Raw genomic sequence first — 70,909 nt, 5'->3', positions numbered from 1 at the left:
AGAGAGTCTTTTTCCTTTTAGGGATACTAGTTTTCCATGGGGACAGTGACCTTCTTTTAATCCCAGCTGAACAGCCAGAAAGGCAGTGTATACTAAGAAAGATGGTTATGTATGTTAGATCATCTTGAAACATGTAAAGGAAATATACAAAACAGATGGTTATGTTTTGATTTCATCAAGTAAAGAAATGGAGCATTTGCTGAAAAGGTTTAACTGCTTAGCACTTTTCCTACCACTTTTTCTTCGACATCATGCTGGAAAAAGAGATACTTTCCAATATTGTTAGAAAGTAAGGTACTTTCCAATAAAAAATTTTAAACATGAGGATAGAGAGAGAAATGTTAATGGTGGGGTGGGTTTTCCATGGAAGTTTAAACCCAGAATAAACTGACATTGGCATTTTCGTCTTGTCTTTTTCAGCCCAAACTATAATTGTTATTTAATCATATTAATGTAATGAAAAATATACGTGAGTGATGGTGGTTTCTCTTTCTTTTGAGTTTCTTTAAATCATAAAAATAGAGTAATTTTCAGTTCATATCCTAATATTTTGATTTTTATATGTTATATTATATGTTAGCTCATATATGGATTGCTTCGAAAGTGACACTCATACAAATTTAAGAGATAATGAGACTGCTACTCCTTTGGAAAACCGATCACAAATGGCTTCAAATATTAACTTGTCTAGTGGCACAAGTCTCCCAGTCCCTCCTCGTAAAAGGAGGGCAAATAAAGACCCCTTAGCAGTGTGGGACCATTTCACTAAAATAGATGGATGCCCTTTAAATGACCCAAAAGCGAAGTGTAATTATTGTCAAAAGATTTATTCTTGTCATCCCAAAAGACATGGTACATCAAGTATGCTACAACATCTTGGTACTTTTAAGCAACATCCTCATAGAATCAGACTTACGGATCAACAGACTATGAGTCGTGAGGGGGCTCTTGAGGGAATTGGAGATAGTGATGTCAATAACTCGGCAAATGCACATAAGTTTGATTCAAAAAATGTACGAATGACAATTGCTAAAATGATAATTTGTGATGAGCTTCCATTTAGAATAGTAGAAGCCCAGGGATTTAGGAAAGTATGTAGATCACTTGAACCAAGGTTCCAAGTGCCATCTCGAACTACTGCAGCGAGAGACTGTATTAAACTATTTAAAATGGAGAAAGAGAAGTTAAGGAAAATATTTAAGACGGTTGGGCGGGTTAGTTTAACCACTGACACATGGACATCGATTCAAAACTTAAATTATATGTGTCTTACTGCACACTTTATCGATTGTAAATGGAAACTACACAAAAGAATTCTAAACTTTTGCATGATCCCTAATCACAAAGGAGAAACTATTGGAAAGTATGTAGATTCATGTCTACAAGATTGGGGGTATTGAAAGGATCTTTACTGTCACAGTTGACAAAACTTCCTCAAACGATGTTGCCATTGAGTATTTGAGGAAGTTCGTAGGAGGTCATTTGTTGGAAGGGAAGTATATTCACATCAGGTGTTGTGCCCATATTATGAACCTCATTGTGAATGATGGGCTAAAAGATTGTGATGATTCAATCATAAGGGTGTGCAATGCGGTGTACCATTTGAAGTTTGTTGGAGATTCTCATATCCACTACTTGTGATGATTCAATCATAAGGGTGCGCAATGCGGTGTATTGTGATGATTTACACAGTATGTTAGTAGTAGAGGGAGCTCTTGCTAAATCCTCATGGACAAGAATTGGAAAAATGTTATCCTTTACTATATTGTTTTGCTCTCCTGAACCTGAATCATAGGAACCTGTCATGTTTAATTCAGGTCATTTGCCAGCATCTGCCCTATGCATTCCAACTACGGAATATATCTTGTTCATTGTATCTTCTCAAATGTGTTAATTCGGGAGAGACAGATGATGTAAAATACTCGAGGAACATTCTCAAACTCAATTCATTCAATCTTCAAAGATTAGATTATGTAACGTGATATTACTCTATATAAACCTTAAACTACCCCTGGCTTGTGACTATTTTGACTCCAAAAATTAGTGTTGCCGTCTTAGGAAACTTCAGATGAAAAAACAGAATATCTAGGTATTGTTTTCCTCACAAGTATGCTCAAGCAGTGTTGATTTAACATTAGCAAAGCATTCTAAATGGTCTACTAGACGGTTCATGGTTGAAGAAGACAACTCACAGTACAATTACCATTTACTTCCAATTTCAAATTCAAGAATTCCAACCCATTTTCGTTGCTAAGAAAATGAAGGAAAATGGATGACCTTGAAACTATGATATCTAGGCTTCTCATCGTGTGAGGCCCAAGAAAACAAAAACCTACCATCCAATCCAAGTGAGCCTAAAAGAAACCATTTGGTGGGTTCATATTATTCAATTATTGAACCCAAATCAAAGTGTTATGAAAGATTGAAGATTCAAATTTTAATTGCACGTCCTTTTGCTCCCCCCTCCTTTTCCCAGCAACCAACCAGAAAGTCAAAGAAAACAGAAATAAAAAATTTAAGAAGGCACATAATTCGATTCTGGTAACAAAGATGACCATAAGAAAGAACAAAGAACAAGAAAATCGCGGGTGTGTTTTACCTTGTTGAATATAGTCTGCAGATCCCAAGACCAAAGGCGAGACACCGAGTAGCAGTGGCTTCTAAACCCCTGAATCAAGGTTTATCCAAGGGGGGTCCGTGAACTTTGTTTAAACTCACTTGCCAGTGATCTCCCCTTCTTACCCGCTTATAACTTTAGACCGGGAACCGGTCCTCTCGGTTACCGTTGTTATTTCATCGTTTTATTGAATTGGGAATTATGGAAGACACAGACGGTTTTGATCGTTATCGGTTCGAGTTGTGGTATGCACTACGCATGCACGTTGTACTTCAAACTTCAAATGATAAACTGTGAGAAAGTGAACATAATATGATTGAATCATATTGATGTGTTTGTTGGAGATTCTCATATCCACTACTGCCATGTCCTCGATCAAAAAAGTATGAACATAGTCAGATGTTTAGAGTTGAAACGACAGGGTTGTTGGCAGTTCACCAGTGTTGCATGGCACTCTACCAGCTTGTGGGGCGTGGAGGAACGGTGAAGACTATTTCTGAAAAATTGGAAATCAGGGAGTCAAGCAGTATGACGTGTGCATAGTTTACATGCGTAGATGTGCAGCGGCACGTAAATACCACACACTGATTTGGCCAATAAATGTGACTCACGTGTTGCTTCGTCTTGAACTCCATTAAGGGAGGTTTTAGATCGTGGTCAATGGCCTTTAACTCTACCCGTGGGGTAGGTACATCACTCTGATAGTCGGAAAGCGGTAGATTTGACTTTTTTGACCTAGAAAGAAAAAAAGGGAAAATGAAATAAATAAGAAACTAGATTTTTGATACAATAGCAAAGGAAAAGAAGGACTATAGGAGACCGAGGACTCCTACGAGTGTTTTCTTGTTTTTGGTTGAGAGAATGGAGAGAGTTTTCTTAGAGAGGGGGTGGTAAACTTCATATCTGAGAATTTTGAGAAAGGAGCTGAATCAACATTATGAGTTCTAAGAATTTTAGACAGAAAATTCCTCACTTTTCCCCTACATTGCCTCACTTTCTCACAGTTTATCATTTGAAGTTTGGAGTACAATGTGCATGCGTAGTGCGTACCACAACTCGAACCGATAACGATCAAAACCGCCCGTGTCTTCCATAATTCCCAATTCAATAAAACGATGAAATAACAACGGTAACCGAGAGGACCGGTTCCCGGTCTAAAGTTATAAGCGGGTAAGAAGTGGAGATCACTGGCAGGTGAGTTTAAACAAAGTTCACGGACCCCCATTGGATAAACCTTGATTCAGGGGTTTAGAAGCCACTGCTACTCGGTGTCTCGCCTTTGGTCTTGGGATCTGCAGACTATATTCAACAAGGTAAAACACACCCACGATTTTTTTGTTCTTTCTTATGGTCATCTTCGTTACCAGAATCGAATTATGTTCCTTCTTAAATTTTTTATTTCTGTTCTCTTTGACTTTCTGGTTGGTTGCTGGGAAAAGGAGGGGGGAGCGAAAGGACGTGCAATTAAAATTTGAATCTTCAATCTTTCATAACACTTTGATTTGGGTTCAATAATTGAATAATATGAACCCACCAAATGGTTTCTTTTAGGCTCACTTGGATTGGATGGTAGGTTTTTGTTTTCTTGGGCCTCACACGATGAGAAGCCTAGATATCATAGTTTCAAGAAGGTCATCCATTTTCCTTCATTTTCTTAGCAACGAAAATGGGTTGGAATTCTTGAATTTGAAATTGGAAGTAAATGGTAATTGTACTGTGAGTTGTCTTCTTCAACCATGAACCGTCTAGTAGACCATTTAGAATGCTTTGCTAATGTTAAATCAACACTGCTTGAGCATACTTGTGAGGAAAACAGTACCTAGATATTCTGTTTTTTCATCTGAAGTTTCCTAAGACGGCAACACTAATTTTTGGAGTCAAAATGGTCACAAGCCAGGGGTAGTTTAAGGTTTATATAGAGTAATATCACGTTACATAATCTAATCTTTGAAGATTGAATGAATTGAGTTTGAGAATGTTCCTCGAGTATTTTACATCATCTGTCTCTCCCGAATTAACACATTTGAGAAGATACAATAAACAGCATAGATTCCGTAGTTGGAATGCGTAGGGCAGATGCTGGCAAATGACCTGAATTAAACATGATAGGTTCCTATTCAGGAGAGCAAAACAATATAGTAAAGGATAACATTTTTCCAATTCTTGTCCATGAGGATTTAGCAAGAGCTCCCTCTACTACTAACATACTGTGTAAATCAGAATCCTCTTGATGAGTACAAACTCATAGGAAAGTGATCGTGATACTTGATCAAGTCTTAATGTCAAGGATCTTTATCTTATATGACCACAGGACAATCTTCATCTATATTAAACCAAAATATGGGTTTTAAAAAAAGAAACATTAAACAAAATATGGAAACATGCAGATGGACTAGAAACGAGAAGTGAATTATCAATGGTATTACCAACAGAATCTTGTTACTTATAAGCCTGTGTAGAAACTCACCGCTTTTTGTGGGACCACGTCAGTCATAGAAGAGTTCAAAATGCAATTACTTTTTTATGCTAGTTGATATGTATTGCTTACACATCGGTGGTGTGTTTGATGTTTCAAAAGTAGGCTTGCAAATAGAATTTTTGTTATATTATATAGCCAACGGGTGAAGTTAGTCCTAGCAGAAGATATACCTGGAATGATTCCATGTTGTACTTGCACCTTCATGTTCAAGTGATGGCATATGCTCCATTCTTACTGTCTCGGCAGTTGGCACCTATGGGAATAAACATGCTACCAGTGTTGGTCTTTGGGAAGTTTAATGAGGCACAATGGTATTAACTACTATGAAATTCCTCTTATATTTGAATTTTCAACATAATGAACAGGTTGAGCAATATACCAATACAAAATGTCTGTAGGCATGGCAAGTGTGATCATGCCCTCAACCTTCAGAGCCTTCTCTGTCAACAGCAGCAGCAGAGATCGTGTAAATTTAAGCACTGATATTGGGCGGTGTCATGGTATAAGGGCAATGCGCATAGAGAAACCCCTTGAGGAACTGTACAATGTGAGGGTGGAACGGAAAGTGAAACCGGAGCGATTGGCAGAGCTTGGGGTTTCGAGATGGTCAGTGTGGAAGACTGGCAAATGCAAGTTGCCCTGGGACTGGCAGGTCGACCAATTGGTTTACATTGAGGAAGGGGAAGTGAGAGTGGTGCCTGAAGGCAGCAAGAAGTTCATGCAATTTGTTGCTGGAGACCTTGTTCGCTACCCAAAGTGGTTTGAGGCTGACCTCTGGTTCAATGGTCCATACCAAGAGCGTTACATTTTCAGAGCATATGGTGATGACTGAGAATCCGTTATGTTAAGATACATGGAGTAATTAGAGTCCTTTCTTTAATAGTATTGTTGTTTATTTCAAGTGCAGCAGTGCTTGCTTGAACTCAAAATATATTAGAATCACGTCGTTGGTTTTAAATCAATTTACCATGCGAGTTCAAAGTAATAATAATAATTAATTATGACTGCCAATTGCCCGCGTGAATAGAAATCATTCAGATACTAATGACAGAAAATGTGAAACGAACTACAATTTTTATTCCAGCTTATATACTCTATATTTCTGAACTTACCTTTTGTTTTCCATGCAATAGGGAAAAAAAAAAAGGGTACTTGCGCTTAGAGCATAAATTTCAAGGAATAAAGGAAACACAGGAGGTGCTGTAAGCGAAAGGAAGGAATTAAATTAATAATGATTTATCTTAGCATCAAGGTGAAAACTCTAGCTTTCCATGTTGTACAACTTATCATTCAGTCAGGCACAAACACTGATAAAGTGAAAACTTTAACAAGAGTAACAAGGAGACAACATGATTTTTAAAATGAAAATATTTTATCTACAAAGGAATAGTATAAAAATAAATTCACAAACTGATATAATAGTATATAATACATTAGATTATAATGTTTTTTTTTTTATCATAAAGTACATTTTTTTTTTGTAAAATACATATGTCATATCGCATTAAATCACGTTAAATTGTAAACTTCATTTTCTAAAATCTCATTGTACACCAAACATTTTACTTTCCGAAACATAAGGTATACATCTTAGTCCCTTGGATACTAACAAAACCTTTTGGTTCACGAGGATACATCACAAGGGTATATTTGGTAGATGGGATGGGATGAGATATTTTTAAAACTTCTTGCAATTTCCTTCTTAGAGATAAAACACTTTTTAATTTTAAATTTTTAACTTTTTCATTAAATCATTACCTAAATATTAAAATTTTTACAAATTTTAAAACAAAATACAAAAATTAATATAATTTTTTCAAATTTCAAAATAAAAAGACAATGTTAGTCTCCCAAAAGTGTCACGCACTTGTTCACGTAGTTTTGGGGCAAAATGGCATCTCTTAAAAGAATAAAAAATAAAATAAAAATTAAACCATTTATCTCTCCAAAAAAGATTATTAAACCATTTTTTTCTCATTTTTTAACTTTTTTTTTATTTTTTAAAATCTAATAAAATATCTTAATGAATTTTTATTCACGTATCATTTTATAACTATTCACAAAATTTTAAAATAGTTCAAATCTTCGAGTGTTGATACAAAATTGATCAGGCCCAGCCCGCTAAGAAAGGATCACCAAAAGCATAAGGATAAAAGGTAAAGATAAAAACTAAAGAGGTGAAGAGTAAGAGAAGTAAAGTCAGAGTCAAAGAGAAATGCCTCGATAAAAGGGGGATTCCCTACCAGACAAAGGACGACTTCTTCTACCCTCATTTTGGGGGTTTTAGAGATATCATTTTCTTTATCTAGACAATAAGGTCATCAACCTCCATTTTGCTATCCTTATTGTACTGATAAATATATGAGGTTACGAGATACTGTATAAATCATCAAGTATAGTTGATTTGCTCTCAAATATCCCGTAGATATAGATTTTATGTCAAATTATGTAAATTTGTATGTCTCTATTATTTATATGTTATTTATTGTTTACTCTCATGGATGAATGCAAGGACATCGCACCGACACTCAAGCTACTATCGTGGGCCAATCAATTTCCAAGGATTACTGATTCTTCCTTTCCGACCAGTCCCAAAAAATGCTTCAACACCAAGTGTCCAAACAAGCCCTTAGTCCCGGAGATACTAAAAAAGCAGACATTACTTGGTCATGCTCACAATAGTAAAATAAACCAGTCATGGCAACTTGTTCAGCGCGCAATTTGTTCCGCCAACCATAAGACACGGTAGATTAAAATTTTTGGAAGAAAGATTGTATATGCGTCTGACACAAACACAACTCGGTACGAAATAAACAAGGCTATGGCACAAAAGGAAACATCCTTTACATCATTACACAATAAAGTAATAATCAGACAGGTATCCGAACTTCTTTAACGAAACCCTTATGATACAGACTCTCGATGGGGGAATAGAACAAAGGAATGAGCCAAGATCTCAAGAACAAGGACCAACCGCAATATCCCCAAAACCCCAACTTCATTTTTCCTTGATATACTAGGAGAAACCCAACAAAAGTATCCTTGGATTGTACCAATGGGATTCCGCCTGCTCTTGTTCCCGTAGCCGAGAAAGGCGAACTCTTGCAACATGATGTCCAGTGGCTCAATTACCTGCAGTAGCCCAAGGCTTTGTGGTGGTAGCAATGGCAATGGAAGAGACAAATCTTGAGACAAGGACAGCCTCATTGCTTACAGCCTTAGAGGCTGCCACATCTTCCAAGCGCTTCCAGGTTGATTCTCGCTTCTCCTGTGTCTCCCTCTCCTTGACTTCATCTTCTTCATATTTCACTGAGCACTCATCAAAGAGTGTTGGATCTGCATCTGAAAATATTTTGCTCACATTCAATGTCAAACTCTGAACAGCTTGGTTCCAGTGACCACGTGTATTTCTCTCCAAAGCTGGGTAAATTATAGGCAGAATCACATTACGGTTCTGTGTGATTAAATTTCTTATGTGATCGTTGTTCCACAAGAACAATGCACGTTCAGATACCTGCCAGTTAAACATCCATCCAGTAATCTCTTATTGATTTTGAATTTCACACGCTCAAACAAAATGCATGGCCATAAGCCTAGTAATTGGAAAGTATGCAGGGAAGCTCCAGAAGTAATGAGACAATTAAGAATGGAGAGTACAAGTTTCTGTTCGTGACCGATCTATGTTGGGCAGAAGGCAGCCAACATGTATGCTGCATGTGATTTCTGCAAATCATACAGCTTTTCTTGCTACAAATATTTAGTCCAAATTTACTTATTAAAGAAGTTCTCCAAATTCACAAAGCGGAAAATGAATGAAATACATTTCTGGCATAGACGATCTCAGCCACTCCTTTCAATATATGAGACAATGCTCTGCTCAGCTTTAGTATAAGATAACAAGACATGTTCATTTTATGACTCCTTGAATATTATTACTTATAGGCTATAGCTATAGGCTATAGCTTGCCTCAAAGATGAAGACTTGTAAATAACGTCACATTAGTTTACTTCTTAAAAAAACCATAGTTTTTTTCTTTTTAAGTTACACCTCACCCAATGGGTCTTTAATTTATGACCTTACCCATTTTATTAAGGGAGAAGCATCATTTGAGCTAGAGCTCACTGGCACGATGCAGACAAAATGTTGCAGCAAAAAGAAAGAGTTTAGGTGGAAAGTACCATTCGTGGCATAAAGCATCATTTGCATCTTCTATATGCATACAAGTCCTGATTAATGATGGCCAGCCTTTCCATTCTCTTCTAAAAAACGAACAATTCCCAATCTAGTTGGATAAACTGATGTCTTCAACTAAATTCTGATGGGATTTTTACTCAGTTCTACAGCACACAATGTTGGAAGATCATCAAAACCCAGCTATAAGCCTATAATTGCTTTGAACAACTTTTGGGTCAGCGTGGAAGATGTTCTAGGTTCGAGAGTTTCAATCGTATAATATTTTAGGGTATATCATAGTGTAAGGAAACACCTGTTTTTTTTTTGTTGGGGGGGGGGGGAGGAATGGTTCAACCAAAGCATCAAGTATGATCTATATTGGAGGGAGATACCAAGAAAAAAAAAATGTTCGGGATATAGCAGCAACATCATTTCCCCCAACAAATCCACTGCCACAGCTTTGAAAAGTAAAAATATCACTATCGCACTATGGGAAATAAGATGTAGTGCTAAATTATTTCCCAAAAAACATGTTTATGGAGAAAGGATATTTTCAAGAACTAGGGTGACTACCCTAGTATTTCAAATTTTCAATAAGGACACCCAACCTTGGGAATAAGTGGCTAAACATATCGACAACCTGAGTCTTAAACAATTTTTTTTTTTTTTCTTTTTAGGTAAGAAGAAATTTGATTGATATAAAGATAGGCATAGCCCAGGTACACTGGAAGTATACATGTGAACACACCAAATTAAGAACTAGAAACTGTTACAAGAAAATCATGGAAGCTGAGACCATTTAAATCTAAAGCAATGGCCCACATAAACAAAGTCTTCCAGAATTGAGTTTAAACAATTATTCTCACAACATTGAAGGGTTGGAAGTAAAGGTGGACTCCATTATGGAATCTCAAAAGCAATGCAGATATGGTTGTGTACTGGGCACAGAATTCTGACATTAACAGAGATGAGGTTATACTAGACTAAAAGAACATTAAATATTACTGTATATGATTGAAGTCCCATTTAATTATTGCATACATAAATATATGAAGACTTATTAACTATTTAGAAACATACATTCCATGCCAAAAAAATCTCTTCACTATCCATCTTCCAAACTTAATGGCTTAGATTATATATCAATATCAAAGCCTCTAGCGTTAACGCAAACCCCAACTCGGAATCCCAATCGTATTCTTACAACAATAAAATTTCCAATGAAGAGTGAATAATGCTTAACTAAAGTTGTGTAGATTGTGGATGACGATAAAGGACAGAAATGATGATAACAACTATTTGGAAGGAAATAAAAGAACAGTCTAAAACCAGTACCTGAAAATGTGAACTGTTGAGGCAGCGACCAATTTGACGAAATAGAGGGACCATGCAGCGCTGGAACTCTGGTCCCTGTGTGGCTTCAAGAACTTCCTCCAATTCACCAAGGAACATAACCTCTTTGGAACTATTAGTTATGGGCCAGTACTTTAAAAGACCTCGAATCACAGTGTCAGCCAGCTTGGCATCCTTCTCCACAAACTGAGTAATGCAATATGAAAGTTGCTGATGGTACATAGATACACATTTTGGCTTATGAAGAGGAATCAAAGCTCGGACAAGGAACAGCTTGTGCTCTTCCTTCAAAGGCAAAGCAAACCCATTAATTATACTGCCCAATATTTCAAGAAATTCTGCAATCCCATTGTGCTTCTCTGTCTCAAAGATGAACCGATAGAAGATGTTATTGATAGCTTTCCGAATGAATGGCCGATGCACCATGAACTTCCCATAAATGCGGTGTAGAATTGTTTTTAGGTAATCCCTTTCTCTTTGATCCTCAGAATCAAACAATTCAAGCAATCTCAATACAAATGACTGGTCAATATATCTTTTAGCAAGTTTGGCATCTGTCTCCGGTGAAACCACAAATCTCAATAAAAATTCGTATACAATCTGTAGATGAGGCCATGCGGGTTCCATGGTCGGTTCCTCCTCTTCTGCATCATACATTTCTGAAGCCTTATTATCATGATTAGGAGATGGAAGTGTTCGAAACAAATTGGCTGTAACCATCTTTGTAATCGCCTGCATTGCCACCTCATTGAACTTCGAAGTTACTGATGTCACATAACCAACAAGCTCAAGCAAAGTTTGCCGCTTAATATCCTTCTCTTTAAGATTTTTTGCTACATCAATGAAATCGAACGTAACACAACACATATTGAGTTTCCTAATAAAGAGACTCTGCTTTTCTGAACCCGAAACATCTTGAAAATTTGGCAAGGCCTCATACACCCCCGAAGCAAGCACAGGGCCTACTTGAGCCGCAACTGGAGTTGATTTTTTCCCTTGATTCGATTTATTCATACTCAACGAGTGAGGAGCAAGAGTCCCATTACTCGAAGGTTTTGAAGAAGCTGAAGTGGGTTTCGAGCTATTAACAGAATTCGGTACACTGAACAAGTTCAAGGACGAATGAGTATTGAGCACTCCATCATTGACATTGTTCGAATCATTATGGGATGATTTTGAGGGTTTTCGAGGTAGTTTACCCAGTATTTGTTTGATCATATCTACAAACACTAAAAAGCTAACCCTAACCCAAGTTTTTTTTTTTCAAGTAACCAAATGTTCCACCTTGAATTAGCTCAAAGTATTAGGCATTCTGATAGTTCTCGAATATAAAATATATGACAACGAAAAATGACACCATCCCAAAAAAAAAAAAAAAATTAATATCTAAATGAACACTTCGGAGTTCAAATTTACAAAGCAGATTCGAAGCCAGAACATTTGGGATTTAAGAACAAAGAGTGGTCTGCAAAGGTATTGAGGAATAAAGAAGAGGGAATCACTCACATTGATGAGACAGCTGGAGAGATCCGAGAGAGCCGGAGACAGAGAAAGAAAATGCGAGACAACTCAAGACAATATAAGCAGAAAAGTGATAATTTAATAACCCATAAACCCTAATTCAAAATCTTTTGGTCTTTGGGGTCCAATTGGTTTCACAGAGAGTGAAAGAGAGAGAGAGAGAGCACAACACAAAAATCAAAACTAAAAATAGAAAATGCTTGTTACAATTACAGCCAATCCCCCCTCTCTCTCTCCCTCGAAAATCTCCGTTCGCCTCTGGCTCGGCCTGTTTCGCACTGTGACGATGAAAATGAAAAAGGAAGCGAAAAAAGAAACAGAGGAAATTTTGGAAATGGAGGTTCAAATGTTTGAATGAAAATGTCGAGCTTTTAAAACCACCTTGTATATCCCTCCGGCTTTGAAATATTCACATGTGATGAGAGGGACAACTAGGATGGGACCCATAAAAAACATCGGACGTGGGTGTGGGTCCTGCCCTCTAATGCCCCGTGGCCCGGGGAATGTGGATTCGGTCATCTTTGGTTGTTTTGGCAATGGCAACATTGGCACGTGTGAGGGGAGTGATCAGCCTAACTTTTTATAGATTTGTTTTGACGCCTTCACACACATTTCAATATAAATTTTTAATTTTTAATCCTATAAATTAAATCTATTAAAATAATGTGTACGGTATATTCTATAAACTGACTTAAAAATAAAATAATTTTTATTTGAATTCTTTTCTTCTCATTATCTTTACATTACATACTGTTAAATAAATAAATAAATAATATAAAAATGATGAATAGAATTTAATAATTATGAGATAATTATATATATAAGATTTTTTTTTTAATGACATGACACGTTCTAATATGATATTAAAAAGAATCACATCATATATATTTCGAAAATATCTAATAATTTTCTCAATTGCCAAGGATCTATTTTGATAACTTTTGAAAGATAATTTTGTTTTAATTTTTCCACTACTATATTACTACCTATTTACTATTCATAATTCATTTCAAGTTTTTTATTTTTATATCATTTTCTTTTGAGTATTTTTTTAACATCCTTAACCATTAAGAAAAAATTAAAAAATATATATAATTTTACTAATAGTCACTTCCTTAACTATTAAGTAAAATAAAAATTAAAAAAAATTAAATATAAAATAAATAGTAAATAAATAATAAGAGAGTAATAATCCTATCATTTTCCTTTTCTTAAACCTTCTTAAGGGAATATGGTGAGGCTCAAGGCCACAACAAAATCATATCTACTAAGATTTTGCTTAGCCATAGATTGCAATTCATTTATAATTACATGGAAGAGATAACTTGTTTGTATTTAGAAAGTATCTTCACTCATCTCATCTCATCTTATCTATTTATAATTTTTTTAAAATTTTAAATAAAATATAATAAAAATTTGATTTTTTAAAATAATATTATAATAATATTTTATTAAATTTTAATATTATCTCAACCCACCCTCTAAACATTTCCTTGACAAAAGAGCATCGTGCCCATGTTATGCATGCCCCGTATTGGCTCTGCAACAAGTTTTCACAAATTCACAAACGTTGAAACTTGGGAGCGGTCGAGTGAATGTCGTATTAACAAAGGAATCATACAATCGAGGATTAATATTCCGTTTAGATGTTAAAAATATCTTAAATTATCTGTATATAATAGTAAAATAATTTATGAATAATAAAAATATAATAATAAATTATTTAAAATTAATAATAAAATAGTACGAGAATATATATAAAAAAAAATTAACATTCTCAAAAATACCCTAAATTGATTCGGCGTGCAAATTGACTGTGATACCACCAGGGAAAAGTGATTGCAATTATACGTTGATGGAGTCTAGTAGGGGTGTGCAAAATTCCGAGAATTCTGACTCCGTCTGACCTCCGCTCCGACGCCGACTCCGACGGAGTCGGAGTTGTCGGAATTCGGAGTAGCTCCGAATAGTCATTCGGAGTCGGAGCTCCTTGTAGCTCCGACTCTGACACCAAATTTTTTTTTAAACCCAGTTGTAAAACGACGTCGTTTTACAGCTGGGTTTAAAAAAAAAATTATTGAACAACACCATTCCACTTAATATGGAACGGCGTCGTTTCATATGTCTTCCTAAGGAAGACTTCCTTCATACGTTCCCCCTTCTTCTTCAGTTCTTCGGTTCTTCTTCTTCCTTCTTCAGTTCTTCTTCTTCCTTCTCCCTTCTCTCTCGCGTCTCCCGTCCCAGTGACTGAACCATCCCTTCTCTCTCGCGTCTTCCGTCCCAGTGCCAGCGTGCCGCCGTTCGTCGTTGCTCCTCCGTGCTGCCGTTCCTCGTTGCTCCTTTGTTCAGCTTCCACCTACGGTGAGCCCTAAATTTATGAGCCCTAAATTTAATTCAAGCACGTCTCTTATGAATTGGAGCCAGCAGTTGTGATTCTTGTAAATTGGTTGTATTGAATATTCAATATAGTCCCAACACGGCGCTCAAAACCCTGAATTTTACATTGTATTGCAGACTTGCGCTCGAGCGAGGTGTCGAGCGCAAGTCGAGCGCACGTTGTATTGAACATTGGCTCGAGCGATATGTCGAGCGGAAGTCGAGCGAACCTCTCTGGATGGATTATACTCGAGTGCCACGTCGAGCGCACGTCGAGCGAACCTCTCTGGATGGGTTCTGCTGAGTCGAGCGCAAGTCAACCGAACCTCGATGTAATAATACATCGATACAATAATATATTATGATACAATAATACATGTCCTATTGTATAATACAATAGCCTAGTTTATTTTTAAACTAATGTTTTGCTTCTAATTAAATTTTTTCAGCTTCATTGATTGTGATATGGATCCTAGACATAGTGGAGATGATCGTCCACAAGGGGATGTGGCGGATGCCAATGCTACAACTCCTACAATGGTGGGTACTTCCACCCCTAGAGCCACATCTAGGGTAGCTACATCTAGAGTAGCTATATCTAGAGCATCTACATCTTGTGCGAGTAGTCGACTCCCACTCCCAGTTGATATAGAGGATGAAGATATGTTCAACGAAGAGGAGGAGATGCCCATTGAGCAAGATCAACCACCACGACCTTCTAAAAAGAGGTCGTGGACATGGGAGCATTTCACCAAAATTCCTGGTGAAATTGCGAACCCAGTAGCAAGATGTCATTACTGTGGATCACTTTGTGGATGCCATTCGAAGAAGCAAGGTACCAGTGTGTTAATAGCACATCTAAATGGTTGTCAACGATATAAGATAGCGAAGGGATTGCAAGCCACTGATCAGACCAACCTCAGTTACCAAACTTCTACAGCCACTGATGGTACACAAACTAAGAAATTGGTCATCCCTCAATACAGTGAGAAGATGTTGAGGGACATGCTTGCAGAGATGATAATTACTGATGAGATGCCATTTACCACAGTCGAGAAAAGAGGCTTTCGAAAGTTTCTAAATTTTGTTGAGCCACGATTTCCCATTCCATCACGGTATACAGTGATGCGAGATTGTATGAAGAGGCATGCGAAGGACAAGGAGGAGATGAGGAAGATGTTTATTACCACTGGCCAGAGAGTGTCTTTTACGACTGACACATGGACTTCCATACAGAACGTCTGCTACATGTGTATCACAGCACACTACATTGACAGTGAGTGGATTTGCATAAAAAAATTATTGGTTTTAAAAAAATTGTGGATCATAAAGGTGCATCCATTGGGGCGAAGATGGATGAATGTTTAAAGAACTGGAGAATTCGAAAAGTGATGTGTATTACAGTTGACAATGCCAGTGCGAATGAAACAGCAATTGATTGGTTTAAGAGGAACACGACGGTGAGAGATGATGTCATTCGGGCCCACGAGTTTATTCAAGTTCGATGCTGTGCTCATATCATTAACCTCATAGTTGTTGAGGGATTAAAAGAGGTTCATGATTCCATAACCCGAGCCCGCAACATTGTACGATATGTGAGGGGTTCCCCTCAAAGGCTTGCCAAGTTTAAGGCAATAGCAGAAGATCTGAAGATTGAATGTTCTAGTATGTTGTGCTTGGACGTTCCGACTCGATGGAATTCTACATACATGATGTTGGATGTGGCACAGAAGTACCAAAAAGAATTCGAGCGGATGGAGGTCGAGGATGGGGGCCTGAGGTATGCTTTGTTGGAGCCAGTAGGACAGGGGCTCGGTGCGCCGGACGCACATGATTGGACCAGTGTGAGTTATTTTGTTGAATTTTTAAGAACTTTTTATGAGATAACCATGCGGCTATCTGGATCCAAATATACGACTGCGAACTCATTTTTCAGCGAGCTCTCGGAGCTTCACTTCCAGTTGGAAAATAGTTGTACTGACTCTGCTGGATTGTTATCTGCTATGGCTACGAGGATGAAGATCAAATATGATAAATATTGGGAGAATATTGAGAAGATAAATAGATTGCTATTTGTGGCTGTGATCCTTGACCCCCGAGTTAAGTTGACCGTTCTAGAATTTTGGGTAAATTCCGTCCTCGGGGCAGTGAAGGCTGCAGAGTTTATTAAATTGCTAAAAAGTGATGTTGATGACTTATATCATCACTACAGTACTAGTGCTCAGCCTTCATCCGCAGTTGGTAGCTCCTCACATTCGAGGCCGACAGGATTGACAGTTTCCTCAGGTGATACTGACCCATCTGTAGGGGTTAGAGGCAATCGTATATACAGCAGTATCATCAACTCATGTCAACAAGAAATATTATGCATTGTATATCTGAGATTGAACGATATTTTATGGAAGCTGTCGAGGCACCTAGTGATGTATTTCAGTTATTAACTTGGTGGAAAGTTAATTCCACCAAGTATCCAGTCCTTTCCCGTATGGCCCGAGATGTGCTAGCCATTCCTGTCACTACGGTTGCCTCAGAGTCGGCATTTAGCACTGGAGGTCGCGTGTTGGATGCTTATCGGAGTTCATTGTCATCGTCAACCGTGGAGGCCCTCGTTTGCCCACAGAATTGGATAAGTGAAACGCCTATTGGACTAGATACCGTTGGCGTTGATGCCGAGAGCTATAGGCTTGAATCGGGTAAGTTTATATGTTTTTAAATGATGATTTAATTATTTTTAATATTTCTAACTTCTACTTTTTATGATTTTATAGATCTAATTGTGAACCCTAACATAATTACCAATGATTGAGAGTCTGGAACGGACGCTACTTGAGAGTTGGGATGGAGTTGAGAGAACCTCATTTCTTGGTAAGAATCAAATTATTCTTTTACCGTATTCAATTTTTTATTATCAATTTTTTTCATCTATCGATTGCTACTTTCTATCTTCATTTCAGGCATGACCAATGGAACAAAAAGTATTTGAGTGAAATACGTGTTTAATTTTTATGTAGTTATATTTCAAGATTGAGTCATATTGTTATTACGTTATAAATGAGACTGTTATAACTTATGGCTACATCATACATGTTATTTACTTTTTAAACTATTTTTATAGTTATATTTATGTAGTTATATCCCGAGCAAAGACGTGAGATAAGTACTCTTTATTCTATAATTTCTATTAGTACTTATCCATCCTCTCTCAAACGTTTAGAATTTATTATCCAATTGAAATTAATCGAATTATAGAAATTCGTACCATCATTCTTTTTTATAAAATTTTAAATTTATGTAATTTTCAACTCATGAGTCATGAGCACTTTTAATGCTAAATTTCAGGCGGACATAAAACAAATTAAAGATATAATTAAAATTCAGTAACAAAATCAGAACGAATATTTAAATTATTGAAAACTCTTGAATAAACCAAATATTTGTAGATCGTTCACTTTAAAAAAATATATATATGTTGCTCACTATTTGAAACGAAATTGAACAATAAAATTTAAATAATAATAAAAAAAAGAACAAAATTTCTGAAATTGAGTTCAGTCGGAGTTCAGATCGGAGGTCGGAGCTCCAACCTCCGATCGGAATCGGACTCCGACTACATTCGGAGTCGGAGTCGGAGGGGAAATTCGGCTCCGACTTTTGTCGGAGTCGGAGGTCGGAAATGACAACTCCGACTCCGTCGGAGTCGGAGCCCACCCCTAGAGTCTAGCCAGTTGATCGACTGGAGAAAAAATAGGAAAATGATTTATCCATAATATTTTTCACAATTCATTTCACAATAAAATGTTAAATGAGGAGTAATTATGTAAAACACTTTATAAAGTAATATTATTTTATAAAAATATCTTCATCTTATAATATTGTTGGAAAATATGTTGTGAAAATATATTATGTGTATCAATACTCGAAAAAATATTCCACTTATTATGGGATCATTAGTCAAAATTAAACCTCATTTGTTTTCACAAAACTTCTCAACTCATCTCATCTCATGTAATTATTACAACTTTCTTAAATTTTCATATAAAATAATATAAACAAATTTTCAAATCTCAAAACAAAATAATATTAAAAAAATATATTCTAATAATATTTTATTTAATTTTTAACTCTCATCTTATCTCATCTCAATCTCATTTACAAAAACAAACGAGGCTTCATCGTATTTGTCTAATTATATATATAGGACCTACTACCTAGTAGTATATTTTATATTCATGAGCCAAGCTGACTTCTATTGAACCAGTAGTACTCATCATGTACTAACTTAAATTGACCTAGTGATCATTCAAATATCAAACTCGGTCCAAATTTAACGTGAAAAAATAAAACATCAATTGTTTGACATCCATCAAATTGCAACAGGTGTATCAACGGGATTTATTTATTTATTTATAAAAATTCTTCTCATCAGTTACTATTCACTACCTTATACTTCACACTTTATAAAAAATACATTCACACCATATAATAAAATTATAAACGTGAAGTGTGAAAATAAATAATGACTGATTCATAATATTTCTCTTTATTTATTATAATACTTTCTGTGATAGATTTGAATATTAACATATTTCTTTGTTCGCTGAGCATAGCCGGAGGGAGGAGGTTGTAGGCATTTTTAGCACGTAACTAAAGAGTTATTTAGAATATTAGTGTGGCGACACTCGTTACATTATTGGTTTGTCATGATTTAATTTGTAATAAAAGTTTAAAATTAAATATTATTGTAAATAAATTCATAACATGATGTTAACAGCGTGGATGGTGTATATTTCACACGACTTGTATGATCTAGAATTGCTCTTATTAAAAAATAGAAAAGATATAATTAAATTATATACATAGTACGAGTTGAGACTAAAGTTAAAAATTGAATAAAATATTATTAAAATATATATTTTAATATTATTTTTATTTTAAAATTTGAAAAAGTTGAACTGTTTATTTTATTTTATGTGAAAATTTAAAAAAATTGTAATAATGAGATGAGATGAATTGTGAGTACAATCGAGGAAGTGAAAAAAAAAAAAAAAAAAAGTCTAGCCTCCCATTAAATACTTTGCAAACATAACAAAAGATATGTGGCCAATGTAAAGATCAGTCTTGTCCAATACTCCAATATAGTAAGAATTTTCATGAGTAGAAAAATGAACCTCGTTCTACATGAGTATTAATTCATGCATTTCAAATTTCTCAAAAGTTGAAAAATTAATATTATGTCCTTTGCAAAAGCTTTAATTTAAAGCTTACAACCCCGTTGAGTTGACAATGGAGACCTTGTCCTCATGCCGTGCTACGTGATGTATAAAAAAAGTAGTTTACCATAAAATATTTGCACCTGATACTTATTGTAGTTGAATCCAGCTGAGCTGAACAAAAGGTTTTGGGATAGTCGACCATGATTTCAATTCAATTGAAATTTGAAGGAACGATAGGAAGGGGGGCTTGGCAAACCTATTTGATCTTTTCAAGTCAAAAATGGAAGGAATGGTTGAGTCCAAGTAGCTAGGTATAAAGATTTAATGTCTATAAATATACGTCTTTGCAATATCTACTATCCACTATTTTAGAAAGAAAAATAGGGTGCAAATGCTTTTGGCTCGAGGTTTCTTGGAAAATAGGAAAACGTGGGCAAAAGAATCAAGAGGCCATCCCCGTTTGCACTTTTTGCCCTCTTGGATTGAGCTAACAAGCTTTTTTTTTTTTTTTTTTTTTTTTTTTTTTTTTTTTTTTTTTTTTTTTTTTTTTTTTTTTTACGATTCATCACAACTCATCTCATTTCATATAATTATTATAACTTTTTTATATTTTCACATAAAATAAAATAAATAATTTAATTTTTTTAAATTTTAAAATAAAAATAATATTAAAAAATATATTCTAACAATATTTTATTTAATTTTTATTTTTATTTTTATTTTAACTTATCTTATCTAATCTCGAAAAAGACGATATAAATCTTTGAGTTTTGCAAAATTAATAAATTAACTTAAAAAAAAAAAAAGCAATTTTCTTACATGTATTCTCAATCTCCATTTAGAAAGTAATTGAGGATTGTCAAATGATGTACTCATGGCGCGTGTCAATACCAAATTGCAAATTTTTTCAAGTCTAGATATTAATTTTCTAAGAGTTTGAAAACCTAAGTTTCAATTTGTAAAAAGGTGAAAACCTAAATACTTGGTAATTAACCCCAAGAATTTAAAGCCCCAAATCTTAGGCCCATTTGGGAAATGAAATAAGATGAAAAATTTATGAATAGTAGTGAAATAATTTATAAATAGTAATGAAATAATTTGTGAATAATAGTGAAATAGTTTGTGAATAGTAGTGAAATGATTTGAGTTCAGATGTTTTATTGAGTTTTGAAAAATGAGAAATAAAAAGTTGAATAAAAATATTATAAAGTTAAAATATTATTTAAATATATATTTTTAATATAATTTTTGTTTTAGAATTTGAAAAAGTTGATTTTTTTTTTTTTGTGTTTTATTTGGAAGTTTGAAAAAATTGTAATGATTAGATGAAAAAGTTGAAAATTTGAAATTAAAAAATATTTGTATTTGAATGATATTTGTGAAGTAAATAATGAGAAATTTTGATATGAGATAAGATGGTTTGTCTGTAGAAATAACAATATGTGACATGACTCATAAACCAACCAATACAAACACGACATGAAATTAGTGTTGGATTTTATACAAATAGGTTTGGGTCCAAACAGACTGACCTATCAAGATACGATTAATAAATAGGTCAATAACGAATCAACTTGTAACGTCTCAAACCCAAAACTATAAACGGACAAAGTTTCGCTTATATTTTTAAAACTTTCTCACTGTTTATAAATATATATCAAATCCATAACCTCCAAACTATTCACAACTATAATACAATGACTCTCAAAGATCCATTCACAAGTTCGACTAGAGCTATTAAATTCTAAATAATTATAATATAGATACTCTAATAAAAACTATAAAATACTTAAAATATGACCATAAGAGAACTCTCTATACAACTAAAACCATCAATCCCCAAAACTTCTAACTTCAAGTGACAAAACCAAGTCCACTTTAGAATATTTGACTCAAAAGCTATCACTTCAAATGAATGAACTTTCTACAACCTTGAAAAATATGTGAAATGGAGTAGTGAGCTACCACGTGCTCAGTAAGTAGCAATTTAATGGAAGTGTAAGAGTTGACAATTTTTTTGATTATAAGAGAGTGAATACATTCTCAATAAAATAATATGAGTAATACAATTTTATCTCAACCAACATGTTCAGTCAAATATCATATTCAAGGCCACATGATCATAGGAAAATTAGAAATATACCACAAAGATATCATGTTGCGAGGGCATCAATATATCACAAATATATCATGCCACGAAGACATCATGCCATGAGGGACGTCAAACATGTCACAAAGACATTCATATCATGAGCTCAAGAATAAATAGCATGCTCACATTTAACTTTTCAAATTTAATAAGTGATATAGCATTTCTCAAACATCTCAACCATTACAAAATTTGCATAAATCCCACTAGCAGAGCCAAAATAGCATAAGAATGTGCACAAATCCAAAGTTTACATAAGTTTGAAATATAATATACAAGTGCACCATTCCAAACAAAATCAACAGTTCTTTCATTAAAAACTCATTAAAAAGCCAATTACCTCGATTACTAGTAAAAAATAATCCCACAATATTTCTTCGGCATCAGTTACTCGGGATCTATTTCAAGACCATTATAATCCGTCAACTTCACTAAAAATGATCTCATTTAACTCTAAAATTTCACTCAATCCTTAATAACATGAATTTAAACTTGTTCTAAAATATTATCTTCCAAAATTGATAAGCTCCAAATTTCTATGTTTCAAATATGCTGCCAGACAGAATGTACACCGACTTCTATTATCTTATTATTTCAACGTAAATAAGGTCTACACTTAACCATATAACAGTGACATACTCATAAATTAATTCTAGCTAATACCCATTACTAACACTTGAACATTAAATTCATCTTCAATACACCTTAACCACATAATCAACTAGGTATATTCTCAACAATTCACAACACCAAACTTAACAAATTTTATATTCAAAATTAATTAAATATACTACTTATAAGAGAAGCATTTACCTAACATTATCGTTGGTGGTGATGAAATAGCAAGGAGCACTAACTGTGGGTGGAGGGTTACACAAAGAGAGAGAGTAATTATATATATACACACACACAATTGGGGGGGATTTGAGAGAGATATACGGAGGAATTGAGAGAGAGAGAGAGAAGATGGGGGGTGGGTTGAGTGAAAGAATTGAAGAGAGAGGGGGGTGTGAGAGAGTGAGTTTGGGAGGGTAGAGAGAGACGAGACAAGGGAGGGGGTGTGTGAGAGAGAGTAGAGAAGGGGGGGCTTGTCGTAAGAGAGAATTAGAGAAGGGGGAAGTTATGGGAAGGAAGGGGTTGGGGTTGGGGTTGGGGGGAGAGGAGAAAAGGGGCTGGGCTCAGCTTTTGGTGGGTTTGGGTTATTGCAATCTTCCCTCCTTCAAGAAATCCAAACTCCAAAATTTGAGATATTGTTCTTAGAAAATAACTAAGGGTATTTCACTTGCATTTCATCCTCTCGTTCCCATGATGCTTCTCGTAGAGTTTGATTTATTAAAAGAACTTTTACAAATCTTATTATTTTGGAGTGTAACGCTTGCTTGTTGGAATCCACAATTTGAATTGGAGTTTCTTCGTAGGAGAAATTTTCTTGGATTTGCAATGGTTTATAATGCAATATATGCGAAGGATCATATACATATTTTTGTAGCATGAGACATGAAAAACATTGTGCATTTTAGAAAGTGCAAGAGGTAATACAACTTGATAAGCAACTGGATCGACTTTTTAAAATCTCAAACTGTCCTAGATGACGGGGACTCAACTTTCCTTGCTTACCAAATCTAATAATACCCTTTATTGGCGCACCTCGTAGAAATACTTTATCTCTAATATTAAATTGACAACATATATGCTCTATGGTCATGATCCCTTGAACTAAGTTTGCAAACTCACTTTTCTTTCGATCATTTACTACTTCTGAATAGTAGTTATCATTGAAAACTTTTTTGAATTTATCCCAAGTAATAGCAGTACCTTTGCCAAGTTCTTCTTTTAATAGTAATTTTGTACTATCCCACCACCTCTCAATAGCATCCTCTAATGTGAAAGTAGCATATTGAACCTTTTGTGTATCAATGCAATTCAACACTCATAAGAATTTGTCCATTCTCAATAACATTTTTCCGCTACCATCGAATATGGCTCCCAAAGAAGGTAGGAGGGTTATGTCCTTGAAACTCTCCAAAAGAGTAACCGTCTCTTAGACTTTCATGTCTCCTAGTACTCTATAAAATTCTAGAATATATTCTATCAGTCACTTTATCAATTTCATCTGTCTTAGTCACAATAGACTTTTCTTCCTCTAAATTACATTATGGGGTCGAAATTTTAACAATAGACCTTTTTCTTTTGCCTTGGTGGCATATTTAACATATTTTATCACCAAATGAGTTACATAAATAAAAGCACAATAATAGGTCCAACAAACAATACTATACCAAAATTATTAAAAATCAATAAATCTCAGACTAACTTTAGACTATAATCAACAAAACAACCACTGTTAATTGGCGTCCAACTCAAAATATAATGAGGATCAAGTCCTAATTCTACGATATCTTTAACCTATGCTCCAACTGTGATCACCATCATTTCATAAGTGTCTATAGAATCAAAGACCGAAGCTCTTATACCACCTTTGTAATGCCCCAAACTCAAAACCATAAATGGACAAAGTTCTACCTATATTTTTAAAACTTTATCTTTGTCTACTAATATATACCAAATACACAACCTTCAAACTATTCACAACTATAATACAATGATTTCCAAATATTCATTCATAAGTTTGGCTAGAACCATTAAATTCTAAATAATTACAATACAGAGACTCCAACAAAAATTGTAAAATAACTAAAATATGACCATAAGAGAACTCTCTGTACAATATAAACATCAATCCCAAGACTATCAACCTCAAATGACTAAACCAAGTCCACTCTAGAATCTTTGGCTTAAAAGCTATCACTTCACACCAATGAACTTTCTACAACTCTAAAAAATTTGTGAAATGAAGTGGTAAGCTGCCACATGCTCAGTAAGTAGCAATTTAATGGGGATGTGGGAGTTGACAATTTTCTTGACTATAAGAGAGTGAATACATTCCCAATAAAATAATGTGAGCATTACAATTTTATCTCAACCAACACGATTAGTTAAATTTCATATTCAATGCTACATGATAATAGGGAATTCACCGATATACCACAAAGATATCATACCACAAAGACATCATGCCGCGAGAGCATTAATATACCACAAAGATATCATGCCACAAAGATATCATGTCACGAGGGACGTCAAACATGTCACAAATACATTTATATCATGGGCTCAAGAATAAATAGCATGACTCAAATTTAACTTTCAAATTTAATAACCCACATGGCATTTCTCAAACATTTCAACCATTACAAAATTTGCACAAATCTCACTAGCAAAGCCAAAATAGCATAAGAATGTGCACAAATACAAAGTTTACACAAGTTTGAAATATGATACCCAAGTGCACAATTCCAAACAATACCAACAGTTCTTTTTATTAAAAACTCATTAAAGAACCACTTATCTCGATTACTAGTAAAAAAAATCCCACAATATTCCTTCGGCAATAGTCATCGGGACTTATTTCAAGATCATTATAATCCGTCAACATTTAAAATAAAAATGATCACATTTAACTCTAAAATTTCACTCAATTCTTGATAACATGAATTTAAACTTGTCCTAAAAGATTATTCTCCAAAATTGATAAATTCCAAATGTCTAGGTTGCAAATATGACGCCGGATAGCATGTACACCGACCTTTGTTCTCTTATTATTTCAAAATTAAACTTGTATTTCTCAATATGCTTATATTTTTATAGTAATTATGGACCTATACTCATATTTAGTATTGTAGGATTTGTAATATTGATTTTATTATAAGTTAGAGTTTGAAAAATATTGATATTTTTTGTTAGTAGATAGTCTCATTTTTTTTTAGATATTGTGACTACTAATAAATATAGGTTTTAAATTCAATGTAAAATTATGTTAACCAAATCAAATGAATTATGTGTGTTAATTCAATCTATTTACATGAAACAGATTAAAATGAGCCGTGTCGTTTTAACCTATTTCTAATTAATTATTAAATGGGTCAAGATGGGTGATACGACACGACCCGTTATTTAAATGAGTCAGATTAGGGTTTGAAAGTTTTATACGTTCAGTTTAATGGATTGGATTCGGGTTAACTCATATAGTTGAATGTCCATAACTTGACATGACATGAATACGACCCACAAACATGAATTACCACCCCTAAGTTTCTGTTTCCTAATGAGAACTTAAGGTAGAAATCCGCAATGCCTAACAACTTAGCAAGTGCCAAGAAAAATAGTGAAGGCCATGATTACAAAGAAAGTTATGGTATATGCTATCCTTCTATCGTCTCACTCCCATCACACTGCTATGTGTTAAAATTCTTAACATTTTCTAAAACAAAAAAAGATCAATGAGAGAATCACAGAAATTAAGGCGACGAGGCAACACAAGCTGCAAACATGCATGTGCAAGTGAGGGGCCCTAAAGTTGTACTATGCCTGAGTGAGTGTTTAAACCTTCAAATCCTCTAGTGTAGTAGTTTTTTTTTTTTTTTTTAAGAATAGAACTGTACCCTAATTTTATTGATATCTCTCATTTATAGTAGAGGAAAATTATAGTTAGATCTATAGATACATTGGGGGGGGGGGGGGGGTTACAAATAATCAAATAAAACCAAAACCAGGCATAAAAAAAACCTAAGACTCCTAACCACAATACAATATACCCAAAGGAAAAATACTTAACCAAATATATATAAAAAAACCAATCTAAAAACTTGCAAGAAAACAAAAACAAAGAAACCACATGCATATAAAGTTAATAAACAAATAAATCAAATGCAGCTTACTAAGAAAACACTACGAGATCTACAAATAAGGAAGACTAAGTTTATCCATGTGAAGAAAGTCTCTTAAGTTGTTGGGCAGTCTATCTCTATCACTTGTCCAACCCAGATCTAAACCCCCAGCTCCACTCTTGGCAAGAGAGTTAACCACCGCATTACCTTCCCGAAAAATTATATGTTTCACGCGGTACTCTATCTATAGACTCAAAATCCCCAGCTCTACTCTAGTGTAGTAGTTATTGTCCCAAATCTCACATTCTTACCCTAATCTAAGAATGGATTCTGCAAAAAATTGATACATGAAAAACACCAATGACACCTCTTTTTAGCAATCACAAATAGCATGCCGCTTATCTCAATTAGAAAATGATATTTGCAATCATAGAGTGCGTAAATGCTACATATTCATTTTGAAAAAAAAGAATAAATATAAGACATATATGAAAACTTTAATTTTTTTAATCATTGACCTTACTTTGAGTGCATGACATTTATACAACTCATGACTATATCTAATATTACTCGGACAGACATGTAATTGATGCAACCAAAACCAGTTCCACCAGTTTGTTCAGTGGCGCCATCGGCTGATGTGGGTGATGGTTAAAGTAACTCACTTTCATTATGCCAGGTGCGTTGTTGCAGTCAACTTTGCAGCTACACTCACCAAGCTTTTTGTCCTATTGATGAATCCATCATCAGTTCTATTGGTAACCTCACTAAGGATGAAGCAGTGCTTCAAACCTTTGAGAATGGAGAAAACTTTTATAAACAAAAAAAAAAAAAGAAGAAGAAGAAGAAGAGAGACCAAGTGAGTGGATCTTGAGGTACCATCTTCAATAGATTCAAAATTTATTGATCTTGGAGGAAGCACACCCCACATTGTTTCCTCTTCTGCATCCCTTTGCCCTCAACAAAGATTATTATAAAGGGATACTAAAAGGCTACTATGGTCATGGTGGGTGAAACACACAAATGCTGGGCAAAATTAAGATTATTCGCTAGTTTATCAACAGAAATTAGAGATTAAGATAGAGAAAATTCTAAAAAATATTAATTAATGATAAAACTTAAAATTATTTAATGAAACCCACAAGTCAAGCTTAAATAGTTTCAAAATTTGAAATTATAAAAATTTTCTAAAAAAATAAAATCCAAATTATTGCATGAAAATTAAATACATAAATAAACAAGAATCCTGCAAAAAATTTGACCAAAAATCAAAATCAGAATCAATTCAAAAATTTGAAATGAAATATTTTCTAAGAAGACAAAAATGAACATAAATAAAATAACTGATATTGTCTAAATCCAATATTGAAGATTAAGTTCTTTTTTTTTTTTTTTTTTGCCATATTTACGTAGATTTCTCAAATATATAGTTCAGCACATTTAACGTAAAATCTTAACCCAATACTCCATATCAATTTGAATTTGCATCACACACCGTATTAATGCCATAAATAAGGACATCACAGCGAAACCGTATTTTCGTCTACTCGTCTAAAATGTAACGTAACGGCAAGCGATAAAGGCTTTATGATCTCTCCACTTTTATTTGGAATTGCGTTAGAGTTTTAAAAAGTATTTAAATAATTTAAAAACTGTTTAATGATAAAATTAAAGTGTTTGGTTATTAAAGTATTTTTTAATTTCGAATAAGTTAAAAATCACGAAAAAACAATATTTTTTTTATGTTTTTCCTCAAAATTTTCCCGATAATGTAAAACATATTTCCAATTTAAATGAATAAAAAAAAACCATCATGAGTAAGCAAAAATATCTATACAACTTTAATATGATTACAAATCTACCCTTTGATCTTACCACATACATGACACTACAACTTTTAAATGACCTTTTATATTATTTCTACTTCAAAAAGTATTTTTTTATATTGTTTCCCAACAAATATAACATATTTAAAAGTATTTTGACATATGGTTATCAAAAACTTTTTAATAGTAGTATAAGCTCTGTAACTATAAACCTTAAGCTAAAAGTTAAATTACCCACGGCAATCCAAACTGCATTCACTCAAATTCAACGTCCAAAATCAGTCGGCTGTCCAAGCTTTTGCCATCCACTCCTCCCCCTTGGGGAACCCACCTCCCGATGTAAGAGAAGGGATTGACGGTGGCAAACCACATATGCTTTACCGGCCACCAGATGGGGCTACACGAGTCGTGACATGCCAAGAAACTGGTACATGGGCCCAAAACCAAGTCTGAACACCTATACTTTATGCATTCTAAACATCTATCTGCTCAAATTGTGTCAAATCTAGCAAACCAATGACACATTTGGCCAACCCTGAAGCTGCTGCTAATATAATGAAGTCAAGTTGGGTACATGCACTCAGAATATGTAGTTCTAGATCGTCAAGCGCTTCAATATAAACATTGGATTCTGAAAATAGTTGCATTATTACAGTGACTGGAAAATATTATCATAGAAGCATAGGAGTTGTGCAATCCATTGGAAAGGGATTGCACATGACATTGTCGATACAGTAGTGAGGATGAGTTGCATCCATTACAACAAATTGCACATCCTCTGAAGGCTTCCAATGGCGTTTTCGCTGATTGATGAACCAGTTGTTTATCTGTTTCAAATCTAGACCTGTGGATTCTGCAAGTGCCACTTTCTGTGACTCCTGCATAATTAAGCATGCATGATAAAATTGCAGTATCAAAAAAGGAAATACCCATAGTGCAGAAGTTACTACGTAACTCAGCACAATTAACCAATCCTATATATATATATATATATATATATGTTACCATATGCATGGCGTCATTATCGAAACATCATAAAAAACCTAACAGCTCCATTTCAGACAATTCATATGATTAAAGGAAAACAGCTCATGAAAAGTAAACAACATCAAAGTCCTAAAGCTCAGAGAACTAATGTATCTCGAAAAGGATGTTGTGATGATAAATACCGATGGGTATGGCCACTTGTAGTGTCTGCTCCACCATTCCAACAACCGCTGTCGAGCTTCCTTTGGCAATTTCCCATTTTTTTTCTTTTTCAGAAATTCTTGCTTGAGACTGCCTAGATATCCACTATACTTGCGCAGAAGCTGAACTTTCAGCTCCCGATCTTCAACTTGAGGATCTACGACATTTGCATTGACCTCTTCCTCAGAAGATCCATTTTGACCTACAAGATCACATAAAGCCAAATTTAAGAAGATTGCCTAATCACCATATAAGTCTTCAAGAAAACTTTCAAGGTTCATTTCACAAATATTACCGTTACCCAACAAGAAGGAATCTGAAGGTCATTAATTACAACTGATTTTATTGCCTCCTATCAAATGCTTAAGGAAGTTATGACAATTGCCACTTGAAAATCACATATAGCACCTATCTATAGCACTTTTCTATACATAGAATTTCTCATATAGACAATTTTAAATATACCAAAAACTGATACGAAAATTCACTTTAGTCATTCATTTCCCCTTGTCACTTGAAAATACCAGAATACTAAAATATGAAATAAAAGATACACTTCTATATATTATAGAGATTTCTGAAAGCTAGTATTAAGGTGGTATTAAGGTGGTAGATTCTTTTTCTTTTTTAATCCTAATAATGAATATTCACTATTACACGTATACAAGGAGAGGGAGAGAGAGAGAAGAGGGAGCGAGAATGTTCTAATTGAATTCAATTGAAAAAGTTGTTTATTATACTTAAGTATTACTAAAATTCGAATAATCTGCCTTTGTATATACTTGTCGGACTTCATCAATAAGGTTCCCTGCACATATTTAATCCCAATAAATATGTTAGACCGATAATTGAATGATAGAGTAGATAGGTGAAATATTATTCAGAAAACTGAGAAAGTTATATCTGGTAATAGAATATTTTCCCAAAAATATATCATTTACTAAGAGATTATAAGGCCTAAATAATCAAAAAGCAAAAAGAATTCGAATTATGTATAATATTGTCAAATTGTCACCATCTAAATGAAAAGGATTCTGTGATGTCAGGATCGGCTATTAACATTGGAATTGTTGCAGTGAGAAGGTTAGTGATATAATTAAAATACCAATCTTTGGAGCCAGTAAGAAATCCATGAGCAGTATCTCAATTAACTCTTCCAACCATCCTAGGAATGTATCAGGTTTTGTAGATCAATCCATCATAAGCAGGTCAGAGCCCAATTCTAAGCTAGGTAGCTGGATTGAGAGGAGTTCAGTAGTCTTTAAACTTTGAATAATCGAATACACTTTCAATATTAAGCATGTTCTGTTTGACACAGCTCATTTACCACTGAAGATTAATAACCAGGAATCATTTGACAATAGAAGAATAACGAATGTGTTCCATTGAGTACCCAATATAATGTTTGTTCGAACCATTAGATTCTGATCGATGCATCCTATATATACTGTAGTTTCTTGATTGACATGAATACTCTCTAGCGATGGAAACTTCAACATTGTTTTGCTAATCTTAATTGACAGCTAAAGGCAAGGAAGATTTTCAATACATTTTTTTAAAAGGCCTTCTTAATTTGTAATATAGGTCCAATGAGTCTACAATATTAATAATGGATATAAGCTAGTAAGATTCATGCAAGAATATGAAAAGTTACTACAAGATACAATTAGTTTCTGAGTCCTGAAAAACATCATTATAATACCACACGGAATTTCTTTTTTAATAAGAAAGATTTATTGAAAATAGCCGATGAGGAACAAGTTCAATTACCAATCATACGCATTATTTTTTTCCAGAAGGCCTATTGTCTTCTTCATACAGATCAAGATCCTGATTGCTCTTAAAAAGTTAAGTTGATGTCTTTTTTCTTTGCTCCAATTAGCAATGCCAAGCCCACCTTATGTGCTAACTGATGAGGAGACTATATCATGATTAGTCCTTCACTTGCCAGGTTTTTCCATTTTTTTATAAATGTATTAAACGAGGTTCCATTGTTCTTCCATGGCGTAGGTCCTTTATGCGAACATCAACCTCTTATAACTAAGAAATTTCCTCACGTATTCAATAGCATATACAAACAGTCTTTACATGAAAAGGACTGTAACGTTTCTTTTCTTTCTTTCTTACCCTTCAGAGTCACATATTGGATGGAGAGCAACAAATGACATTTTCCCTCTCCAGCCTAAAACTTTTTTTTCTGCTCAAACTATATGTTCCTGAACTTCTAACAACTTCCATTCCCATCACTCCTTCAGTTTTTGAACACATCAAGATTTTAAAAAATTCCTAATAGGCTGGAAGGATTCGGAGTTCAGATGCCTAGCGCCAGAAAAGACTAGCATTAAGCTGACGAATATCCATGTCCAGACTCCAGACACGACTAAACAGGATCGAGAATCAATCCACAGATACGATCTGCCTAGCCATCTAGTACCTCTCTAGCCTCCAAACAAATTATTTCCTTTTATATAGTCTGATCAAACTCAAATTATTCGTCTGGACTTTCTTTTCCATGAAGGGTCACACGACACAAGTATCTCTCTCCCTGTGATAACCATGTACGTTTCGCTGCACTCATGCAATCGATTACAAAACAGTTTAAGTTGCAATTAATAGTGTTCGAGAAACATCAAATGAAGATGAATGAGATATGAGGATTAAGAATGTCACCGCCAAAATCTGACGAAGAAACTGCTAGGTCTTTGAGCTGGCATTCGATCCTTGAGAAGAAAAGCATGGCCTCTTTGAAGGGTTTAGAGAGTTCTTGCTTGTACTTGGTGAGAATCTCACAATAGGCCTCCATAAACTGGTCCAGTGCAGGGTCTTGACCAATGCAATCCGCTCCTAACCTACCAACCAAGGCAGCCTCAGAATTAACATAGTCCTCCTCTAACCTAGCCACCACTTCAGGAGGAGCCCCAACCTACGCTCATTAATTAGTGTTTCTCTAATATCAGAAAAATAAAGCCATGCAAACTAGTAAAAAAGTTACAAAAAGGGTTGAGAAAATAATATATACACGGGGAAAAAAAATGGGACATTTGCCTTTCACATCAAAATTTTCAAGGAAACGTTCATTATATGGACGAGCCTGTCTTTCTTCGTTTTTCTTTTTCATTTGGTGTGGGGGGGGGGGGGGGGGGGGGGGGGGGGGGGGGGGGGGGGGGGGGGGGGGGGGGGGGGGGGGGGGGGGGGGTGTTTTGGAGAGAGAGTATTCAAACTGACTTGGAGAAAGGGGCAGTACTCGAGGGTTAAATTGAGAACAGGTCCTGGTTATTCCTTCGTGGACCACCGAAACTTCTACCAATTGTCATGGAAAGAGGGAAAACTGAGAGTTCAACCTGTTCCGTGAACTGGACATCGGACTATATATGAGAGAGAGAGAGAGAGAGAGTTGATATGGAGAAGGATTATTGCCCGAATTACACTAGCAGTTCGAATTCATCACCTTTTGACAATTGACAAAAGCGGACAAGAGGCGAGGGAAGAGAGGATGAGCCACAATCTTAGCCTTCATACAATTATTGTTGATTTCCATGCGGTTGCCATTACCATCCTCCGGCATCAAAGCAGAGGCCCTTTGGCCGAAGGAATTGTCGGTCGAAGGTAGAGGAAGACATGCCTTATTATTTGCCTCTACATTAGAACTGATTAGAGACATCGTCATATCGTTGTTGAAGCCCATCATACAAGAAGCGCCACTACTGCTAGCTCCTCCTTCCATGTTGTCTCTCGTGATCTCACTAAATATTTATCACTTTAGTCTTCAGTCTTGCACACTTGTTATAAAAACATGTCTCCCAAAAGAGAACTCCCGGGTTTTAAGCTAAAACTTTCAGTCTTTTTACAGAAAATCCTAAGAGCATAGACTGTAGTCAGAAAATAAGGGTTTTTTTTCTCTTGGCTGTTCTGTAAAAGGTCGATTCAGACTCCCTTGGAAATGGGTATTGATTTTTCTTCCTGTGCACAAACAGTACCTCCTCCCCCCCTCTCTCTATCTCTGTCTTTCCGAGTGAGATATCACGCATAGCCGGGGAGAGACGGATGGAGAGAGGGAGAGAGTAGTCAAGATTCACAGAACGGGTTAACGTGCGCTTCTGCAAGTTTTACTGAGACCCTTCCCTTCCCGATGAAAGCTGCGACCTCTATGACCACCTCGTTTACTGCACTGCCACTGATCAGACTTACTATTACTAATTCACTGGTTCACCCAGAGTCAGAGAGAGAGAGAGTTGAGAAGGAGAAATGGTGCTTAATGATGTTTATGGAGATATGGAAACGATAAGTGGATAATGAGCCAATGGGATTGATGGGAATTTAATATATTGGACTTGTGCCAAATTGCCAATGGCTGGGTGAAATTGGCGTTGGTGATTGATCTCAATCAATCTCACCCGTCCATTTCGCTAGATGATGGTAACCTTTCAATCTCAGCCCCCTCTTGCCCCCACTCACGTTTATCTTCATTCTTTTGTCTCTCGTGTTTCACTTTTGGGAGTGAAAACACTTGCAACAAAGCAAACCTAGAAACACGACACCGTTTGTTGAGCTGAAACGGCATCGTCTCTCTCTACTCTTCTCTTCTTCGGATGTAGATCTCAACTCTCAGCCATCCGGGTCTAATCAAATAATAATTAAGAGTGGAAAAAAAGTAGGTCGGGGAAACTGTGAGAGAAAAAAAGAAGCCTGATTAAAAAAAAAAGGAAAAGAAAGAAAGTCGGTGGGACACTACGAATGTCTGATCATCCTAGTCTTCTCTCGTCTCATCTACACCAAGCAAAGCAATTTATTGCAGCATCTTATGCCAGTGACGAGAATTCATTTAAGTGCTAATCCATAGTGGATTCGAAGTTCAATTAGATATGGGATCAGACATGGTAATGCAATGCACTTTTGTGGGGATTGGGAACACAAAATGGACTTCAAGATGATTTCATAAGCACTAGTGTCACATTATACCTATATATCAGTTCTTCTACGTAACGGAGGGAGTTGCCTCCACGTCAGCCTGCCACATATATTAAAAAAAAAAAAGAAAAAGATAGAGACGAAAATATATGCTACAGAGGGAAATAGAAACACGAAATGGAGACGAAAACAGTGCACGAGCTCTTTGAACTGGAAGAGGTGATCTTCGTGGGTGAGAGTCTTCGTTTTTAAGAGAGCATTTTGCCAGTCAAGTGAAATCTAATCCACGGAAATAATTTGATCTATGGACAGCATCATTATAATAAAGGTCGTAATTTTAAGAAAACATATACTTAATTTAAAGTGAGTAAATAGAATTCTATGGATTATAAATATAATATTATTTATAAGCAATACCAACTAAAGAAATCAAAAAACTATGCTGTTGGATCATGTAATATTTATCTTGACAATATATTATCTACATATTAAAATATGTATAACAAGCACAAGGGCTATAGCTCAGTTGGTAGAGTATCTCGTATACACATGCGCCAATATTTTTCAGAGGAGTCCATCAGGTAATCAAAAGCTTTGATTTGATTAAAAATTCCAAAGGTATATCTACGTATTTTACTTGTACTTAATGTTTTCCGATTCTATTAAAAATCATATAAGAAACTGTTATAATTGTGAGTTTATTGAACTGCTTCATCAAGAAAAGGAATTTGAAATAGCATTATAATTTCTTTGTTTAAACAAATAGTTTGAGAGTAAGCAGGACACAATCTCTAAGATCTTTTTTTTTTTCGGGGAAAAAATAGAGAATAGATTCTCCATTTTTATACCATATATATCGCATTTTGGTCTTCGTGGCTCTTATCTGTGTGGGTGCCGGTTTCGTGGGTTGTGGTCTTCGTCTTCGTGTGGGTTTGGTCTTCATCTTTGTGGGTAGATGAGCTACTGAGAGTAGAGTACTTCGAAGATTTGTGGGTAAGAGCTTCATGTGGGTCGTCTTCATGGGAGCTTCATCAGACATTGGTAACTTCATCACATTTTCTGCTTTGATTAAGATTTTTTTTTGTTCTTTGTAGTTACTGAACTTGAAGCAGGCTAAATGTAAGATTTTTGTTGTTCTTTGCTTGTAAGGAAAATATACAAAAAGATTAAAAAAAAAATGCTGGACATTTTCTTCTTTGATTAAGATTTTTGTTGTTTTTTGTGGTTACTGAACTTCAAGCAAGTTAAATGTAAGATTTTTGTTGTTATTTGCTTGTGAGGAAAATATACAAAAAGTAAAAAAAAAAAAATGCAGGACATGGGATAAAATCACATTTCAGTCTTTGATACAGATTTTTGTTGTTCTTTGTGGTTACTGAACTTCAAGCAAGTTCAATGTAATATTTTTGTTGTGAGGAAAATATACAAAAAGTAAACAAAAATGCAGGACATGGGATACGTATAAAAAAAAAAAAATGCAGGACATGGGATAAAATCACATTTTCTTCTTTGATACAGATTTTTGCTGTTCTTTGTGGTTACTGAACTTCAAGCAAGGTAAATGTAAGATTTTTGTTGTTCTTTACTTGTGAGTAAAATATACAAAAAGATAAAAAAAAAAAAAAAATACAGGACATTTTCTAAATCATGTTTTCTAAATCACATTTTCTTTAGGATGTAGTTTAAGACAATAGATCTTGACATTTTGGCAAAGGTCACCTGATTCGCATGGTGAATGTAATCTGCAGGCAAAATTGGAGCAAAAGAGCAGTTTTGTTAACATCCTATAAAAATAATTAATTTAAAAAAAATTCAAAAAATAATGTAAGAGTTGCTAAGTTTTGGTTAAATATTTAGGATGAGCAAATGATGCGAAAACAACTTGTTTTGCAATGATTGAACAACTGTTCTTATCGATATTAATTTTTTGGTGGGTTTATTTAACTACTGTTGTTATCGATAGTAATTTTTTGGTGGGTTTATTGAACAACTTTTCTTCTACAGGGCATGGGAAAAGGGGAAGAACGCCATGTAGGGAAACTGAAGTGCCATGTACCTCCTCTAGAGTTGATGAAGAAAGTAAAGAGGATAGACCATGATGGATTTATTTTTAATTTTGAATTTTCAGTATGGATTTGTGTTGAATTTTAAACATTTCAGGATAGATTTGTGTTGAATTTTAAAGAATTTGGAATGAATGTATTTGATGTACTTCTTGTTGGATTGATGATTTTGTGTTGAAGAGTACTTTCAGGATTGAAAGTATTTTGTGTTGAATTTTCATGATGGATTTATGTTGAATTTTAAACATCTCAGGATGGATTTGTGTTGAATTTTAAAGATTTAAAATTGAATGTATTGATGTACAATGCTGTTGGATTTGTGTATTGGCACTAGCAGGCATGTGTTGTATTATTCAGGAAGGTATGGGCACAATCGGACACTTGGATGTAACTTTTATGTATGGAAATTATTGATGGATTTGTGTATGCAATTTCTGGTGTGGTATGGTATGGTGTGGAAATTATACTAGGCAACGAGGATGTGTTTTTTTATCATTGCATTATTGAGGATGCTATGGAAAATATACTCAGTCCAATCCATTATCACAACCGGTGCAAGTTTCAAATTCCGAATACTTAGATTGAATGTCAACATTCACAGTTTTTTTTTTCCAACAATTTACTATTAAATGTCAACATTTGTAAACTACCAATGGTCAAACTTCTTTAATCTGTTCAACATATAAAAATGGTAGAAGATCAACTTGAATTATATCAAATTGGAAAACCAAGTTTATACAAAACTGCCAGTGGTCAAACTTGAACCAATATATATTGGAAAACCAACATCTTACAAAACTTCCAGTGCTCAAACTTGAACCAACATATTACAAAACTACCAGAGACTGAAATATATCAAATTGGAAAACCAACATATATCAAACAACTATTCTAAATAACTTTCAACACTTAAACTACATGTTCAGACTAAACTGTTACATGACTGAACACAATAATATGAAACAACAACTGTCCCAAACCCAAAACACTCGGAGTAGTGTGCGTGAACGCCTTATTTCAACTTGTTGCTGAAAAAGCAAGAACTCCTTCTTTAGAACCTCCTCATTTCTACTTGAAATACTTGCATTATGGTAATCCCTGATCATTTTATACATAAGGGTTAATGTTAGATGTATAGCAAAGGATTGACCCCAAGTACGTATAGCAAATGATGAAGAAGATAGTGATGATGACAACATTCTAACATGAACCAGAATCACAATGTAAAGACACATGTATGAAAAGACACACATATTCAAGAAAAATATCATAACCTCAATATGGAAAATTAATTCCTAGTGAAACATACTCAGACCATTATTCATAATAATTTCTAAGAAGGATTTTAAAATTATTAGAAAAATTAGAAACCAGTGGTAAGACTTTCCATGATGGTAATTATACCTAACTAGTATAAGGAGTAGAAGCTAAACACTGAGCTTAAGATGCTTTCCAACAAATGGCAAGCTAAAACACTCTCCTTACTGGTGTTCGCTTATTTTTCAAATCACATCAACATTGCCTATGGTTTTAAGATGATATGCAATTGTGATACCAAACTCTGCTTAAAAATTTTCTTGTTTAAGTTTGATACAAAGGTCTTTAAGCCCTATTAGTGATATCAGACTTTTTTGTTTTGTTTTTTTTAAAGTATTAGTGATATTAGACTTCTTCCAAATAACGATCTAGAATTGTAAAATCTTCAAAACTCCTAAGCAGCTTGTTGATTATCAGTGCCAATATAAAGTTATAAACCTCTTACCACAAGCCTAACCAACCCCGTAATTAAAGCTCAACAAACTCTAAATATAAATTCTGAAATAGGGGCTTTGAATCATTCTGTTTGATTAATGAATAAGCCCAAAAAGGCTTCTAACTGAGCAATCACAAGTTCCCTTGCCTTGAGGTAACCTTCAACCATCCCAATATGGAATCTCCTAGATTCTAGTCCAATTATTAGACCCCAAATAGACGCACAAACAGAGAAGAAACAATAAGATACTATAATTTACACAAAGATAAGTCCCAAGAGTTTGGGAACAAAACAAATAAAGAAGAATTTTATGTCTCTCAAGTTCGAACAAGGTATATCCAAAACCAAAACCTTAATTGACAAACCCAGAAACCATACGAGTAATTCCACAGATTTTGGTGAACAGTGCTAAGCCAGAAGGGCTAGGGGCTAAGCCACTTTGTACCTCCCAGTCTAGGCTCAAAATTTGTAATATGGAAAACACAAATTAATATACACAAGAACTTGAATGAATATTTCAATAATGTCCTGCTCATGTAATAAAAAACAAAAATAAATTACATCATAGTCGAAGAAATGCTATTACCTAACAATTACCAAACAAAGAAATGCTATTAACTAAAAATTACCAAACAAAGAAATGCAAGATATATGGAAAATTATATTTTCACTTTGAAGAAATGCTTGCCTTCAATTACCAGAGTCCTTGATCACTTTCTTCTAGGGTTTGGGTTCGGGATCTATACCTGAAGAAGGGTTAACGGCGACCACGAAAGGAGACTTTGTGGGAAGAAGAAGATGAAGACGAAGTGAGGATGACGAAGGAGGGAGGCTATGAGGTAGATGAAACTGAGGGAAAGAGGTTTCGAAGGCGGCTTCGGGTGGGTTGTTTCAGACTTTCATCCTGACACTGAGGGAGGGAGGGTGGCGGCTTCCAACTATAGAGGCGTCGAGGGAGGGAGGCTTCAACGGAAGGAAATGGAAACGCAGAAAGGGAGGGAGGGAGGGGACATTGGCTTCGAGGGAGGATTCGAAATGGAAATGCAGAGAGGGAGGCAAATGAAAATCGCTCAAAACGTTGTGTTTTTATTTTATTTTTACACATCAACGGTGCTTACCCGGCACTTACACCAGGCGATTGAGTCTAGAGTTTTTATATATATATATATCCAATGGTATATATATATATATATATATATATATATATATATATATTTGATAATTAGGGTTTCTTGTTTATCTATAGTTTGCAAGCAAAGAACAAATTAAAATTAATTAAACAACTGGAGGCCGGGAAGGTGATCTTCTAGGAATGTGTCCGGCCTGATGCACAAATAGCTATCGTACGTGATTTAATTTGGAACAGTTGCCAATATTTTCTAGCTTTTATCAGCACGCAGTGTGATGACTCACTCGCGGTCGAAGTAATATTTGCAGCTTTTAATTAAACTTAATATATATGTAATCAATGCACCTAATTGAACTTTAATCTGACTTAGAAATCCATCAATTCATAAAATGCACATGCATATGTCATGAAGTGAAACTTAATTCACACCGGTGCTTCTAATAAGATTTTTATTCTCCATCTTTATAAAGAGATGTACGGAATCATGTTCTGTTTATAATTGCCAGAATAGACGATATTAGTTCTTATCTCTAATTCCAAGGATTTGAACAACTTTATCATACGCCTGCAGTTAGGGAGCTGTCAACTACAATGCTGCTTCTTGTTGTAATGATGCAAATTCTACGCGGTTTTGCATTCAAAATTGCCTTTTCGCGATCACTTCCTTGATCTCCTCAAGGAACATGGCTCCGGACTTATATGGAGATTAAGTAGAGATAATTTTCTTGTATCATTTGTTCACAGTACTTAAGTGGAGATTAATAATCATAAATAATTAATAACATTTTCTCACAAATATTGGAGCTTATAGTTTGTTTTTGTAGATGAGATGAAATGAGAAGAGTTGATATTAAAGTTAAAAGTTGAATAAAATATTGTTAGTATTAACGTCGTGTTTTGCATGCCTTTGGGCCAGGCCCCAGTAACTTGGGTCTTCAAAACTGGCGCCTCAATTGGTGTTGTTTGGGGCCCCAAAAATGGTTCGGTACGGCTGTACGGTATTGGTTCATACATCCATAGCGATAAACAATATTTGAATGCAGAAAATAAAGAAAGATGAACACATAGATTTACGTGGTTCGACACTAGCTCTACGTCCACGAGAGTTTGGGGAGAAGAGATTCCAATATAATGAGCTTGTTTACAGTCTCTCATAACCTCTCATTTCTCACTGTACAATGGAAGTTGTAGATCTATTTGCTGGAGAAAAAGCTCTCAGGTTGAAGAAGAAGTCGCAGAAGAACCCAAAAGTTGGAAGAAAACCCTAAGGTCTGAAAGAAGTCGAAGTCGTCCCAAAGAGAGAGAGTCCCCAATCCGTAGGTTCCTCTTGCCTTTTATCTCCTGCCCCCCATTTGCTTTAAGTCACCTCCTTAATTTTTCTCTCATAACACTTTGTTTTTCCTTGCTTTATGTCAAATCCTCAATTTTCCTCTCCTGACATTACTTTCACATGCCTACTAACACTTTCATGTCTTCGTCCCTTCTTGTCCCCTATTATTCTATCATATTTTGCCTTCTAGTGAGTCTCCATCAATGGCTAGGCCGAGAAAATTTCATGGGCTGAGAAAAAATTCATTTACAGTTACCCCGCCAATTCCTATAGGACCTATTTGATGGGAATTTTTCAGCTTGTTTTCCATTCATCTCGCCTCATTCTGCCAGACCGTCAGTTCTTTTCCTTGTCGGTCTTTAGGTGGGGTTCTACCCCACCAAGCCTTCATGTAGTCGCTTTGTCCTACCGATTTCCTTTAGCCACATTTTCCTATTTCCTTTAGTTTCCTTTTCCTTTTGCTCATATTTCCTTTAGCCATTTTTTCCTTTTGCTCCTTCTTGCATTGTCAGAGTATTAGTTTCTGTTTGCGAAGATTTCTTCGATGGAGATTCCATTGTTGAAGATTCTGTTGATGGAGATTTCGCTGATGGAGATTTCGTTGGTGGAGATTCTGCTGATGAAGATTATGTTGATGGAGATTCCGCTGATGAAGATTTTATTGGTGGAGATCCTGCTGATTGAGATTTTGCTGATGAATATGTCGGGTGGCCGAAGGTCAACCCGCACTCCTCCACAAGAGAGATAGAGCCACCTTTGGCATGACTCGTCCCTTTTGCCTTGCTGGGAGGGAGGTTGGAGCTGGTGGAGTTTCATTTGGTGGAGATTCTGTTGATGAAGATTTCATCGATGTGGAATCCGTTGGTAGTATTTTTGTCTTCGGATGGCCAAGGGTCGACCCACACTCATACGCAAGAGGGACAATGCAACCTTTAAGGCCTATATTTCCCTTTTGCCTCACGGGGAGGTAAGCTGCTGATGGTGATCCCATTGATGTAGATTTCATTAATGATGTTTGTGTCTTTCTCTTTATTATTCGGGCGGTTTGTAGACTCGACCCACTCTCCGTCGGGGAGAGGTAGGAGTGCCTCATGACAAACCGCATCTTTTTCTCTCGAGGAGGCAATTCGGACAATGATGTAGCCAGTCCGCTCCTTCACCATGGTGGGGTCAGGGTAAGTATCCGCTCTCCACTACGGGAGGGATAAGGTAACCTTTTAGGCCTATATTCTCCTATGATATCCCACAGGGAGGTAAGTCATTCGAGTAGTTTGTCACTAGACTCGCTCCCGCCCATTGACACCGTTGGAAAGGGTAATTTTGGGTCAGGCTGGCGTTGATCCCACATTTTGTCGTAGCGAGGGTCGGGGTAAAGTTATTTGGGTAGCCGTGAAGTTGATCCAGCTCTCCATTGTGGGAGGGATAAGGCAACCTTTTAGACCTATCTTTGTCTATGGTATTCTGCATGGAGGTAAATTGTTTGGGCAGTTTTGTTACTAAACCTGCTTCCGCTCCAGCCCGTTGACGCTCACGAGGAAGGTAAAAGCTTTTTCCTTCGGGTAGTTGAGGACTAACTTGTACTACGCCACAGGAAGGATAAGACAACTTTTAAGGCCTAAATTTCCCTCTGTTGCCTTGCATGGAGGTAATTCAGACAGCTATATGGCTGATCCGCTCCTTCACCGTGATGGGGATCGGGATAAGTTATTCGAGCTGTCTCAAGGCTGGTCTAGTTCTCTCAGACAAGAAGGCTGAGCCGTCTGCTCGCCTATCATTTTTCGTAGGGAGGTAAGTTGTTCGGACAATCTGTTACTAGAACTACTCCCGCTCCTTAACATCACTGGAAAGCGTAGGTTTGAGTCAGGCTGGAGTTGATCCCACACATCGTCACAGTGGAGGTCGGGGTAATTCATTTGGGGAGTCATGAGGCTGATCTCACTCTCCATTATGCGAGGAAGCAGTCTGTTACTAAACCTGCTCCCCCTGTTGACGCTTACGAGGAAGGTCAATTTTTATCTTCTAGTGGCCATGGACCAATCGGCACTCCTCCGCGAGAGGATAAGGCAACCTTTTAGGCCTACCTTTCTCTTTTTGTCTCGTGGGGAGGTAAGTTATTGATGGAGTTTCCATTTAGTGGAGTTGACTTGGCCGATTGAAACTAGTCAATTTTATCATTGCAGGTTATGCTAATTGAAGATATCATGTTGAGTCGTACAACTGGTATTTTGCACCACATAAAATAATTGTATTAATAAAATAGAATTCACACAAGTTTTTAAGGAGACAAACCGGAGCGTTTAGCTGCCACGACTGATTTTTGCCCGTTGTTGTTTGCCTGCTGCTTGACTGAAATTGCCCGCCGTTGTTTTGTCATTACCTCTCTTCCTCGCTCGTCATCTTTATTTTGCTTCCATTCTTTCCTTTCACTCTTTTTCCTCTCTCCCTTTTTTTTTTTACTGTTTATCCACTACTATTTGTCCTTTCTTTTCTTCCTTACTTCTTATTATTGTTTGTCATTTCTCTCTCTCTCTCTCTCTCTTGCAATCTGTATAGTATGGTGAGTCTGAGCAGATGAATAGGCGATTGATGGGTTGTCTTTGACCGAGGAGCATGCATGGTCGTGAAGGGGTGTGGAGCCCGTGCACTGTGCACTTTTGTTTACCCTTGCACTTGTGTACTTTTGCATGCCCACTGTGCATATAGTGGTGGAGGGGTCTTGCCCCCTGTGTATGTGGCTACAGTGCATGGCACACATGTAGTGGCCGCGTAGCCTTTGGCCTTAGAGTACTGTTTGCTTTGTATATGGCCGCAGTGCATGGCTCACATGTAGTGGCCGTGTGGCCTTTGCCGTAGGATTCTGTCTTGCCCGCCTTTTGGTGACAGTGTGGAGGAGGCCATGGAGAGGAGCTGTGGAGAGGCTATCGCGGGCATCAGTGTTAACGCCATGTTTTGCATGTCTTTAGGCCAGGTTTCGACAACTTGGGTCTTCAGAGCTGGCACGTTGATCAATGTTGTTTGGGGCCCTCGGCAATGGTCCGTTGCGGCTATACGGTATCGGTTCGTACATATATGGCGATGAACAATATTTAAATGCAGAAAATAAAGAGAGATGAATACACAACTTTACGTGGTTCGGCACTAGGCCTATGTCCACGAGAGTTTGGGGAGGGGAGATTCCACTATAATAAGCTTGTTTATAGTCTCTCATGGCCTCTCACTATTCAATGGAAGTTGTAGATCTATTTGCTAGAGAAGAAACTCTCAGGTTGAAGAAGAAGTCGTAGAAGAACTCAAAAGTCAGAAGAAAATCCAAAAGTCTGAAAGAAGTCGAAGTCGTCCCAAAGAGAGAGTCTCAAATCCATAGGTTCATTTTGCTTTTTATCTCTTTCCCTCCATTTGTTTTAAGTCATTTCTTTACTTTTTCTCTCCTGACACCTTGTTTTTTCTTGTTCTATGTCAAATCCTATATTTTCCTCTCCTGACATTACTTTCTCATGCCTTCTGGCACTTCTATGCCTTACTCCTTTCTTGTCCCCTCCCTTTCTCTCATATTTTACCTTCTAGTGAGTCTCCCTAATGGCTAGGTCGAGGAAATTCCATAGGCAAGAGAAAAATCTCCTTATAGTTAGAATATATTTTTTTAATATAATTTTTGTTTTGAGATTTGAAAAAATTGAATTGTTTATTTTATTTTAGGTGAGAATTTGAAAAAATTATAATTATTAGATGAGATAAACTGAGTTGAGAAGAATTATGAAAACAAACGTCAATGTTTGTACCAATTATTTGTAATTTGTAATTTAGTGCAACTAAGATCTCATTTTAAAGTTTAGATATTAATTCGTCCGGTCCGTAAAATGGAACAAAGCTATCATTAATATAAACATAAATATATGTTTAAAAAAAAAGAATACCCTTCACATTAAAATGTATCATTGAAAGGATATATAGTTTCATCTTTTTAACATATTTTTGTTCAATTTATAAGCAGCTTTCTATGGTATGAATTAATTTAAAGATTTTAAATAATTAGGATCCGAATTGCATAAAAAATGACATGATAATTCACTTGAATAGAATTTAATTCATATTTATGTAAATTTAATTCATCTCTGAGATCCTAGAGATAAGACATGTTGATGGATTTCACCATTCTTTTTGTGGCCGGTTAAACGAAAATGCAAAATAAAGTGATGCAGGACAATCTCACTCAATCAAATGAGGCCCGTGTCTATGCTATTATATTTATATGAGGAAAGATTTACACTTATGTACATTGTGTTTTACATAGAAGGAAAGACATTAATGCTCTGTAACCGTGACTTAATTTATGGGATTCTTCTCTTCAACATCTCCTCTCAAGTTGAGCGGAAGGGAACGAACACTTGGACTTGTTTTCGTACAAAGTGGTAATCTATTTCAATGTGTTTTGTTTGGACATGAAGGACTGGGTTGGCAGATAGATATGTTGCACAAAGGTTGTCGCACCAAAGGGTAGGACAGGTGAATGAAAAAATTCCAAGTTCATGGAGAAGAGATTGTAGCCATAGAATTTCGGAAGTTGCATTTGCCACAGCCTTGTACTTGGCTTCAATACTTGATCTAGCCATCGTAGGCTATTTCTTTGAACTCCAAGAAATTAGTGATTTTTCAAAGAAAACACAGAAACTTTTCGATCATCCAGGCTACCTGCCTAGTCAACATTCGAAAAAATAGAGAGAGCGAATGAAGAACTTGGTTGAAGTAGAAGTCCAAAATCAACAGTGTCTCAATAGTGAAGAATGCGCTTGACCGTCGTCCAATGTTTGTCAGTTGGTTTATGCATGAACTAGCACACTTTGTTGACCAAGAAGGCAATGTCGGCCCGTGTGAGAGATAAATACTGGAGTGCACCCAAAACACTCCGATAAAGAGTGTGATCGGAAAAAAGAAGCCACATCAAATAAGGAGAGTTGAGTGTTGGAGGCCATAGGAGAGTGAGCATCATTTGCATTTGTCATGTTGGTGCGACCAAGGAGATTGAGAATATACCTCTTTTGACTTAGTAACAAGCCATCAAGAGTGAAAATGGCTTCAAAAAAATGGAGAGGGCCCCATGTCCTTGACGGCAAAGTCCAAATTGAGAGATCGGATGAGGAAGAAAATGGCATCATCTAAAGAACCGATGATGAGAATTTCATCTACGTAGACGAGGACAAAAAGTCGGATGCCCTTGGATTTGCAGACAAATAGTGATGTATCAGATTTTGAATTTTGAAATCCAAAATCAATTAGTTTATCACTTAATCTAGCATACCAAGCATGTTGTGGTTGTTTGAGACCATAGAGTGCTTTGTTCAGTCAGCATACATGAATGGGAGATTTCGGAACAATGTAGCCTATCGGTTGGGACATGTACACCTCTTTAGATAAGAAACCATGCAAGAAGGCGTTTTGAATGTCAGTCTGTCAGATGGACCAGTTCTGAGAGATGGCGAAGGCAAGAACCAATTGGATTGTAGTTGGTTTGACAACGGGGCTAAATGTGTCATCATAATCAATACCAGGCTGCTGGTGATAGCCTTTGGCGATCAGTCAAGCCTTGTGATGAATAGGTGTTCATTTGGAGTCCCGTTTCACACGATAGACTCATTTGTTACCAACTAGATTCATGCCTTCCTTGTATGGAACCAGTGTCCTGGTGTCATTTTTAATTAGAGCCGAATGCTCCTTATCCATGGCTTGACTCCAAGGTTCATGCTTAGCTGCTCATGAATAACAGCCAGGATCTTCGAGGACTTGAGAAAGGTTAGTAATAAAAGCATTAGGAGAAAAATAAGAGATTTTGCCATCATTAAACATCTTGGGTTTAAAAATGTGATTTTGTGCCCAGGTACGCATAGGAGGAATGCGTGGAGAAACAGGACTTGGAGAAGGATTTTCTAGCGGCGTGGATTGTGCTCAGGAGTTAATTGAGTGAGCTGGATAATTATCAGAGATGGATTGGGAAGGAGCAGAAGCATTGGAGGGAGATGAGGAGTCGGTTGAAGTTGAATCTGTAGCCGAGATGGATGAAGTGATTTATGGAGTTTTTGAATTAGAGAATGATGGAGAGTTGACTGGAGAGATTGAAGGCACTGAATGATTTTGAGCCAAATTAGGAATGGTGGAAGAAAAATGATATTCGGTGGGACTGAAAAGGAGTTGGTTGGCATTTACTTGATGTTGAGCCAAAATTAAATGGGATGAGGAAGTAGTGGGATTTGATTGAATGCCATGGAGATTTGTCGATGCAGCTAAGGAATTTTGAGGAGATCTTGGTATGTGTTTTTGGAGAGGAAAAGGCAGTTGTACCGTGGGTGTATGTAGGAGAGGAGGTTGACTTGAATTAAAGTGAGTTGAAAAAGGAAAACTTATTTCATCAAACACAACATGACGTGAGAGATAGATTTTCCCTGTGGATAAGTCCAAACATTTCTATCCTCAGTGGTTGTTGCTAAAGCCAATGAATACACACCTTTTAGAGCAAAAATCAAACTTGTGATTGTTGTAAGAACATAGATAAGGCCAGAAAGAACAATTAAACACAACATGGTAGAATAATCAGGCTTAGTTCGGAAAATTTTTTCAAAAGGAATGAGAGAACCCGAAGGTGAGGTGGGTAACCGCTTGAAAATATAAACAGTCATGTGAAAGGCACTATCCCGATGAGATTTTGGCACAGATGAGTGGGATAGGAGAGAAAGACCACTTTCAATGATATGGCCGTGTTTGCGTTCTCCGGACCCATTTTGTTGGGAGGTATGAGGACAAGTAATGCGATGTGTAATGTCGTGTTGGCCAAAGAATGTGCTGAGAGATTGAAACTCACCACTCCCCCTCCCCCCCCAAAAAAAAAAAAAAAATAGTTTGAACACATTTTATCTTTTGGTTAAGTAGTCTTTCAACATGTTTTTGAAAAGAGATAAAAATTGGCAAGACCGATGATTTGGTAGGAATTGGAAAAATTCATGTGAACTTGTTGAAATGATCAACAAATGAAACATAGTATTTATTTCTATTTTCAGACGTTACAGGAGAAGGACCCTATACATCTAAGAATATTAAATCTAAAGGACCAATGTAAATTGTATTCGAAGTTTTAAAGGGAAGTCTATGGCTTTTACCCTGTTGACATGAATTATAGACAACTAGTTGTTTATTTGAGGAGACATGAAGTAAAGCAGTAGAGGCGAGGTGCTTGATAGTCTTGTATGAGGCATCGCCAAGACGAGAATGCTAGATATCCAAAGGAACAAGCTGACAAGAGGAGCTTGGAGAGATGAAGGAGATGATGGTGGACATGTGAGACGGAAAGGGTAGAGCCCAGCTTCAGTTTTGCCTTAGAACAGGAGCTTATGCATGCATTCATCCTTCACAAAAAAACACCCGGCATGAAATTCAATAAAAACATTGTTGTCAGCTGTGAACTGACTACCAAAAATGAGATTTTTCTTGATATGAGGTACGTGTAAACTGAATTTAATTTAAAATTAGAATGGGTGGAAAGAGGATGGTAGAACCAATACGTTTAATAAGCAAATTTGTGCACCAAGATTTGCCTAATTTGGAAATGGTTATGCACCAAGATTCAAATTTTGGAAATCATTGGTGAGGTGATTAGTGTCTCTGGTGTCTGTGTACCAGTTGAGATCACTTTCAGATTGAGGTTGAGTAGTAAAGGCTTGCATGTTTGGTTGTGAGCCTTGGTAGGAGAGATCGAGGCGATAATAACACTGTATGGTGGTGTGGCCAGTTTTGCCACATACTTGACAAACTGGACAGGAACTAGAGGGTTGAGAGTGAGAGCCATGTCCACGACCACGACCATTTGGTGAGGAACGATGGTTGGGACCTCTCCCACGGCCACGATTCTAATCATTCTTAGTAGCTAGGTTGGCAGAGTCAATGGAGATATCAATTGCTGCATTTTATTGTTCAAGTTGAAGCTCAAAGTTTAAGAGATGTGCAAAAGCATCATCTAGAGAGAATTGATCCACACGGGTGGAGATAGAGGTGACTATGGCATTGTAGGAGTTGTCTAGCCCAGCCAACAGATAGGTGAGTCTCGGAATCCCGCAGTGGTTCACCGATTGCAGCAAGAGTATCATCATCACTCTTTACTTTTTGATAGTAATTTGACATAGACATATTGCCTTTCTTCAGAGTAGACAATTGAAGTCGGATGGTTAGGACACAGGCTTGGGCATGATTGGAGTACATGCACTTGAGGGCACACCATACCTCTCTAGAGGTCTCGAGTCTGACCACGTGTGTGATGATGGGCTTCGAGAGTGATGACATGAGAGCCCCAAGGATCACTTGATCCTGATTGTACCATTGCAGGTATGCTAGATTGACTATTGGTGTAAGATCACCTTATGTAGTTAGGAGACGGGAAGGGCTAGAAATGGTGCCATCCACATAGCCAAAGAGTTGTTGGGTAAGGTAGAATCTGGGCATGACAGATAAAGTAATTATTTTTTGTAAGTTTGATAGTTACCAAAATCTGCAGGTTGAGGGGTGCTGTTTGGGAGGGAGAGCTTGATGATACAAAGGAGGTGGTGGAGGCCATTCGAAAAAAAAAAGCAGACGTTTTTCTTAGAGTGGATGTGATACCATAAACAGAAATGCAAAATAAACTGCACCCCAGTGAGGCGAGCTAGGCAAGCTTTTCTGCATCATCATATTGTTCAACACAAACTGTACCCCAAGTAATAAAGGCCTAGGCCAAGCCTGCTAAACAAGGCCGCTAGGACAAGTCCTGGAAATGCCTAGTCGGGTTGATAGCCCAAGGACTCGCCATTTGGCATGGAGTGTAAAGCCACATGGGGAGGTGATAAACAGAGGTCCACGACGAATGGAGCATCCTGGCTAATTTGCAGACTGAACCTGCCCCCACCAGAGGGATTTGTCAAGATCTTCGAATGGTAGGTTGCATTAAATGCGGTAGGGCATCTCCTTGGGAGAGGCCTTCAGGACGGACACATCCATGTCAAGGAAAGTTAACTGAAACCCAAAGCAAGACACACCACATTAAATGCATAGATACACCCGCTCGGGAGAACGAGTTCGAGATAGGCTGGAATGTCCTGGAAATCCAGCGGGGTTACCGCATTATATGCAGTGGTATGTCCCCTCTGAAAAAAGATTAGCCATCAAACTGTTAATAAGCAGTGAACGAGTCACGAGACCCCCTAAAGGAGTGAGGGATACAAAAGGCAAAATGGAAAACATATACAGGTACATTGATCGCTATCTATCATTTTTCTCTCTTTCATATAGTCAATTATGATAACTCTAATGGGTACTAACTTAAACATCAGAGGTATCCCCGAGAGGAGGGGCCGTACTAGCTTCTCAGATTCAAGAGCGAACAAGTGGTCGGCGTGGAGTGGGTGCAGTCATGAGGGTGTGAAACTCGTCCCTAACACATCTTGGATTTTCATCTAAATGGGAATTATGGGATGCCATAAATGAACCCACATACCCCATGGAGGGAACAAATAGCATCGAGATTCTAGGGTTTGTTTTTCTTGAAATTTCGGAATAATAACTAACTAATTTATTAATTATATATAGTACAAGATCACTAAATACTATAGCGTGCGGCTACTATGTCACTCCATATTGACCGCTAGACTTACCGTCCAGCGTAAAAAGTTTCTTTTTTCTTTTCTTTTTTTTCTTTTCACATTTTTTAATACATTTAAATATTTAAAAAAAAAATATACCAATACACTTAAAATCACTTCCTTAATTATTAAGTAAAAAAAAAAAAAAATTTGACCAGCGGTCAAATAGAGTGGACAAAATGAAAAAGCAAAGTACTTTTTCCTATACCATATTAGGAAAGTCAACTATATCTCATCTCGTTCTCAAAAGTATTGGGGTGTGTTAAAATAGTTATTTGTCTCAACATTTTTGTTGAAATTTAAAGACAAAAACACACACATGCACACACACACGCATATATATATATATATATATATATATATGTATCCATTTGGCGGACGACATATTACCAATTATATATTAATCCAAGTACAGTAGTACTCATAAAGTTGACGCTTTAGCTCTTAATTAAAAAGAGGAGTACTGTGATTAGACAGACAATAAATGATTAACATCGATAATTAAGCGATATACATCGTGCGCTAATAATAGTAGTGGAGAATGCAGTTCGCTCGATCGGCTGATTACATGCATGCAACATTTCTATCTTCTCAGCATGGCATTAAAAAAAGAGTGTAAGAATTGACGTGTTTTCTATTAAAAAAATGCAAACTTTAGTGCTTGCCTAAACTGGATATCTAAACCACACATCACTTATGCTAAAATTTCTATCTATTAATTATTGCTTTGGTAGTGGTGTTTAACTTTATCGCGTACTGCGGCCCGTCCGAAATGTTGACGATAAGCTCTGGTTGTCATTTCGTTATATAGATAGATGAGAAATTTGTTAATAACAATTAAATGATTTAAATTAAAAATATTTTACGAGGTTTTAAAAGTAGATAAAAAAATTTAAAAATTTAAAATATTATTATAATATAATTTTCTAATATTATTTTTGTATTATAATTTGAAAATTTTAAATTATTTTTTATGTTTTGTTCGAAAGTTTGAGAAAGTTATAATGATTAGATAATAATTAGATAAAATTTAAAAATTAAAAATTAAAAAATGTTAGTGTTTAAATGATATTTAAATATTAATATGAGATGAGATAAAACAATATAAGATGGGTTTAGACCATCTGTAAATAATAAAATCAAATGAGACCTAAGTCACAGACGAGATGATGTTATGGATGAAATGCAAGAAATACTGATTATTAGACCCGTATAAGCAAAAAAGATTAGGGCAAAGAAGAATTTATATTCCGCTGATTTTAATTATTATATTTTTCATAATCTTTTAATGCGATATTAAATAGTTTAAAAGTATTTATTAATTTTATTCATCTTCCAATCAATTTAATGATATGTAGCATTAAATGACTCAGAAGTGTTTATGATAAAGATAAAAGATAGTTAAAATTTGAATAGGCCAAATAGCATTCGAAGTTGTTTACAATATCTTGATTATTCGCATTTGACACATTCCACAGATTTTCTCAAACACGAAGTTGGGAAGGAAGGAAAGATAATTCACTCATTATGGTGTAAAATGGAAAGAAGGGCCCTCGGCAGATATGGGTTTGAGGACTCGGAAATGAAATTTTGAGCGCCAGTTTGAGCTCCCAGGAGTTAGTAGATACTTGGGCTTTGTTTGAATTTATTATTATTATTTTTTTTAAGAAAAATCGTCATCATTTATTAATAAAAAAAATTTACATTCATGATCTGATATGTACAGGAATACCTACATATCAACCATTATCTCATAAACCAATTAATACATTTAGAGATCTACCAGTATACTATTTCTTTTTGTAACTGATCTAGTCTTCACTACTGCTAATACTCTTTACAGACACACGTCCAAGAAACAACATTCTATCTAAACAAAGGCTTAACCTCACCTTTCATAGAAATAGATGACTCAACTTCTACAAATAAACGCCCAAGAGACGAACTTTTTTTTTTTACTAAACAATAAAGAAAGCAGTAAGATAAATGTGAAAAAGGACGGATTACAGTTGGAACCAATTTTGATAGATTTCGAAATCAGTGATGGCGCTTGAAGGCACCACGCTTGTCTCTTTTCAACCACAAAAGTCAAATCTGAAAGATTCGATGGTGGCGATTCCAGTGATCCGGTATGTGTGGCAAGAAAAGCTGTCGAAAGGGGTCGCACATGAGGCCCACACACAGTTTTGAGAGACTTGTGAGATGCAGTGATTTTTGCCAAACCTTCACTATCCTCCAAATGATTTGCAGCCTGAGTCTTTTTGTGCTACGTGTCTCTCAAGAGTTGACGGTAAATTATAGATCTATTTTTTTCGGCATTAAAGTTAAAAAAAAAAAGGTATCTTGATAGACAAAGTAGATTGCTGGAGAAAGGCGGTGAAACTCAAATCTAAAAGCTTTTTACGAGATAGAGAGTTTGCCTAGGCCCCTCGTCCCAGGAGTTAGTAGATGGTTGGGCTTTGTCTGAAACTTGAGCAGGATGAAGGAATATTTGAGAGATGCAATTATTCGGACATATACGGCGTTGGGAATGAGGAGAAACCCTTTACGAGAAGTGCTCCATTTCCATTGACAACTAAAGAAGCACAATGAACTGTTGGATTATTTTATTACATCAAATTGATGTATCTTATCTAATTAGTGGTTGGGTGGATACTAATCAGCACGATTGTATATAATATTACTTTTTTAATATACCTTACCGTAATCAGAAAGGATGAAAAAACTTAAAAACTAAGTCTAGGGATTGCATCAAGAATGAACAATTTAGCCTTCCCTTCGCCCCCATACATATCTGTAAAGGACAAAGAAGAATACAGTTGCCCAAGATGTATACAACTCTCATCAGCTGCACTTGGCACAAAACGTACAGCTTCTGTAGCTTGCTTCTTGATGCCATATTAGGGTAGCGATACAAGTGTTGCAGTAGGCTGAATCCTTTCGAATTGATATCCATTTGAGACAACCATGGGCTATAGTTCAATCACCAATCGGGTTTTCTTCTCTCAGCCTACGCTATATACGCAGCCTGTCTTAAACCCAGACCATGGCACGATCGCAAGTGGAACGTTCCTAATCAGAAACCTTTTGCCGGGTTGCCCCAGCAAGCCAACAAGGATTTATCACTTACTACCAAGCATTCATTACTATTTACTAATTCTGATAGGATCTCACACCTTCCCCACACCTTCCCCAACCAGTGGTCTCACATAAGTGTAAAAGCTTGGGAGGAGAATGATCAACCAGTCAACTACTTTGGATGAAACAGCAAATGGGTGGATCTTTGCTTCAGAGAATATGTATTCAATGGGGGGAAAGCTTATGAATCAAATCCCTAACGAAACAATTTATGTACAACAATGAACTAGAAAGTCTTTATCATGGTTGTATGTGAGATAATTCAATGCTAAATAGGTTAGCACCGATGCAACCAGCTAGAACTTCTGGATGACAACTGAATTGGCAATGCCGGCCTGGTCTATAATCTGGTCCAGATCGACAAGTTGTTTTGGAGGGAACCCCATTGTCAGCAGTTGGTACGTTCCAACTCCACCAGGTCTTGATGCATCAATAAAATCGTGGATGTCTCTGATTGTATGGTCGAGGTTGAATCGAGAAACGATGCGCGTACCATCAGCCAATCTTAGCTGAATAGAAGTTGATGGCAATGACTCATCGACCACTAAACCCATTGATGGCAATGGAGTAATGTTAGAGGAAGTGTCAGCAACAGTGGGTTCAGATGTTGCAGGGGTGGTAGCTGTGCTACCTAAAGTTCTTCCTACTCCCCGAAAAGGTATGCGGCGCTTTGCCGGCTCCTGAAGTAAAGCAATAGGACAAACAGAACAGTAAGAAACACATTCGGAAAGAAACAAAAACAAAGGAGATCTGGGGAGAAATAGAGACATACAGGGTAGTTTTCATCCCGCTTCACAAGATCAACATGTACAGCAGTTCTGCTATCTGGGGCTTCAAGCTCCTCTGGACACTCAGACTCCTTGATGCTCTGGCATTGAGTTACAATTGATCACAAGGAAACATCTCTACTAGAATAGATTGCTAACAAAACGGTACAAACAAGACCTTCCATAAGAGAACAATTTGTACCCATTTTAGATTTTGTAGAATAAGTAGGATCTCTTAAAAGATAAGACGCCAAGTCAGAAAATGTGGAATGGGAATACGTGAAGGGAAAAACTGGATCAGAAAAACATGCACATCATCAGCAACCCTAATAAGTTAATTCTATATGCAACTTTTCATCCCAAGAAGTTTTTGGACTTCTTTTTTATGAAATTTGATGGAAAAAAATTTGGGTTTTGGCATCATATAATAACTATTAAAACAAGGTCAAATAGAATATCTAACTCTCATGAACCATAATAGCACAAAACCAAAATTAAAGCATAAAGTATTATGACTGATGTCTGTCAACACCACTCTGAATGGAACTTCATTACAATAATACCTCCAAGAAGGATGCATTTGCAGGATCATCAAACCTTCGCAAAGGACCATTATCCACAGAGAACCCATTTCTCCAAAAAGTGATAGTGTGATTGACAACTTCAGGTGGCTGAAGTGCAGATGACACTGTACCTCCTGAGAGTAATTGTGCCGTTCCAGTGAAACTTTTTGAGCTTGAAGATGGTCGAAGGTGATCAGCAGGTTCTTCAATAGCAACCTGTCTGGCTCTATTGAAAATTGTATCCACATCATTACCCTTGGGCTTTGTAGGATCTTGGACCAGCATTCCACTGCAACCAGAAGTGGATGGATTAAAACTAGCAATAACTGTTGTACAAGATGCAACAAAAATATTTAGATTTAGCAACAAAAACAATAGTGATCTTGTTAATAAATGCCTTGAAATTGCAATCGACAAACCTAATATGAATATTTCTGGTTGGAGAAAAAGAGGATATAACACCAGCTTGGTGACAGCAGGATCTACTACACTTATGAGTGCATATAATAAACTAAGCCATAAAGTATAGTCAATATTAAACTACCTCCAATTGCGTCCAGTGAGGCTTGTTTTCTTATTAAGGTTATGAGGCTAAAAAGGTGCTATGGAATCTCCCAAAGAACCTATTTTCCTCACAGATGGAAAATAGATAGAAGTGAAAGAACACAGATAAAACCTTTCATGAACAACTTAATTGTTTGATACCAGATAGTTTTGACTACCGGGAAGTGGATATAGAACTGGATTTCTTCAGTAGAAAGTTTTGAGGTCTATCCTGATGATAAAGTTTTCCCTTTCTCATAGCTGGCGGGGGGTTTCTTTAAGTCATACTTCAATTCATAGTTCATCAGATGCTTATGCTTCTATTCTCTTTTTCTGCAAAAGACATACATCTCTTGATAAACTAGACTACAATGCCAATTCCATGTTCGTTCTTACTACTTTTTACTCATCAAAATTTCACACAAGAATATATCTTTTTAAGATAATCAACAAGACGACTCTCCACACAATAAAATAAACTTGCTTATATACACTATGATCCCACACAGATCTAAGATCTAAGCTCCTCAAAGTTACGGATTCTGAGAGTCAACTCAAGCGATGGAAAACACAAACAAGACCATTTCATCAATACGATACAAAATCTTCACCTTCAACCAAACCCAATTATTTAGCTGAAAACATAGTAATCATTGTCATCTATTCAATCACAATGGACTCTGTTTATCAACATATCAACATCTTGTATATACTCAATATATTTGCAATTGGTGTTGCATTTTCTGTTATTCTCAAGTAACAGTCGAAATTTGAACTTCCTTCACAATCAGCGAAAAAAAATCGAGTAGGAAGAACATAAACGAATAAATAAAATAGAGTACCTCTTCTCGCCACCGGTGTAGTACTCCTGAGGCTCATCGGAGTCGTCACTAATATCAAACTCATCCGGAGCCGACCGGTTCAGATCGGAGAGCGTACGGACGTTACCACGTGTAGTACTACGGCTCCGGGATGACCTGTTGTTCTTCTTCTGCTTCCTCTTTCCCCGCTTCGACCGGAGTTCGTACGGAGCCCTAGACGGCTTCGGGGACGCCGATCGGGACCGCGACCGCGAGGGAGAGTAGTCGGGCGACTCCGGCTCCGAATGTGGCGACGGGGAGCGTGGGGGAACTGTCGGGTGCGTAACGACAGCGTCAGTTTCTGCGTTAGCGTGGACAACGTCTTCGTCGTTGTTGGTGGGGTCGTCGAGGAAGGTGGAAACGGCGGCGTCGAGGTCGAAATTGTGGCTCTCTAAGAAGAAAAGGGCTTCTTCTCTGGACGAGGAGGTGATCTCACAGAAAGCTGCGACTAACCCTTCGTTGTTGTTATTGCTGTTTGGATTGGCCTCTTGAGCTTCGCTTTCCATGGTTGGAGGAGAGAACGGGAGTTTTCTGAGCCTTCTTCAGCCTTCAATCGACAATCGGATTGCTTGAAAGGGAGGTAAATAATAACCTTGTACGTTACCTCTAGCTCTTTTCCTCTAGCTCTTTTAAACGGTATATACCATTGGGAGTCTGTGACTCTATTAAACGGTGTCGTACTATAGTCCACCTTCACACACTTCTAAACGGTATATACCATTGGGAGTCTTTGGTGAATATATAATCTTCCTGATCTTTACAAAATGTTTTGATCATTGGTGTATGAAAATTCTCTGTTATCTTCTAATTATCTTAACATATGGGTCTTGCATTGAAAAATAAAATCCATGATAATATCTCTCATATGGGCCGAGTTAGCTTTATTGTTTCTTATATGAGTTAAGAAAACAAAACACTATAAATGTTAAAATGTGTTAAGAAATTATCTCATATTGTCTGTAAACAAGATCTTTGACATGTTTATAAAGAATGAATAATTATTTTTTGTATAACCGATTTTATAAGATGAGTTAGATCCAATTTCTTCAAAATGCATCAAACCATATTGAAAATACATTTAAAAGCTAAAAGAAAAGAAAAAACTTAAAAACTTTATAACCTTCACTGTGAGCTTTAAATGACGAATATCTATATTAACAGAAATGCTATGTACAACCGGTATACACAATTTTTGTGTAACCGACTGACAAACTGGATCCCACTTTATACCTTTCCTCTCTCTTTCTCTCCCCATTCCTTTTCCCGTCTATCAATGAAAAAGTGAAAAACTTGATTTAGTGCCGACCTGCCAATGAAAAAGCCTTTCTCTCCCCTTTCCTTTTGCTGCCATTGTTTTTCGATCCCGTCTTTCAAACAAAAGCTGGTCAAAGCTCAAACACACAAAGACAAGGTTGGCTCAATTTGATACGTTAACATTTCACAATCTCATTTTTATTGATTCGAACATCTGCAATCTCCTTCCTCTCCACTTCATTCCACACTAACACAGTTCATCGGGGGTATTACAATCTTTCACGCTGATGCTAACGCCCAACATCTAGCATTCTCTTTGTAAGTTCCTCTGTAAATCTCTTCACACTCTCTCTGAACCCAAATCTTAGGTCTTTGGAGAAGAACAAGAGCAGGCCAGTAAACCCCCTTCGTCTGTAGTCTACGCACCTCTTGAAGCTTCTTCTTTGTCTCTTTCTAGACTCAGTCACAACTGTCATGCATTGATCACTCTCTTTCTGATTTTTGTTCTTGGCACCGGAGAGTAGAGAAGAGTGACATCAAAGTAGGAGGGAAATGGCGCTAGCCGTCAACAAGTCCGGGAGGCCCTTCATGGCAATAAAGGGGGAATGGGAGAATGAGTGAAATCTGAGAGAGAGAATGACAGGAATAAGAGGTAGGAAAAAATTGAGGGGGGGGGGGGGGGGGGGAGGGGGAGAGACGAAATGAAGAGAGAAGGAGAGATGCTAAAAAATAAAATTTTTTATTCACCGGGTTACGCAACGGTTGTAAGTAAAATTTTTCCTATATTAATGCTACACAGAAGAATGGCATTTTTTTGCGCTAATATAAGTCGCGCAGCGCTCCCTTAGAAATTTATTCGACAACTACAAATGATGTATAATCATCTACTTTATGTCTCACTCTAAGCCCAATGAGAACTCTGAGGATATCTCTGTTTGAACTTAATTGTTTTGTTTCGTCAGTCAGTATACCGAAACCGGGAGCACTCGACCAGAAACAGCTTACACTTAAAAATATAGTAGGATTAATAGGGACATAACCAAGAAGAAAAACTTCAAGTAGGACCCTCCTCCAATACCGAGTCTCTTATTTTTCCATCATCAACAGCAGTGAATGGCTGGCTGGCACTTCCAAGATGCCATCTGCACACTACGAGTCTACTAACTTCGGCCTACCCAATAGTTGTCCAAACTAATGGTATAAAGAAAAAAGTATTCAGGAACATACATGTGTATTCAAATGGTTTTACCCCAAGAATTAAAGCAGATTCACCTTCTTACAATTCCTTCCGCATTAATATATAAGAAACACGTAGTATCAGAAAGCTTAATGTTCTCTCTCTCCTCCTTGAGAAACAATAAATTCATGGGTCAAGATAAAAAGAACATGAAAATAAGAGATAAAACGACATCTTAAAACCTCACAGGCTTAGAACTTAGAAGGTTGGAAGCCTATCATCCAGTTTATTGATTCTCTGAGTGAATGAACGAGGTATAACAGAAGTTTTAAGTTCGACATACTCCAAATCCCTGGCTAAGATTAATCCCCTGCATACCTTTCGCCTGTAAACCAGTCTTAAACAAATCGCGAAAATTACACAAAGTAGTACAACAAAGAACCAAGCAATATGTATTTATTAGTGTAGCAAAGAAGAGAAACTTGTTTCCACTATGTACGGAAGACACGTGTGGGCACACACACAAACACAGAAACTAAAAGAAAACTGGCACTTTGAGAAGGCCTTGGAGCGTGTGTGCAGCAACGATCACATGTTAAACTAAACTGGAGCATGATTTAGAAGATCAAGAGATAGACTACCAACTCCCTTCTGTGCAAGAAAGCATGTGGACACACAACGACATGCCTACAAGTGGCTCAATTAGATCTCATTAATTTATAGGTGTTTTTAAAGTGACACATAAAGGCTGCAGAAACACCAAGCCCAGTGAAATTGTCCTGAACAAAACCCATGATTAGCCTTAAACTGGATGATAGGCTTTCAGCCTACGAGGTGACTGCCTACCCCCTGCCCCAGGGGGGATACAGTGGGATCAGGCCAATGCTATTTGGCAGAGTGAGAGACAGAGAGTCAAAATAAAAGACCACAACCACCGGGAAGGGTACAATGGGGGCCAGGCCAATGATACCGCACGCACAGAGACGGGGAGATGAACAAGAACCAAAACCACTATTATATAAATCGCTATCTCAGCTCTCTTTTTTTGTCACTTCTCAATGCAAAACAAAAAAAAAAAAACTTAAAAGTTTACCAGGATGTTCAAGTAAGGCGAGGGACCACCACAGGTCCACCGCGAACCTTTTCAAGAGCAAAGCTTATCCTCAATGGCCTGCCTAACAGTGCCTACAACCAAAAACACCCTGATCAGTAGCAGTTATCACTTATCATAAAAAAAAAATATACACTAACGTGCGCTTCAAGAATATGATGATTATAAGCTGTAACTCACCTTCCCATCCATGGCATCCTTTGCACTTCGGGCGTCATCTTCTTTTGAAAAATCAACAAACCCAAAGCCTCTAGACCTACCGGAGTCTTTGTCATACACTATATTCACTAAAAATAAAACAGTAGCATGATTTAGAAATTGTGATTAATATGGATTGAAAAATAGGCCATAATCTGTATAGAAAATCTAAAGAAAACTGTAAGAGATTGAATCGAATGAACTCCTCAAGATACCTGTCTAGTTCTGATATCATTACTGTACACGATGAGAAGCACATATGTTTGTATTTTGGATATTGGGATGACAACAGATAAAGCATTAGGTGTCTCTATCATGGACAATTGGAGTACTAAATGAGTGTCTTCTGCCCTGATTACCGAAAGAAATTGACAAACAAGGTCATTTTATACTTAACTCCTTCGTGGAAGTAAGAAATCCCTTATAAAGAGGCCATTGATGCTCCTTTCACATATCTAGAAAGCACTTAAAAGCCCAAGTCTCAGCAAGCGTGTGCGAATCCATGAAGAGCTTAGGTCATGTCAAACGGCTCGAACATTAATGGGAATACTTTGAGGGTGCAATTCGTGAATTATGCGAACGTCAGTGAAATATAATACGTACTTGATTAGTTGATTGATACACTAAAAATTTCGGAGGAAAATTTCTCATTAGGTAGTAATGAAATTGAACCTTTCACGTAAGAGTGATCTGTTAGAGATCGTTCAGACCTTTAGTCGAATAACTTACGAACGATGAAAGAAAATGAAGTTCAATTCTAGAACAGATATTACCTCCAGTGACCTCCCCATAGGAAGAAAAAGCGTCCTTCAGGGACTTCTCTTCCACCGACCACGACAAGCCTGCAACACCCAAAAGCCATTATCATCATCGTATGAGCATGCTGCATACCAAAAGAACTAGGAAATAGAACTGAAAAATGTAAACTGGATGTGATTTCTGGAGGGACAGAGAGATGAACCTCCAACAAAGAGCCTATTCTTGCGGGAAGGAGAGGAGGGAGAGGGAGTTGAACAGTAATATCGTAGTGTCGAGACTGGGCTGGTGACCTTGGTTATTCTTCGAGCAAGGAACACCGTAGTTTTCTTCATTGTTGATAATGTTTTCTTCCTTTGTTCGCCGGCGGGTGGGGAGTTTTTTTTTTTTTTATTGAAAGAAAGAAATGAATTAATTGAAACGACGTCGTTGTTAAATATACAAAACGACGCCGTTTTAGAATCACAACTTGGGTTCCACAACTCTCCCCTCTTCCCCGCGCGGCTCTCTTCCCGTCTCTCGTCTCGGTCTCTCAGTCACCGTCTCTCTCTTCTCTGTCAACTCAGTGGCCGTCGCCGTAGCCGTCAATTTCATCGTAAGTAGCTCGAAACAAAAATAATTTATCTTAAAATCGGTCCATTCGTATAGATGTACTGAAATCGAAGGAGGTTGGGATTATGTTCAATGGACGATGGGATTATATTGAATGGATTATGGATGCTGTGAAGTTGGATTGCGATTTTTCTCCTTGGATGTTTATGCTATGCACATTTTAGGGTTTCGGACAGAAACCCTTAATTAGGTTAGGGGTTCAATCCGAGACCCTAACCTAATTTCTCGGTGATTTGTATATAAATTGGATGGATTAATTGAAATAATGGAATGGGAAACCGTGAAAAACTAAGAGAACTCAATGTTTTCACGAGGCAGATCTGTGTGAACAAAATTGGATCCTTTTCTTTTTCTTGTTCCTTTTTTTCCCATATTTTTTTTTAACTCCCTTTTTTCCCATATTAATGTGTTGCCGTAAGTCGGGATATATTTATATTTCTATTTGAGTGAAATTTTTGTGAGGAAACTTTTCTTAGGCCAATAAAATTGGTTTGGTATCTTTTTAACTAATTACCGTGTAAATTTGATGGCTTAACTGAGTTATTAAGTGGGTAATGATACATTATGAGATTTCATTGTTCTAGAAAGAAACATTTTTGTAGCAAATAGATTCTGTTTCCCCCCTGGGTCTTGTTGAGTCTAGAGTTGGGTTATGGATGATATGTCCATATAACTGTAGGCTGTGATGACGATATTTCTGATTTCCTTGTTGGATTTTTTCTCTATAACAGGCTACTAGTTTTAACAAAGTCTAGATGGAAAAGTAAAGTTTGAACGGAGAAGACCGCTGGTTATGCTTTGTTTGAACTTGAAGTATTAGGCAATACTTATCCCAAAATAATATATTAGGTAATGGTTTTTGAGGTCACAAGGAGATATATAAAATGAAAACAAATGTAGTTAAAATAATTTTGGTAGAGGGTCTAGTGTTTATTTCAGGCATGATGTTTGGTGTGGTGAGAGGGCCTTAAGTGTGTTGTCCCCACTCTCCTTCAGATTGCAAGTGATAAAGAGGCTATGGTGGCTGATTTGTTGGATTGCTCCCATGGCTCTACTTAGTGGAATGTTTGTTTCATGAGAGCAGCTCTGGATTAGGAATTTGGAACCCTTGCTGATTTTCTTGGTTTTCTATATGCTATGATATTAGTAATGTGGTGGAGGACGGGATGATTTGGACTCAGGTGGAAGTAAAAGATTCTCAGGCGATCCTTTTACAAAGCTCTTTCGGGTCATCATAGTAACCACTTTCCTTGGAAGAGTATTTGGAGATGCAAGGTACCTCCCAAGATTGCTTTTTTGGTTGGACTGCTTCCCTTGCGAAAAATTTTCACCGTTGACAATTTGAGAAATTGGCGTCTTATCATTATAGATTGGTGTTACTTATGTAAGAAAAATGGGGAGACTGTGGATTATCTTTTGTCACATTTAGAGGTGGCCAGGTTTCTAAGGGATGACATCTTCAACTGGATTGGTGTGGCATGCGTTATGCCTGGAAGGGTTGTGGATATTATTTAGTGTTGGAAAGGCCTTAGGGACAATACTCACATTGCTGCTTTGTGGAAAATGATTCCTCCTTGTATTATGCGGTGCTTGTGGATGGAGAGAAATGGTGCTTTGAAGATCGGGAGCGTTCCCTGGACGAGTTGAAGTGATTCTTTGTCAACACCCTATTTTCTTTGGCTTCTATCATTGTTTGTAATGGGGATAGTCTTCATAGTTTGCTTGTATCCATCACTGGTGCTTATTGGTTGCTAGGTGTATTCTGTGTATACTTCTTGTGTACTTGGGCTATGCCTTTATCCAGCAATACAGTTTTACTTGTTAAAAAAAGGTAAACTAATTTTGAAAATAAATGGTTTTTTAATAGGTATTTTACACGTAAGAAGAGAAACTCTACTTGAATAATTTTGAAAATAAATGGTTGTTGAGGCTTTCTTCATTTCCTTTTCATTTTGAACAAAGAGAAGTATATCGGATTAATGCTCTGGGATTGTTGTGGATTTTGTAGATCTTAAGTGAAGACATGAATGCATTCAAGGCTTACAAGGCCTGCGTCCCAATTGCATGGAGCCCTAACCTGTATATAAGTTTGGTGAGGGGCATTCCAGGGACCAGGAGACTTCACAGGCGCACTTTAGAGGCATTGCGTCTGCACAAGTGCAACCGAACCGTCATGCGATGGAATACTCCTACTGTCAGGGGAATGCTCCAACAGGTTTCAATGTAGCCCGCAATTCATTCATTACTTAAAATGTGTAATCTGGTACTTGGTTCCTGATTAGTAAATTTTATGATCTGATTAGGTCAAGAGATTGGTAGCAATAGAGACAAAAGAGATGTATAAGGCTCGCAGGCAAAAGGATGCAAACCACTGTGCTTTACGTCCCCCATTGGTCATAAGTCACTTACCTGCTCCTGCTAAATGATTCTTTTCAAGAGCATATTCACTTGTTCTGGGATCAGCTTTAAGCTACTTATATCTGGTTTGTTGTTTAAGGAACATTTTCCAGATATGTATTCTCTTGCCAATTTAGTAAGCTTGAAGCTTTTCTCAGTTTGCATAATTTTCTCAATGGACTTCGTGACATATTAAACTTTATATCATGATTGGCTCCAAATTTGTCTTGTGGTTCTCGTCAGGGAGCATGAATTGCGTTTAAATTGCTCAGAAGAAAACCTGCAACCGCGTACCTTTGTATTTGTATCTGCAATTCATTGACTGGTTTCTTTTGTCCAAATGTATTTAGTTGAACACTTCGGTATGGCATAATGACTGGTCACAAATGTGGCCTTTTTCAGTAATTTACAAAATAATAGGAGCAAAAGAACATGACTAACAACTATCTGATGATTCATGAGCATGTAACATGATTATTAGTTTTTTTTTTTTTTTTTCCCTTCTTCTTCTTGTAACATACTACAAAACTATTGAGCTATATCTAGGACCTAATAAACTGCAGTCCCCTTGAAAGCACACATACTAGGGTCCCTCCATTGCCGGAATACTAGCCTTCTCTTCCATTTTCTCCACTGTGACATCATTTGAAGTCTTAAGCTCGTTTTTGCCATCATCATTAATGCTAATGGAGTGCTGAACTTTGTACTGGTGTCTCGTTGCAAAGGCAAGAAAAGCAAAGAAATTCAGTGTCCCAAGCACCGCAAGTAGCCAGTAAAAGTTTTCTAACTTTGCCGCATTCAAATTGCTCCTGAGCCAGCTGTTCTTGGTCACTTTATCCACAATCGAAACCAACAAACTGCTAACAAAGAATCCCATCGAGATGGTGCTTAGGAAAAGCCCTGTGCTCATGGATTTCATCCTCTCTGGTGCCTCTCTAATGAAAAACTCAAGTTGTCCAACATAGGCAAAGGCTTCTCCCGCACCCACTAGGAAGAACTGAGGGACCAACCAGAAGGCACTTATTTTGCTATTATGTTGAACTGCAATTCCCCTCCGTTGTTTCTCAATAATCGCAGCAGCCACCATAGCTTCAATCGAGAAGATGAGCCCAACTCCAATCCTCTGAAGGCATGTGATTCCATGTAATTTGTGGGTGAGTTTTCGGGCAAGAGGTACAAAGAGTTTCTCGTTTAGGGAAGTAAAGAGGAGAATGGTGCTGATGAGAAAAGCGGAGAAACAGCCCGCAGGAATGGTGAAGGACCCAACTCTACGGTTCATGAAAGTGGCTTGCTCTATGGTAAAGGTAGTCATTTGAGAGTAGACTGTCCAGAAGAGGATACATGTGGACCAGATGGGTATGAGCCTCAGTACCATTTTCACCTCTTCAACTTGGGTCACTGTTGAAACTATCCAGGGGCTGTTTTTGGTTTTAGTGGCAGCAGCATACTCATCTAGGATTGCAGCCTTGTCAAGACATCTAACCATTCACATGCACAGGAAATTTTACACTTGTCAAATTCAAGGAAAATATTGTTGAAGAGTTCATATGTATGGGTTGCAGATTGGGTATGATTTAAATTATAAGGTTCAATCCAGTTCAGCGTATCATAATTTTTAGTGCTAAAGTTGATTGATCACAAGAAAAAAAAACAAGGGGTTCTGCAGAACTCAAAAATGAGGTAAAACTTTTAACTTTTACGTGGAAGGCTAAGGCCCCTCGGAAGGATGTGTCATTTTTTTACTGCAAAACAAGTTAGACAATTCTGAAAAGAGGTGGTGCTATTAAATGTCTGGATTAAGGTGAAACTTCATTATCTCCCTTAAATTAATGTTCTGAAGGCATACTTACTTGAACTTCTCAGTGTGTAGAACCTTGGCATTCTGGTATTCATTCAAAAGGCTGGGGTGAGAAGGGTAAGGAAGACCCCTTTTCTTCCATGCCAAGATTATGACCCTCCATATTACAGTTAAAGGACTCCCTTGAGGCTTCTTAAATCGGTACCATGGTGTCCCACAGAGCAATATAGCAACAGCAATGACCACTGTACCTGCTGAAATTCCATACCCCCACCCTCTTCCCACAGTATCTTGTATGTACACAAGAACTATTACAGCGAATAAGGACCCGATGCTAATGCCAAAATAGAACCTATTGAAGAAGAAGACCATGGCCTTTTCTTCCTTGGGGTCTCTATAGTCAAACTGATCAGAGCCAAAGCCGGAGACGTTGGATTTTATTCCTCCACCACCCAGTGCTATAGTGTAAAGTGCAGCATAGAGCAAAGCCAATTGCCGGCCGTTGACCTCAATACACTGATGTTGTTGATTTCTGTAGTTGTCGCATGGAGGGGGCCTCATGCTAGGAATGGTTGTTGCCAAAGTTAACATGATCACCCCTGGTGCAAGCAACATATATCAGCACTAATACTATAGATGGCTTGCAGTTCCTTATTATGGCTCGAAACTTACCACAGCAGTAATGGTTCCAAAGATGAAAACCGCCAAGTACCGACCGAGTTTAGCATCTGCTAAGAAACCACCAAGTAGGCCAAGAAGGTTGAGAGTGCCCATGAAGTTAGTCACAATGGTTGCAGATTTTGCTGATGAAATATGCAAACTTCCAACCAAATATGTCACTAAATTCATGGCTATGCCCATCGCACATATCCTCTCAGAGAGCTCGATTCCTGCATAAAAAATGGTGGGGTTTAGCAAGTGGCCTTAAGAATAATGTTGAGATACTTAAGATGTCAACATTAATGATGACTGTGGAACACCTAAGATGAGCCCTGCAGCAAGCCATCCTCCAGTCTTGGACTTGTCCACAGGGTTCCCTCGAAAATTAACCACAGTTCCATCATCTGCACCATCTTTATCTCCATGTGCAGTAACCAAAACCTGTGAAAGTTAAAATGATGAAGAAAGAGAGAAGCCATTAACAAAATGATAAAAGAATGCAGCATGGTCTGAATTTTGGAGTTGTGCCAGAAAAGAGTCACCATTTCTCCTCTTTTTGGGCCTGACCACGGGGAGAACAGAGATACAGAAATAGCAAGAGAGAGGGAAATGAATGAGTAATGGTGCTGCAATAGGTGTAGAGTTTAAAAGGACAGCAAAAGTACTTCTAGAAGTGCATGGTTAGGACCGAACTTAGCATAGGCTCCACAACTTTTGGTGAAGGATGAGGCTATGAACAGATACAAGTCATGTGAACTTTTGGAGCAATGTCATCTTGTGGTTTTGGTGCTTGCAGCCCTATTTTGTACAAAACAATTGAAAGTGACATTCCTTCATAAGAATTCTACTCCCATATCCCTTTATCATCATTATTAGAACGAGAAAGTACACAGTGAGACACTTGGACGGCAAAGTCATGCATGTGGGGCTGATCTTATCAACCCAGTTGCATTGCATGATAGATGGAGTTGAGTTGTTTTTGTCCTATAATTATATGGCCATCTTTGGTTGTTTGATTGGAGATTATAAAGTGGTTTTTCTGATAATTATAAATGTTGTGAAGTGTAATGAGACAACACATTTCGAGCCATTAACACATATGATGGTACCATTTCAGAAATAGGGCCAAATGCTTTATAAGGTCCAATATCAGCTTTAAATGGTCCCCTAAAACATATAATTGCCAAATCATATATTGTCAATCAATGCTACTGATGCAACAGAAAGGTATAATGTGATAACTAAATTGGAACGAATACTAAAACATATCATTATTTTAGAATTTATGAAACAAATGACTGGTTCAATACTTTCCTTGACATGCAGTGGAAATACCCTACATTTGAGAGTAGTTTGAACTATTGATTTACGTCATTGGAAGTAACCAATTAGGTTTATAATGAAATCTATAAATCGATCACTGATCCAATTTGAGCACCTCTATAGGATAGGTCTCAACAGAAAACTAAAGAATAATGACTGCAAGTGATTGAGTTCAATATTATTGACTCTAGAGATATAGTAATATAAAAAAGATAAAATTATTTCCGACAAAACTTGAAGCGCCCTTGTTTCAAAGAGAGACAGAATATTCACAATTCATTTGATGGTAAGAGACAAATTGAAAGCTAAAAAGTAGTAATACCTTTCTTTTTCACAATTATTTCATTGACACCTTCACCTCAATCTTCTGAGCACAATTAAGAACAACTTGTTGCCGACCAGTGGGTCTTGTGAAAATTCTAGTTTTGCAGAGTCTTATCGGAACAAGTAATTGCCTGATTTGTCATTATCGTACACTCTGAATACTGAATAGTCCAAAATGACACTAATAATCGTCTTCTTCAAGACATAATAGTGTGTATGAAATTCCTTTCTTTTTTTATCAAAAACAATTATTTTTTCTAGCACATCAAAACTCACAGCTTTCATTTTCCAATTACCATAAACTAGTAACTAGCTTCTTCAAATGCTGTCTAGTAAGATCGATAAAATAAAATAAAAAATAGATAAAATTTAATGACATTTCCTCTAGGGGGAACAAAAGAGTTGAATTAATACAGATGTGGGCTTTTTTTGAAGCTGTTAGTTGTATATTCCTCTTGAGAATTAATTAACCTTGACCCTGACAAGCTTTTAAAATCTAATTTATAGGTAAAAGGAATTTAGACATCTAGGGCAGGCAGTTTGTCTAACATTCATATTAACAATTTTAATTCTTATCAAGTAGAGTTGGAACATCAGAACATGGATGGATACAATTAGGTCTTATTTGGATGTTAATCTGAATTGAGATAAGTTGAGTTCTTTATAAATAGTAATGAGTTGAGATGATAGAATGAGTTTTATAAAAGTCACCTAAAATAAATTTAAATATGTTTGGATGTTAAAATGAGTTTAGATATATTTATAGGACGTTGAAAAAGATTGTAGGTCTCACGTGTAAAGAGGTGTTGAGTTGAAAAAGGTTTATGAGTTCTACATGTAAAGAAGTTTTGAGTTGATATCAGTTTAGTGATTTGAGAGTTGAGTGTTTGAATGTTAAACTTAATTTAAAATTAGACTGTTATCAATCTAACTTACAAACGGGGCTTAAAATTATTAGGTTGAACTTTGGCAGAATTATACCAAATTTGATTGTGAATTTATTGTTCAGGAGTAATGTTGTTGATAGTACAGGCAGAATCAGCAAGCTGGTAGGTCTCCCACCAATGCCTAAAACATTGGAATTGACAAGACGTACCATCAATGGTCCATGGTCCAGCATTTTGCACTTCTCCTCCTCCTCCACCAAGGAATTGAACAACAAAAAAGTGAGAAATAGCCAAAGTTTTGGCCACAAGATTAGAGTTTCAAATTGGGAAGAGGAACATTTGACATTTGTCATTTTGGGTCGCAGAAATTACATGGACTTAAAGAGTTGTACCGATCGACAAGAGCTCACTTCCAAAAAATATTGGATGGTGAACCCTTTTTGGTTCTCACTTCCATAAGCTTGTAAGCAAAACTCCAAAACAACTTTTAGCATCGAACCAAGCAATTCAAAGCAGCTTTCAGTGACCAGTTTGTGGGGGTGGGGGTGGGGGTGGGGCTGATATTGATGTTCGAGATTGAGAGAACCTTGGATATAACGTGTGTCTGGATGTTAAAGGCGTGATTGTGAGCCCCACGTTCAAGTTTGATGACAACGCTTCCTTCCTTCTTATCGCGTCTTAAAGACCGGAAGTTGGTGGTTGTTGCGGGCCGAAGATGAGGATGGAAGAGGGGGAGAAGGGAAGGGAAAATGAGGCTCTCCTGCTTGCTAGATCAGATGGTTTTCTAGAGCTAGGGGGTCTTTTGTTTTGTTCCTATTCTTGAATGAGATGGTTCAAGATTTTTTATTTATTTATTATTCTTGTATAATAATTAGAAAAATTCTATTCTTAAGTACGTGGGAAGAACGCACTTAAGTGCTTATATAATATAATTTAATTTGAAGTACCTCTAGTTAAAAACTTTACACCTCACATTATCTATGACATAATTTGATTTGTAAGATTCAAATTTTAAAATTTATTTTTCAAGTCAAATTATATCACATAGATGGTGAGTGATGTAAAAGCTTTCAAATAAATTTATTCCTTTGATTTAGAAGATAAATCTTAAAATTTAAATCTTACAATTTAAATAATATGGATGATGTGCTCAACAAGCCAGCCTAGAATAGAATAACTCTAATAATTAACTTATGATATTTACTATTCATCATCTCTACACACCGCACACTACATTTTTTTTTTATTTATTCTTCTTAAACTTATTTAATTCTTCTACTTATCATCCATATACTATACATTTGGTAAAAAAAAAATATATATTATGTTTGGTATGTGAGAATGATGAATAGAAATTTTCTTTTAACTTAGTGGAAGGATTGATTAATCAATCAGCTAACTTAGCTATAAAAGCATAGGCAAGGGTAATATCGAGTTTACTATTTATACTGAAACGGTGAAACCGACCACATTTTGATTGCAATACACATTGGTAGACAAGTTTGCACTATTGCAATTGATAAGTGTGACAAAAAAAAAAAAAAAAAAAGGGAAAAGAAGTTTATCGACAAACACGTGTAGAACACCATTTTGATTATAAGTTTCAAACTTATTCGAAAATTTCAACCCAATTGATATTTTTGATATACGGATTCTCCTATTATCATCATTATTGATTTGAATGTATAGAATATGTTATGTATAGTCAATGTGTTAGGGATATCCTCACTAGTGTTTGATATTTTCAACCAAAAAAAAGCAAATCATCTATAAAAGAAAGAAAATATTGCATATATTGTCGCCAATAGTGCCTTATCTCGGTACATATAACATTTTATGACTTTATGGCGTCATATTTTTCTAGGCCCCTATTTTGTACACTCATTTTGCTCCTTGACGTGATATCACATGCGGTGTTAAGTGGACATGTGGTCAAGGCCAGGCGTGATGAAGAAATATTGAAGGATTTGCAGTTCCCGATTAAAGCTCCAGTACCAATGGTGATGAAGCAGGTACGTTGGTCAAGGCCAAAAAATAGTTGGCTTAAATTGAACGTGGCCGGTAGTTCCTTTGGTAACCCGG

The 70,909-nt window shown here is 36.6% G+C and overlaps 7 protein-coding genes and 2 long non-coding RNA genes across 10 annotated transcripts in view; 2 read left to right on the top strand and 7 right to left on the bottom strand.

The window, feature by feature from the left end:
- LOC121248616 overlaps positions 1-6,054 on the top strand; it is a 6,945-nt gene extending 891 nt beyond the window's left edge. The window contains exon 2 of the mRNA XM_041147133.1: positions 5,462-6,054. Coding sequence (XP_041003067.1) covers positions 5,485-5,928 — 444 coding nt within the window. The 5' untranslated portion in view covers positions 5,462-5,484 and the 3' untranslated portion in view covers positions 5,929-6,054. The remainder of the gene's footprint in view (positions 1-5,461) is intronic.
- LOC121248621 lies at positions 475-780 on the bottom strand. Its single transcript, XR_005937485.1, has 2 exons — positions 644-780; positions 475-609 (listed from the first exon to the last, which is right to left on the bottom strand). It is a non-coding gene; the product is annotated as an uncharacterized LOC121248621 (long non-coding RNA).
- On the bottom strand, positions 2,920-4,749 carry LOC121248619. Its single transcript, XR_005937484.1, has 2 exons — positions 3,229-4,749; positions 2,920-3,113 (listed from the first exon to the last, which is right to left on the bottom strand). It is a non-coding gene; the product is annotated as an uncharacterized LOC121248619 (long non-coding RNA).
- Positions 6,055-7,899: 1,845 nt separating the features above from the next.
- On the bottom strand, positions 7,900-12,515 carry LOC121248613 (serine/threonine protein phosphatase 2A 59 kDa regulatory subunit B' gamma isoform-like). Its single transcript, XM_041147130.1, has 2 exons — positions 10,606-12,515; positions 7,900-8,610 (listed from the first exon to the last, which is right to left on the bottom strand). The coding sequence occupies exons 1-2, from the start codon at positions 11,839-11,841 to the stop codon at positions 8,221-8,223; spliced, it is 1,626 nt and encodes a 541-aa protein (XP_041003064.1). The 5' UTR covers positions 11,842-12,515; the 3' UTR covers positions 7,900-8,220.
- A 16,508-nt stretch (positions 12,516-29,023) lies between these two features.
- LOC121248615 (homeobox protein SBH1-like) lies at positions 29,024-33,882 on the bottom strand. The gene is made up of 4 exons (XM_041147132.1): positions 33,072-33,882; positions 32,294-32,546; positions 29,605-29,825; positions 29,024-29,313 (listed from the first exon to the last, which is right to left on the bottom strand). The coding sequence occupies exons 1-4, from the start codon at positions 33,345-33,347 to the stop codon at positions 29,107-29,109; spliced, it is 957 nt and encodes a 318-aa protein (XP_041003066.1). The 5' UTR covers positions 33,348-33,882; the 3' UTR covers positions 29,024-29,106.
- A 19,875-nt stretch (positions 33,883-53,757) lies between these two features.
- Positions 53,758-57,021, bottom strand: LOC121248614 (plant UBX domain-containing protein 3). The gene is made up of 4 exons (XM_041147131.1): positions 56,313-57,021; positions 54,928-55,216; positions 54,370-54,465; positions 53,758-54,277 (listed from the first exon to the last, which is right to left on the bottom strand). The coding sequence occupies exons 1-4, from the start codon at positions 56,834-56,836 to the stop codon at positions 53,894-53,896; spliced, it is 1,293 nt and encodes a 430-aa protein (XP_041003065.1). The 5' UTR covers positions 56,837-57,021; the 3' UTR covers positions 53,758-53,893.
- A 1,820-nt stretch (positions 57,022-58,841) lies between these two features.
- LOC121248617 (glycine-rich RNA-binding protein 4, mitochondrial) lies at positions 58,842-61,313 on the bottom strand. 2 transcript variants are annotated; one of them, XM_041147134.1, is made up of 5 exons: positions 61,032-61,313; positions 60,844-60,912; positions 60,053-60,159; positions 59,855-59,946; positions 58,842-59,146 (listed from the first exon to the last, which is right to left on the bottom strand). In XM_041147134.1, exons 1-4 carry the CDS (start codon positions 61,159-61,161, stop codon positions 59,863-59,865), a joined length of 390 nt encoding a protein of 129 aa, XP_041003068.1. In that variant the 5' UTR covers positions 61,162-61,313; the 3' UTR covers positions 58,842-59,146; positions 59,855-59,862. The 2 variants fall into 2 exon arrangements, with proteins under 2 accessions (XP_041003068.1, XP_041003069.1); XM_041147135.1 differs by having other exon boundaries at positions 58,842-58,930.
- LOC121248618 (50S ribosomal protein L30-like) lies at positions 61,295-64,358 on the top strand. The gene is made up of 3 exons (XM_041147136.1): positions 61,295-61,421; positions 63,447-63,653; positions 63,742-64,358. Exons 2-3 carry the CDS (start codon positions 63,462-63,464, stop codon positions 63,862-63,864), a joined length of 315 nt encoding a protein of 104 aa, XP_041003070.1. The 5' UTR covers positions 61,295-61,421; positions 63,447-63,461; the 3' UTR covers positions 63,865-64,358.
- On the bottom strand, positions 64,337-66,996 carry LOC121248612 (protein NRT1/ PTR FAMILY 6.4). Its single transcript, XM_041147128.1, has 5 exons — positions 66,836-66,996; positions 66,614-66,734; positions 66,306-66,523; positions 65,686-66,233; positions 64,337-65,313 (listed from the first exon to the last, which is right to left on the bottom strand). Exons 1-5 carry the CDS (start codon positions 66,836-66,838, stop codon positions 64,419-64,421), a joined length of 1,785 nt encoding a protein of 594 aa, XP_041003062.1. The 5' UTR covers positions 66,839-66,996; the 3' UTR covers positions 64,337-64,418.
- Positions 66,997-70,909: the final 3,913 nt, after the last annotated feature.

The sequence above is a fragment of the Juglans microcarpa x Juglans regia genome, chromosome 2D (assembly GCF_004785595.1).
Source record: "Juglans microcarpa x Juglans regia isolate MS1-56 chromosome 2D, Jm3101_v1.0, whole genome shotgun sequence".
Classification (NCBI taxonomy): domain Eukaryota; kingdom Viridiplantae; phylum Streptophyta; class Magnoliopsida; order Fagales; family Juglandaceae; genus Juglans; species Juglans microcarpa x Juglans regia.
The sequence above is the reverse complement of the archived record's forward strand: the minus strand, read 5'-3'. Positions and strand labels throughout refer to the sequence as shown.

Coding starts and splice junctions, on each gene's coding strand:
- LOC121248613 (XM_041147130.1), bottom strand. CDS start 11,841: ATGATCAAACAAATACTGGGTAAACTACCTCGAAAACCCTCAAAATCA. Junction 8,611..10,605: donor TCAACAGTTCACATTTTCAG/GTACTGGTTTTA, acceptor TTTAACTGGCAG/GTATCTGAACGTGCATTGTT.
- LOC121248615 (XM_041147132.1), bottom strand. CDS start 33,347: ATGGAAGGAGGAGCTAGCAGTAGTGGCGCTTCTTGTATGATGGGCTTC. Junction 29,826..32,293: donor TTCTTCGTCAGATTTTGGCG/GTGACATTCTTA, acceptor GTGATCTTGTAG/GTCAAAATGGATCTTCTGAG. Junction 29,314..29,604: donor ACAAGTGGCCATACCCATCG/GTATTTATCATC, acceptor TTAATTATGCAG/GAGTCACAGAAAGTGGCACT.
- LOC121248614 (XM_041147131.1), bottom strand. CDS start 56,836: ATGGAAAGCGAAGCTCAAGAGGCCAATCCAAACAGCAATAACAACAAC. Junction 55,217..56,312: donor TACACCGGTGGCGAGAAGAG/GTACTCTATTTT, acceptor TTCTGGTTGCAG/TGGAATGCTGGTCCAAGATC. Junction 54,278..54,369: donor AGCGGGATGAAAACTACCCT/GTATGTCTCTAT, acceptor GCTTTACTTCAG/GAGCCGGCAAAGCGCCGCAT.
- LOC121248617 (XM_041147134.1), bottom strand. CDS start 61,161: ATGAAGAAAACTACGGTGTTCCTTGCTCGAAGAATAACCAAGGTCACC. Junction 60,913..61,031: donor GAATAGGCTCTTTGTTGGAG/GTTCATCTCTCT, acceptor TGGGTGTTGCAG/GCTTGTCGTGGTCGGTGGAA. Junction 60,160..60,843: donor CTATGGGGAGGTCACTGGAG/GTAATATCTGTT, acceptor TTTTATTTTTAG/TGAATATAGTGTATGACAAA.
- LOC121248618 (XM_041147136.1), top strand. CDS start 63,462: ATGAATGCATTCAAGGCTTACAAGGCCTGCGTCCCAATTGCATGGAGC. Junction 63,654..63,741: donor TCAGGGGAATGCTCCAACAG/GTTTCAATGTAG, acceptor TGATCTGATTAG/GTCAAGAGATTGGTAGCAAT.
- LOC121248612 (XM_041147128.1), bottom strand. Junction 66,524..66,613: donor TGCTGCAGGGCTCATCTTAG/GTGTTCCACAGT, acceptor TTTTTTATGCAG/GAATCGAGCTCTCTGAGAGG. Junction 65,314..65,685: donor CTACACACTGAGAAGTTCAA/GTAAGTATGCCT, acceptor GTGAATGGTTAG/ATGTCTTGACAAGGCTGCAA.